This window comes from Lactuca virosa, chromosome 5 (assembly GCF_052849685.1).
Source record: "Lactuca virosa cultivar CGN04683 chromosome 5, Lactuca_virosa_CGN04683_v6, whole genome shotgun sequence".
NCBI classification, from domain to species: Eukaryota; Viridiplantae; Streptophyta; class Magnoliopsida; order Asterales; family Asteraceae; genus Lactuca; species Lactuca virosa.
The window spans coordinates 404,691,650-404,763,738 of NC_136430.1; positions in this window are offsets into that span (position 1 = coordinate 404,691,650).

Sequence of the window (72,089 nt, forward strand, 5' to 3'; positions counted from 1 at the left end):
CTATACTCCGCTAGATGATTGGATCATCAATAACATCTATATCGAGGCCTCTCATTATTTTATTTGGTCACACAACAACTATTACATCTACCCATCTTTTACCCAACACGTTTTGTAGATGTAAAATACATATACAATTTAAATCATTTAAAACGTGTATAAAAATATTTCACCCAGCATAGACAGCAAGTATTCAGACAATATGCACACATAGCACGTAATTTATATTAAATACTTCATATCTATGTGTAAGATGAAAGGGACCATGCACTCACTTGAAAAGGTGGTGATTCCGAACTCAGACAGCGCTTCGCTTCTTAAAAATAATTTCCTTCGACGAAACCTAGTATTATTACCACTAGAGTTTAGTATATTATTCGCCGAGACTAATTAGTAGTCTAGCTATTATTACTATTATATAAGCGTTAAAAAATAGTTATATAACCCATAATAATAGCTCAAGTACTTATTATAAGTTCTTAATAACGTTACTATAATTAAATAAAAGTTATATTAAAAATAGCGTAGGTGTAGCTCACTTACAACGGGTTTTATAGAAAACCGGGCTTTGCTTGGAGCAGCGTTCCTGAGCTGAAAAGCTCTTCTTCTCGGAGCCGTCGAGCACTCCGGGGCTTCCGCCTCGTGTTAGGGAGGTTCCCTAGGCTTTTCGGGGGGTTTCGGGGCTAGAGAGAGGTTCTAGAGAGAGAGTAAAGAGAAGAAAGAATGGGAAAAGTGTGAAGAAAATGAGGGTGGGAGAGGTTCTATTTATAGGGTGAAAAATGGCTGAACTTGGTGCCACATGTCACCATCTAGTGGCAAGACTTGGGGAGAAAGCAATTGCCAAGATTGTACCACATCACCCATTTTCGCACAGCACACTTCCGACTTCTAAAATCCGTAACTTTCACATACGACCTCCGTTTTTAACGTTCTTTATATCCACGCGTAGGTAAAAATAAGATCTACAACTTTCATTTTGACTCCGTCGGCTAATTCTCGACCGATCTTAAATTTAACAGTACGAGGAGATTATACTGTTAAATGTCCGCGTAAAATTCATAACTTCTACATACGGACTCTGTTTTTGTGTGTCTTTTTACTGTTGAGTTCCTATTAATGTGATCTTCAATTCTCATTTAGGTCGCGTAGGCCAAAAACCGCTCGATCTAAAATTCGAGTTTCGGGCTGTGCACTGTTAAGCCAAATCTTAGAAAATTCATAACTTCCTCATACGAAGTCAGATTTGGGCGTTCGTTTTTTGTATGTTCTCCATAGTGAACTCGACGAGTCCAAGCCTGACTCGACGAGTCAGAGAGTCAGATGGAGCTGATTTCGGGATTTTGACCTATTTTGGCTGTGGATAATTACCTAAAACGTTTTTTATTAATAAAATCTGATTTTTATCAATATTTGGAGATTATCCTTGCCAAAATAGAAGATAATTGTCAAAAATTTAGATAATATTTTGTTTTATTAGATAAAGATTGATTATTTGTAATTTAGATTTGAATTATCTTGTGAAAAAGTTTCAATTTTTCCCTTTAGGTTTTATAGTTTAAATTTGAACTTAAATGTTTTGTTTTGAAATTTAAATAGTTAATCCCTAATGTTTTGAAAAGTTTCAAAACTTGTCCTCAAGTTTTGGAATTTAAAATTTTTGATTAAAAGTTAATTTTGAAATATTTAAATTCTAATCCCAAATGTTTTCAAAAGTTTCAAAACTTGCCCTCAAGTTTTGGAATTTAAAAATTGATTAAAAGTATAATTTTGAAATGTTAAATTCTAAAACCCTCGTATTTTTGAAAGGTTCAAATTACACCCTTATGGTTTTGTTAATTAATTAAAGTGTATAATTAAAAGAGAGTTAATAAATCCATAAAGTTTTGGTTTACATTTAATTAAATTAAAAGTATAATTAATTAAATTAGACCACCTAGTATTTTAAAAGTTTAAAATACACCCTATGTTATGTATATATGACATTAAAAGTCTAATATTATATATGTATAAGTAAACAGTCAGTCTTAGCGTTAGTAGGCCTCATTCACGAAGCTGGTCTATAAGGGGTGTTTAAGGAAATTGCCTATAAAATGACGATTGAATGGGTATCCACTCTTACCCACCGCACTCTTGACTAGTGGAGGGTCGTTAGCCGAACCGGTAGGATAGGACGAAACCTTCCATTATAAGTATAATGAAGTACAAAGTAACTACATGCTTTTACAAATTCCCAAATTCTAGTTACTTTAGGCAAAATGTGAAATTGTATGCTAATCCATGGAATTACACTTCGTACCCTTGTCAAACGTTAGTGGAGCGTGTGTGGTTAACTGGCACACTAATTTGGGATTGACATTGGTGGCGAAGGGTGGCTCGATGTTTATCATAGATCAATGGAGCGTGTGTGGCTAACCAGCACATTGATTAGGTGATAGTAGCATTGAGTGCACCACGTAGATTCGTATGGTTATTCACACCTTGTTTGTGATCCTCGGCATCCCAGTCGCAATCTTGAAGGGCATAATCAAGATTAAACATGCCATTGAAAAGTTCAATGAATCTCAAAAGATCTAGGAGTTTCAATTCATTTAAAACTTAAACTTCTTTTTCGTTTTTCATGGTGGAAATTGGTAAATCGTCATTTACCTACCTTCAAATATTCTGCAACTAGATTACGGCATCCCTCTTCTAGGTTGTAAAGTATTGTGTTGGATCCTAGCCTTAATAACTCATTTGGGCGTTTTATTAAGGACTTAATCAACCTAACTTGAATTTTCTCCCGTTTTGTAGATGTCTAAATCTTACAATGGTCTTCCCAAGTCCCTTGGAACAAGCTTTCCAAATGAAGATGACGTTCCACAATACGATCAAGGAAATAAGAGTCATGCTTCACTTCCTCCACCCCCTCCAATTATTCTCCCTAACCCACAAATTCAAAGGCTTGAAAAGTTCAAGCTCACTCGATCCCTATTGGCAAGTAAAAACGAAGATGGGAAACCTGTGTGTGCCCACGTCTTGGAGATAAAGTCACACATTGACAGGTTAAGGATGTTGGGTGTCGAGATTTCAGGTGAGTTGGCTGTTGACTGGGTTCTTCAGTCGCTTCCTGAATCATATAGTGAGTTCGTTAGAGAGTACTATATGATGGACCATGACTTGACCCTCATTGATTTGACCTATTTGCTTATAGCTGCTGAATCAACAATGATTTGGGGTGCTGATCAAGCAAATTTGTCTGGTGAATCAAACTCCCAAACTTCAATGGACATTGAAAATGGTGACATTGGAAATCCAGAAAAGGTAAATTCTGAGATAGTTCCTTGTGTCATTCCAAAAGAGTCCATTTGCTTCTATTACCAAGAGAAGGGGCATTGGAGACGAAGCTGCCCTGTTTACCTGAGAGATCTAAGAGATGGGAGAGTCAAGACGTATGGCTCTACTTCAGGTAAAACCCATTAACTAACTCTATATGTTCCTATTCTTTGATTCTTAATATGTGATGTGATAAGATTACATTTGAAGTTTTGCAGGATTGAAGAAAAGAGAGGAAGCTTAAGGAAGAAGCGTGCTGAATCTGATCATGAAGAAATGGATTTCGATCGCATGGATTCGAAGATCAGATTTTTGAGCTGCTACTCTAGAGTTAGGATAGATTGATAAGAATTATGTAATAGCATAGTTTTTCAGTTGAATTGCATTGTAAGGACAAATTTTTTCCGCAATAACATAAATTTTGATTTTGTCTTATTTATTTATCCTTGTAGTGGTATGTATGAAAAATTGATGTTTGAATATTTCTACTATTAGCAATAATGGATTTGATTCTTAATTATGTTATTTGTGGAAATGTCGAGAATTTGCCAAATAAAGGAAGATTCTCATCGCCCAAGTTTCAATTGGACAGAAACTTGGAATCATACAACTTGGATGCGTGATGAATGAGAAACTTCATACTTGGAAATTAGACTGATTCTTTGGCAAAGTGTCAAGAGAAGGACTAGGAGATCGAGTACACTAGGTTGTGCGTTGATCAAGTCCACCACAAGAGTGATAAAGATATTCGTCATGATTTACTAAAGTTTAGTAAATATGGTTATACTTATAAGATTAAGTATAATTCTGAGTTGATCGGAAGAGTTTCAATCAATAGCATAACGAATAAGAAGAATCAAGAAGGCAGAAAGATAAAAGTTTCTCTATTCTAAGAAGAAGGGAGAGTACCTTTTATTGTGTTTTATGATAAGTCTTAATGATTAAGAACCATATCTCAATTGATCCTCCAAGTGAGTCTTAGTGCATTTGTATGTCTAAGAAGAGGAATCGATAATTGTAGAAATGGTTAAAATCAAGAAGTCAATCATACTTCGTTCCAATATCAAGTCTTAGAGTCAAGATTGTGACAAGAGTGACAAGTCTTAAGTAGGTTTATAACACTCAAGAAATGTGGAATTGAAAAAAAGTTTTCTTATTCTTGCACATTTGAAATTGGTAAGTTGCGTTGTCTTGGATAAGACAAAGACCAACTAGGACCAATTATGTGAAGTGTTTTTGTCTTGATAAGAACTACACTAACTCTTGAATATTTGTTTTGTCTAGGAAAGTTTCCTGACAAGAGAATCATATATGTCAAGAGGTCAGTGGGAGTTTTAATGATCTTGGAAAAGTTTCAAGAACAAATCAAGAATAAACCTTATCGATCATCACTAGCACACGACTTGAGGTTGGCGACCTATCGTGTTGACATAAGTTTATTTCTGCGCCATTCCAGATTAAATCAACTATGCAATATGAGTTCTATGAATTGATTGCATAAAGGCAAGGCACCCTAATCAATGGAAAGTACATTGATAGGAAGGGGTGAGCTGCTCATCGACCTGGAAGCAATGGTGGGCATTCGTGCTACCATGAGACACGAAATCAAAATTGAACAAGTTCAATCCATATGAGTTGGATTTGTCACAAGCATTGTATTATGATTGTTGTTATGACAAATTCACATGGATAGGAACACATACACTTTAAAATCTATGTGTCATAAGGTTTCTCTCCTTCATGAAAATGAGTGTGAGGAAACGCTTTCACTAAGAGAGATTTCAAGGAGATAGCGATTGTGTAAATTGCATTCTCAAATTCTATTATGATTACGGCATCCCTTTTCATAGTTCGAATTGTGAGATTCGGCAATTAGTCTGAACGTTGGGGACTTAGTAATATAAGTTCTAAATTAGTTTAGACACACATGTGAGTTATCTAAGGAAAGGTGTATGAGTTTGAGAAGCTAAGATAAAGGCTTATCGAAGCACCTAGTATTAGAAATATGGACTTTGGAATTCAATAAGTATTGTTTTCTAGAAGTTCAATTGTTTTCTGAATACATGTCAGAGCTAGTGGGAGCATAAGTGTTATGCTTGTATGGAAATAATCATTGTGTTAGTGGGAGCATGATTATTATTTCAAGTATTGCAAGTTAGCAATATTAATTATAGAAAACAAAGATTCACTTTGCCAAACTGTAGGGGTTGAAAAGTTGTTTTGCTATAATTAAGGGAGAGAATATCATATTTCATTTCAAATCTAAAGGCTTAGATTGTGGAATTTTAATCAAATTTAGTCAAATATATATGAATGTTGTGTTGGAATGGTTCAACATGAGGAAATTCTATATATGGAAAGGGTAATTGCATTCTCAAAATTTGGTTATGATTACTGCATCCCTTTTCATAATCAAAATTATGAGAACATGGCAATTAGAAATATTATAGCAGAAGACTGGTAAAGTATCACGTCTTCATGTGAGACATTATCAATCGTGTTCTATACGTTTTGGGTATAGGATCGATTACATATGCCATAATATTCGACCGTTCTAATTTTTCAAGTGCCTGGGGCATTAAGAGGGAAAAAGGACTAGAACCAAGTTTGAATAAAATAATTAAACAACTGTCAAAGGAGGATCTGAGGTTCGCTAAGGATTTGTTGCTTGTGAGTAGTTGGAAGTATAGTATTGGATGGACCATGTTGACATTATTTTGAATAAATAAGATTCTATTTAGAATGAGTTGTCATATGGAAAATATGGAAATGTTTCCATATTGGGAGTTGGAAATTGAAATTTATGTCTAGATTAGAAAATTTTATGCAAAAGGATGTTCAAAGGAATGTACTTTGAGAGACATCACGTCTATAGAATTGTTTGTAACAATTTCTGATAGAGACCTTGTAATTTCATTGGCCATGTCTTGGTGACTTTTGTGCTATGACTTTGCGAAAGGATCGTTGCATAAAATGTTAGAATCTAACGTATTCTAGTAGTGGCAAGAACCTTGTGTTCTTACACTAACGATGAGGATTAGGAATTGTGAAATGAGCATCATTGGAAAAGTTTTCAATTGATCTATTTCACAAAGCATGGACCATAGGAAACAAAGTGTGCATGCTTGGAGCATGGGACAATTGTTGTTTTAATTCAAGTAATGAGTTGATTATCCGAAACATTAAATGATAAATAATGAGTAATCAATATGGTGGTTAAATAGAAGTGTTTTATTTACTCTCACAAGTTTGGGGCCATATAGGATTAAGTATTATTGTTGTGTTTCAGTTTGCATGTTTTGACTTCCAGAATAACTGGGTTATTCGAACCTCCACAGTCGGTCATACGTTGGAAGTAGGTATGAAGGAAGACTGTCATGAATCTGTCTGTAGATTGTCTAAGTGTTTAGACATAGCACAAGTTTGCTGTAGAGTTCATGAGTGCTTTAATAAGATTAGAGTATTGGATCAAACCCACGCTCACTTGAATCACTTCATGGTTTTTATCATGAGTAATTGTGAGACGATAACATTGTATATTCTTGAAACCAAGACGTGTGAGTTGTTATTTGTTGATCGGTTGCGCATTGATAATAAGAAAACGCACCACTAACTTGGTGTTATAAAACTTATTGTTGTGTGTGATTCGATCAGTAAATGCAAGCGAGCATTTGAGTCGAAGTTTATCCATTCCTTTTACCCAAAGTGGGATAAAAGCGATATCTGTGGGCCCCTCGATGATTTAGTGATGACACCCTAAGCGCTTGGCCAAGCCAGGACTAAGTTGATGTGTTCAATTGTAGTCTGTTGTCAGTCGTCATAAATCGGAAGTCGGGAAACAGTATAGAGAGAATGATCAAATTCATGTCTTGTGTCTATACGATATCTTGAGAATGGAGGAATATATGATCCCTTATCTAAAGGACATGCGTATCTGATAAGATCAAAGTTGACAACGGCTTTTGAAAGCTACGATTGCTGATCAGGTTCTGAAGTTATGCAAAATAGTTATTAGACTTATCCAATTGGGAGACTGTTGGATTAGTGTCTAAGTCCATAAATATTTTGGTATGTACTTGACCCGATTATGAGCATGGTCCTTTTGGGTTGCCTTCACCATAGCAATATGTAAGATGAATTAATGAGAGAAAGGTTTAATTATGATTTATTAATATATTATGAGAATAATATATTAAAGGAGAAATCATATTGTTTAATTAATATTAGTCAAGAATTGATTAAGATTTAATTTTGTGGCTAAAAGAGATTAATTAAATTAAAGGGACTGATATTGTAATTATAAGATAGTTACAAAGTTGGGCTTAGGATCCATTAGATGGCAATGGACGAATTCTATATGGAGGTCCATAAAGAAATCGTCCAAGGGCCTTCTGGAATGGTCCATTGGACTGCTTAAGGCCTAAGCAGTCAGATTAGGGTTTCCTAGTTGAAAACCCTAATAGCCTACATGTATATAAAGGACCCTTATGCCCCCAAAACGCGGTGAACACTTGGATTAGGGTTTCCAGCCGTTTTTGGTGCCTCCTCTCTCTTCTATCCTTCATCCAATTGCTTAGTGGTGTTTGTGACTCCATTAGAGGTGCAACACTTGAGGCACTAAGCTTTCTGAAGCCAAGGATTGATTGTTATTGCTATATAACAATCAAAGGTAAGATCTAAACCCTAATTTCAGTTATAGTTTATTAGATCTAGGGTTTATGGCTTTGGATTATCAATTGCATGTTCATTAGACAAACTAGATCCAAAGCTATTAGGGTTTGCATGTACACCATAGGATTGATGTAGTGCTCAAAACAAATCAATTCTAATGACTTATCATCGTATGTTCCCACGCTTAGACTCAGGTCTCTTAGAGTCTTCCAGAACAGACTATACATTTCTTCATGTTCTAATGACATCTTAAAAGGTAGCATTTCTAGCTACAAGCAACTATCGCGATACCTCTACCGATCGCTTTGATTATCTTTTATTTCAATCTTCCGACTTAAGTCAGATGCTACATCAAACTTGGTTCTCTGAACCACGTAACATACTTATCGTAGTCGGACTCAATTCGATATGACCACTAGGGTCGGAATAATAATCATCCTCTTAGTCATTACCGAAACGATGGTAACGACATATTTGAATAAAACGGTATCAATTACTAGCTTCTTGGTAACCTTGTGACTTTCCCTGATCCAAGCGTGAGTCCTGTGCTTCCGGTAGTATATGCCTCTACTACCTTTCACACCTACTCATACTCGTCCCAAGTATTGTCTTGCAGTTCACCCAAGTCACCATACAAGAAAATCACATAACAACTTGACACATTAGATAACAAAACGAAGGTTTTATATTATTCCTTGAAACGATTACATAGGTGTTCAAGTTCAACCTATACTATGCCTCTAATAGGCCACACCACGTGGTACTATTTACACAACTACTTCATAGATCCTCATTCCTGATCCCTTTCATTTCCATCTTCTTCGTCAAGGATCATATGGAACGCTCTTGCCTTCGGTTTCGGTGGAATGTTTGGTCTTGCCGCCTCTTTCTTCTTCGGGCAATCCTTAAACGTGCCCTTCTTCACAGCATTCATAACACACCCTTTTGTTGGCGGTGCACTCATTGGCGTAATGTCCGGTCTTCCCACACTTGTAGCAAGTCACTTCCTCGCTACATTTCCCGAAGTGATTCTTCTTGCACTTCTCGCACCATTTCACTTTGTTTCCTCCTCCGCTAAACTCCTTTGAACCAGACTTGATCTTCTTATTGGGCCTCGTAGACCCCTCAAACTTCCTCTTTTCGCCAACCTCAATCTTGTTGGCAGCTCTTCCCTTAATCATATCCTCCACAGACTTGGCAGCCCAGATAGCTGCCTCCAGAGTAGGTGCCTGACACACTGGCACCGCGTACTCCCATGGAAGTCCCTTTGCGTACTTGTCGATTTTCGTCAGCTCATCCGGAACAAGACGCAAGGCGAACTCCATCTTCTCTGTGAAGTTGTTGGTGTATTCATCAATTGACATGCTTCCTTTCTTCAAGGTCAGGAACTGGTTCTCTAGCTCGAGCAGGTTTTGGGCTGAGCAGTACTTGCGTTTGAACTGCACCAAAAACTCTGCCCATGTCAGTTGCAGGGGCTCATTGGGGCTCAGAGTCTTCCTCAGGGTATTCCACCAGCGCACAGCACCTCCTCGGAATTGACGTACTGCAAAGGTGGTCTGTAACTTGCCTCCGCAACCACACGTCATGAAATCTAACTCCATCTCCGAGATCCAATCCATGACTCCGATCGGATCTTCCTTTCCAGTGAAAGTCGATGGATTGCAAGTCAGAAAATCCTTGTACTTGCATCCATTCCTCTCGACTCCGTCATACTGGTTGTTTTGTCGAACTATTGGTGGGTTGGCTTGACCAACGGTCCCACTGTATTTCCCTCCTTCTGACTGCCCATCGTTCAATTCGGGCTGTTCAACTGGCATTGTAGGTTCGTCCCTATTTTCATGCAACATTTGCCTCATCTCTTCTCGTTGTTCAGCCAACATAGCCCGTATCATGGCTTGTACTCCGGCCATTGTAATTGGCTCAGAAGCATCTGCTACAACAAGTATTTGTTCAATCACTGGTGGTTGATTCCTGTTCCCATTTGCATTCCCGGCTCCACTACGAGCTCTTGCCATTTCGATCTATATACCAAATCAGACGTTCGGTGTGCAATGACGAGAATTAAGATAGGAAAGATTTTATTTACGATTGACGTGTAATTCTCCCTATTTCTCCGAAACGTTATATGCCAGTTCTAATACCGTAATTAAACGTTTAGAAATCTGAACACATAAAGTTTCTAGATCCGGTCGGCAACAGACCATAGATCCGATCATACAATGCATATCATAAATCATTTAGCACATAAAAGCATGTTAGGCATTTTCCCTAAATTAGCTAGTGCTTGTGTCTATTCAGGTGCTTTACCTAAATTTTATTAGACACACTCCTCACAATCCTTGCTTAGCATTCTAAGTTTAAGTCTAGAAATAAATTCATATTCCTAGTTCGCTTAAACTAATGCTCTGATACCAACTATGACATCCCCATTTTCACGGCCAGAAAAGACCGATTTTGTTTATGCTTTATAAAAATCAGAGTACCTCTTTTAATAAAAATGTTGCGGAATTTGTTCACAGTAAAACATGATAAATATGTTATCAAAGCATTTCCAAAGAAAAATATTTTTATTCATTTTAAAACATTTGGGATGTCATCGTCAATACAGAAACATAAGCATAAACAGAACTTACATTCATTATCACTAGTGATTTATATCTCCTTAATCTCTCAGTGTAATGTGACTTCATATCAACACTTGTGATATAAATAAACTGAGTGGGTCAGGTTGGGAAACCTGGTGAGTACATATGGTTTTCAAACCACAATAAATAAGTTTATTAACTTTATGAAACCAAACAAACCCGATTACCCGTTCCCGTTATCCTCACTTTACGTCCCTAAAACATCTAACACAAGGGACCTAGTCTAAGGGACTTTCATCGGGGTGACAACACATGCTTCGGGGGTTCCCCAACAATTCATGTCAAATAAGGCAACCATGTGGGGGATGGAGTACTGCTGGTGAGCACACAGTTCAAATAAACACCTACAGGTTGCGAGCCTGCTAGCATTCCACTGGACCGTCTAGAATAGTCCGTGGTCGTCATCTATACTCCGCTAGATGATTGGATCATCAATAACATCTATATCGAGGCCTCTCATTATTTTATTTGGTCACACAGCAACTATTACATCTACCCATCTTTTACCCAACACGCTTTGTAGATGTAAAATACATATACAATTTAAATCATTTAAAACGTGTATAAAAAATATTTCACCCAGCATAGACAACAAGTATTCAGAAAATATGCACACATAACACGTAATTTATATTAAATACTTCATATCTATGTGTAAGATGAAAGGGACCATGCACTCACTTGAAAAGGTGGTGATTCCGAACTCAGACAGCGCTTCGCTTCTTAAAAATAATTTCCTTCGACGAAACCTAGTATTATTACCACTAGAGTTTAGTATATTATTCGCCGAGACTAATTAATAATCTAGCTATTATTATTATTATATAAGCGTTAAAAATACTTATATAACCCATAATAATACCCCAAGTACTTATTATAAGTTCCTAATAACGTTACTATAATTAAATAAAAGCTATATTAAAAATAGCGTAGGTGTAGCTCACTTACAACGGGTTTTATAGAAAACCGGGCTTTGCTTGGAGCAGCGTTCCCGAGCCGAAAAGCTCTTCTTCTCGGAGCCGTCGAACACTCCGGGGCTTCCGCCTCGTGCTAGGGAGGTTCCCTAGGCTTTTCAGGGGGTTTCGGGGCTAGAGAGAGGTTCTAGAGAGAGAGTAAAGAGAAGAAAGAATGGAAAAAGTGTGAAGAAAATGAGGGTGGGAGAGGTTCTATTTATAGGGTGAAAATGGCTGAACTTGGTGCCACATGTCACCATTTAGTGGCAAGACTTGGGGAGAAAGCAATGGCCAAGATTGTGCCACATCACCTATTTTCGCACAACAAACTTCCGACTTCTAAAATCCGTAACTTTCACATACGACCTCCTTTTTTGACGTTCTTTATATCCACGCGTAGGTAAAAATAAGATCTACAACTTTCATTCTGACTCTGTCGGCTAATTCTCGACCGATCTTAAATTTAACAGTACGAGGAGATTATACTGTTAAATATCCGCGTAAAATTCATAACTTCTACATACAAACTCTGTTTTTATGTGTCTTTTTACTGTTGAGTTCCTATTAATGTGATATTCAATTCTCATTTAGGTCGCATAGGCCAAAAACCGCTCGATCTAAAATTTGAGTTTCAGGCTGTGCACTGTTAAGCCAAATCTTAGAAAATTCATAACTTCCTCATACGACGTCAGATTTGGGCGTTCGTTTTTTGTATGTTCTAGGTTTAACGTATACTACAACTTTTGTTTAGATTTCTAAGGCTAAAAAGTCATCCATCGTAAATTCACTATTTACGTCTCCCGGTGTCGTGCCGGTTTTGCCGTAAAACTTCGACGGACCATAACTTCTTCGTTATAACTCGGATTTCAACGTCCTTTATATGTACAGAACCCTTGAGACGTATTCTACAACTTGGTTAAGATTATTTATTCTAAATAATATTTTGTCAAAAAGTCGTTTTCGACCCCTATTATCTCTAAATTGACTAGCCCGGATCTACGGGCGTTACAAATATGCTATTATCTGTTATATGTCGACATATTGTGTGGGTTGGGTCGAGGTTGTATTGCTCCATGATGTAGCCTAAAAACACAGGAGAATACCAAATATGACCTGAGGGCCAGGGAGGGCATGCCAGACTCATACTAAGGGCTCATGAGCATTCCAGATACGAGCTGAGGGCCAGGAAGGGGCATGCCAGACTCGTACTGATGGCTTAGTGGTATTCAGTCCGAGGACTGATCAGGCCAGGGAGCAAGCCATACATAAGTTGTGGGCCCATGGGGCGAGCAAGACTTATGTTGTGGGCTCAGGGGTAATCCAGTCTGTTAGCTGTGGACCCATTGCATGTTGCTATTATATTTGTGTTATTTGTTATGTATTGGTATCTTGGGGGAAACTCACTACGCTTTGGGCTTACAGTTTTGGATTATGTTTCAGGTACTTCAGAGGATCGCAGGAAGGCGAAGGCATGATCGTGCACCTCCTCATGTTTTGTTTCACGATTTTGGGATTTCTCTGATGTTGAACTTATTTGTAACACCCGATTCCTGGTACGTATTTAAATTCAAGAAATGTTACAATTTACTATGGGACTCGGTGAGTTGGAGGCACAACTCGTCAAGTAGACTCATCATTTATCGGGGGTTTAAGTGACCTACTTGACGAGTCGGGAGACCGACTCGGCGAGTAGGAGCTGTTTGAGTAAAATCCTAAATTTGAGGGTTTGTACCCTATTTAAACACCTTATAACACCCCAACCCAGCCGCCTTCGTCCCTCCCAACCCAGAAAAAACCCTAACTCGAAACCCTAGCCATTATTGAGTGTTCTTGAGCTTTGTGGTGCCATTTTTGTGTGATTGAAGTTTGAGAAGGAGAAGGAAGCTTGTGAGATCAAGAGGAAGCAAGAAGATCCAGAGTTTTGGGCACATTTCCAGCTTATTTGAGGTATAAAGCTGAAACCTTGGCTACTCATTGCTTATATCTTGATTTGGGGCTAATTTCTATATTTTTCTAAGTATTAGTAAAGTTATATTCGGGTTTGGGTGTAGAAGTGGGTTTGTGCTTCAGATCTGCAACCATTGAGGGTTCCCATGGCATAAAGGTGCCAACTTTATGGCCATGGGAGACCCATGCATCTTGTAGACCTCCTTTTATGGCTTTTTGAGCCAAAAGCCCCATGCATGGACATCAAGTTCGAAGCTTTACGTATAAAATGGACCCTAGGAGGCCAGATCTATGGTTTTAACACGTTAAGACCCATTATAATCGAATGTATAGTTTTGGACATAGAGGGACTCGGCGAGTCGGGGTGTATTTTCCACCAAATCCTTTCTGTCCATGGACCAGTTGTTAAGATCGAAGGTTCCCCCAGTTGTTTAGGTTCACTAGGGACCTGGAAATCATAGGACTCGGCGAGTGGATGAACAAACTCGGCGAGTTCAAGGCGATGTCCCAGCCACATGAAGACGGACTCGGCGAGTTCGAAGGGAATTCGACGAGTCATAGACTGAACATCTTATTATGGATGAAGATGAACTCGACGAGTTCAAGGACGAACTCGGTGAGTCAGTTGAAGATTGTCCGATGTGTCGTTGAAGGTGAACTCGTCGAGATCTTGCTAGACTCGACGAGTAGGGACGGGATTATGGCATTTCGGTGGATACGGGGACTCGACGAGTTAACGGACCAACTCGGCGAGTCGAGTCAACCAGATGTTGACTTTGACCAAAAGTTGACTTTGACCATGGATTTGACTTTGACTTTGACTTGGATTGAGAGACCCTTGTAAGGGTTACAAGTATGAATTGATAACTTAGAAGAGTTGCCGTGTAGGGATTGAGGAGTCTGGGAGGGTCGATTCAGACACTACATAACTTCGAGGTGAGTTTCCTTCTAGTAGGGGTGGGTCTACGGCCACATTGTCGGCCGGCATGTGAGAGTCTGGAAAAATGATTGTCTTCGTGATAATTATCTAGGATTGATATGTAATATGCTTGATGTGCTTGATATGATTAACGTGCTTGATATGATTATTATGCTTAATATGTGTTAGCAGTAGTAGGGGTGAAATAGTCCCCGATTACCGGTTGAAAGATACCGAAGGGGAGGTTAGTTCCCAGTTACCGATTGAAAGATACCGAAGGGGAGGTTAGTTCTCAGTTACCGGTTGAAAGATACCGAGGGGGAGTCCGGCTCCCGGCTATGCCTGACAATTACCGGTTGAAAGATACTGAGGATTATGCATTATTTGGTATGGGTATGATGGGGGAACTCACTAAGCTTTGTGCTTACGGTTTTTAGTTTTGGTTTCAGGTACCTCTTCGTCTAAAGGGAAAGAGTCGACGGTGTAGCAGCGCATTACACACACACATGATTTCTGCATTGAGTTTTCTGGGATTGTACTCTGATTTTTATTACTACTGATGATATGGTTTTGAGACACGTTATGTTTTATAAATTGATATGATATTGGCAATGTTTTTAGTAAACTATTCTACAAGTTACTTAATTAAAAATGAAATTTTTGGCCTTGAAAATTGGAATGTTACAAGTTGGTATCATAGCCTTGGTTTGAGGGATTCGGACACACCCTCGGGGGTGTCTGGACTCAAATCGAGGGCTTGAGAGATCTTTACAAGAAAATAGTTTTCTAAAATCTAAGTTAAGGAATTTTGAGAAAGAACAAGGTGTGTGATGCGTGCGACCGACCGAGCTCAAGTAAGTTTTCCCCAAAATACCCATACTATGTTATGTTATATGATATGATTATGAGAACCGCATGCTAGATTAGGGCTAAGGATCTAGGAGGATGCCTTATATACCTGTTATATGACTCTGAGAACCGCATGCTAGAATAGAACTAAGGATCTAGGAGGGATGTCATATATGCCTGTTGTATGAGCTTATTGAGCTGTATGCTAGGGCTGTCTAGTCAGCAGTAGGATAGCCATGATTGGGTTATGTTTGTTTTGGTTACTCAATGCACGAATGCTGCTTGCTTTGTGCTTATAGGGGTTCTAGCTAGCCTTAACTAACTAGTAAGTGGATATGTAATAGTATTCGCAAACTAGTTAGGGAAGGATGGTAGGGACTCCTTGTGCAGCTGATGGCGGAGAGTAGGTCGGAGAGGGCCTAGGTCAAGCCTAGGATGAGATTAGCTTAGAGAGCAGAATTGGTAGAAGGAATTTGGTGAAGTCAAAGCAGTCATTGAGGAAAGTACGGATAGATGTGGAAGGTAGTATGGGCCCGTAATACTGGAAGCAGAGGATCCGTACTCGAGTCAAGGGAAGCTGAGATGCAACCAAGGACCTGGAGAGTGTGCGAAACCTCTCGAGAGTATGTATGACCCTGACATTTACATGTTTTATTTCAGAATGGTGGTTACACGTCATGGAGCGGGAGGTTCAGGGTCTGGATTCGGATCTGGATCAGGCTCGGGTGCGGGATCCGAGCAGGTTGATGACGGTTTACGCGAGTTTATCGCGTCTGAGATCACTAGAGGTATCCTTGATTCGACCCCTACCATTTTCGGGTCGATCAAGGAGGGGATTATCGAGTTGATGGAGGATCGCCTCCAGGAATTCAGGAGGGACTCGGCGTCCAGCCAGTCGGGTATACGCACACTGTCCTTCAAGGACTTCCGGGGGAGTGGTGCGCCAGACTTTCACGGGGTGAAGGACCCCATTGTGGCCAGGAGATGGATTGCAGACATCGAGTCTGCACAGTTGACGAGCTTCTGCCCGGAGGGGTCGAAGGTCTGCTTCGCTGCGGGTTGTTTGAGGGATCGAGCCAGAGATTGGTGGGAGTTAGTGGGTGATTCACTGGGGTCCCCACCCATTGAGGCTATGACTTGGTCAGATTTTGTGACTAGGTTCAGGGCTGAGTTTGCGCCGGCTATGGAGCTTCAGCAGCTGGCCAGAGTGTTTCTTGATATGAGGCAGACTACTGAAACTGTGGTGGAGATCACCACCAAGTTCCGGGAGAGGGCCTTGTTGGTACCTCAGTACGCAGGGGATGAGGAGATGCGGAATACCCGCTATCATGATATGTTGAGGGCTGACATTCGGGAGCATGTCAGCTATTCTGCTTGCCCGACTCTGGATTCCATGATTGTCAGGGCAAGGGAGAGGGAGATTGATATTGAGCACCTCAGGAAGAGGAAAGCAGAGAACCCAAGGGGTTCGACGCTAGGTCGAAGGGCCAGCAGGGTCGGGACCGCTGCGGGAAATGCGGTAGGTCACATGAGGGAGTTTGCCGCGCTGGGTCGGGATCAGGCTGCTACAAGTGCGGCAAGACGGGGCACTTTGGCTGGGATTATACTGCCCCCGCCCCCACAGTTCAGACATCAGACCGGATTTGCTTCCATTGCAATCAGAGGGGCCATAAAAAGGCCAACTGCCCTAGGTTGTCAGCAGCATCAGCAGCAGCGCCGGTGGTGGCGCCGATCCAGCGACAACACGAGTTGCGGATGGCTGGAAGGTCAAGGCAAAGGCTCCAGTGGTGCGGAGCCAAGCATTTCACTTGACAGCCGAAGAGGCACGCGCCGCACCCGATGTGGTGACGGGTATGATTTATTCTCTCTAAACTTTTATATTATGTCGCTGTGATTTTGATATGTTATGTTATGTTATGTGCTCTATTCAGGATCGTTCCATGTGAACGGTATTCCAGTTCAGGTATTGTTTGATTCGGGTGATACCCGATCGTTTGTCTCTCTTGCGCTTAGCAAGAGGTTTCCTGAGTCCTCGGGCATGTTGGATTGCCCTCTAGAGGTTGAGATTGCGGATGACCGGTCAGTGCGAGCATCAGTGGTTTTCAGGGATTGTGTTTTGAGATTGTTCGAGGAGTACTATCTGGTAGACTTGGTTCCCATACCTTTACGGGGGAACAAGTTCATCATAGGCATGGATTGGCTAAGCCCCAATGGGGCGGTGATCGACTGCGCGCAGCAGTTGGTGCGGATCAGGACCCCAAGTGGGGGAGAGCTGGTGATTCAGGGCGAGAGGCCACAGCGAGGACCAACCTTATGTTCAACAGCGAGGGCTAGGCGCTACCTCCAGCATGGTTGCGCGAGATATGTCGCCTATGTTATGGATACCCGGGAGGCGGGTAAGGCGACAGTGGGCGATGTGCCAGTGGTACGAGAGTTTGCGGACGTATTCCCCGAGGAGTTGCCTGGGATACCTCCAGAGAGGTAGGTAGAGTTCAAGATTGACTTAGTTCCTGGTGCGGCTCTGATAGCCAAGGCACCGTATCGGTTGGATCCTCCTGAGATGCAGGAGTTGTCTACACAGTTGCTGGAGCTGTTAGACAAGGGATTCATTAGACCAAGCAGTTCACCCTGGGGAGCCCCAATTTTATTTGTGAAGAAGAAGGACGGGTTGCACCGGATGTGTATAGATTATCGGGAGCTGAATAAGGTAACGGTGAAGAACCGTTACCTACTCCCGAGAATTGATGACCTCTTTGACCAGCTATAGGAAGCATCTTGATTCTCCAAGATTGACTTGCGTTCAGGTTATCATCAGATGAGGGTTAGAGAGGAGGATGTGCAGAAGACTGCTTTTCGGATACGATATGGTCACTATGAGTTCGTGGTGATGCCTTTTGGGCTCACCAATGCACCCGCCGCATTCATGGATCTCATGAACCGCGTGTGTAGGCCGATGTTGGATAGGTCTGTGATTGTTTTCATTGACTACATCTTGGTTTATTCCAAGGCGCGGGAGCAGTATGAGGAGCACTTGCGGGAGGTTTTGGATACTTTGAGGAGGGAGAGCTTGTATGCTAAGTTCTCCAAGTGCGAGTTCTGGTTGCGCGAGGTGCAGTTTCTTGGGCACCTTGTCAACCAGAACGGGATTTCGGTTGATCCAGCCAAGGTGGAGGCCGTGATGAGGTGGGAGGTTCCGAGGTCTCCATCTGAGATTCAGAGCTTTCTGGGGCTGGCAGGCTATTATCGGAGATTCATTCAGGACTTCTCCAAGATAGCCGTGCCCCTAACCCAACTGACAAGGAAAGCCGTGGTCTTTCACTGGGGGCCTGAGCAGCAGGTCGCATTTGAGACGTTGAGACATAGATTGTGCGAGGCGCCAATCTTAGCCCTGCCGGAGGGAATGAAGGACTTTGTAGTATATTGCGATGCGTCCATCTCGGGTTTGGGTGCGGTATTGATGCAGAGAGGGCATGTTATCGCTTACGCTTCGAGGCAGTTGAAGCCTCACGAGGCGAACTATCCGACGCATGATTTGGAGATGGGGGCTGTTGTTTTCGCCCTCAAGATTTGGCGTCATTACCTCTATGGGGTTCGTTGTACCATTTACACGGACCACAAGAGCCTGAGGTATCTTATGGACCAGCCAAATCTGAATATGAGACAGCGTCGGTGGCTTGATGTGGTAAAGGATTATGATTGCGAGATCCTCTACCACCCGGGGAAGGCCAAATGTCGTGGCCGATGCACTTAGCCGCAAGCCAGCGCCGATCAGAGATATCTGTATGAGGATGACGGTTGTGACTCCGCTATTGGAGCGGATTCGGGAGGCCCATCAGGAGGCCATGAAGGAGGAACACCGTAAGAGCAAGCGTATTGTGGATCAAGTTTCCTCCTTTGATTATGACAGCCGTGGACTGCTGACGCTACACCGTAGAGTGTGGGTCCCATATCATGGGGGTGTGCGCCAGGTATTAATGGAGGAGGCGCATAAATCCAGGTTTTCTATTCATCCTGGGGCGACGAAGATGTACAGGGATCTTCGTCCTGATTATTGGTGGCCCTGTATGAAGAGGGACGTAGCCTGGTTTGTTGAGAGATGCCTGACCTGCAGGAAGGTCAAGGCCGAACACCAGAGGCTGCACGACAAGACACAGTCGTTGGACATTCCCATGTGGAAATGGGAAGATATTACTATGGATTTTATCATGAAGCTTCGCAGGACCGCACGAGGAGTGGATTCGATTTGGGTCATCGTTGATCGATTGACCAAGAGCGCCCATTTTATTCCGATTCAGGAGAGCATTTCGGCCGAAAGGTTGGCCGATATCTATATCAGGTAGGTAGTGGCGCGGCATGGGGTGCCAGTCTCGGTGATTTCCGACAGGGATGTGCGGTTCACTTCCAGATTCTGGAAGAAGTTTCACGACGAGTTGGGTACTCGTCTGCACTTCAGCACTGCTTTTCACCCGCAGACGGATGGATATTCAGGTGGATAACAGCCTGAACTACATCGAGGATATTCAGGTGGATAACAGCCTGAACTACATCGAGCGCCTTTCGAGGATATTCAGGTGGATAACAGCCTGAACTACATCGAGCGCCCAGTGGTGATCCTCGACATGAAGTCGAAGGAATCGAGGAACAAGAGGGTGGAGCTGGTAAAGGTGCAGTGGCAGCACCGCAAGGGCTCGGAATGGACCTGGGAGCAGAAGGACGGGATGAGGGAGCACTACCCCGAGATTTTTCTGGATTCAGCAGCAGACTTCGAGGACGAAGTCTAAAATTAGTGGGGGAGATTTGTAACACCCGATTCCTGGTACGTATTTAAATTCAAGAAATGTTGCAATTTACTCTGGGACTCGGCGAGTTGGAGGCCCAACTTGTCGAGTAGACTCGTCATTTATCGGGAGTTTAAGTGACCTACTCAACGAGTCGGGAGACCGACTCGGTGAGTAGGAGTTGTCTGAGTAAAACCCTAAATTTGAGGGTTTTCACCCTATTTAAACACCTTATAACACCCCAACCCAGCCCCCATCGTCCCTTCCAACCCAGAGAAAACCCTAACTCGAAACCCTAGCCATTATTGAGTGTTGTTGAGCTTTGTGGTGCCATTTTTGTGTGATTGAAGTTTGAGAAGGAGAAGGAAGCTTGTGAGATCAAGAGGAAGCAAGAAGATCCAAAGTGGGCACATTTCCAGCTTATTTGAGGTATAAAGCTGAAACCTTGGCTACTCATTGCTTATATCTTGATTTGGGGCTATTTTCTATATTTTTCTAAGTATTAGTGAAGTTATATTCGGGTTTGGGTGTAGAAGTGGGTTTGTGCTTCAGATCTGGAACCATTGAGGGTTCCCATGGCATAAAGGTGCCAACTTTATGGCCATGGGAGACCCATGCATCTTGTAGACCTCCTTTTACGGCTTTTTGAGCAAAAAGCCCCATGCATGGACATCAAGTTCGAAGCTTTACGTATAAAATGGACCCTAGGAGGCCAGATCTATGGTTTTGACACATTAAGACCCATTATAATCGACTGTATAGTTTTGGACATAGAGGGACTTGGCGAGTCGTTCATGGGACTCGACGAGTCGTTCATGGGACTCGGCGAGTCGGGGGTGTATTTTCCACCAAATCCTTTCTGTCTATGGACCAGTTGTTAAGATTGAAGGTTCCCCCAGTTGTTTAGGTTCACTAGGGACCTGGAAATCATAGGACTCGGTGAGTGGATGAATAGACTCGGTGAGTTCAAGGCGATGTCCCAGCCACATGAAGACGGAATCGGCGAGTTCGAAGGGAACTCAGCGAGTCATAGACTGAACATCTTCTTATGGATGAAGATGAACTCGGCGAGTCGGTTGAAGATTGTCCGATGTGTTATTGAAGGCGAACTCATCGAGCTCTTGCTAGACTCGACGAGTAGGGACGGGATTATGGCATTTCGGTGGATACAGGGACTCGACGAGTTGACGGGCCAACTCGGCGAGTCGAGCAACCAGATGTTGACTTTGACCAAAAGTTGACTTTGATCATGAATTTGACTTTGACTTTGACTTGGATTGAGAGACCCTTGTAAGGGTTACAAGTATGAATTGATAACTTAGAAGAGTTGTCGTGTAGGGATTGAGGAGTCAGGGAGAGTCGATTTCCACACCGAGAGCAGTACATACACTACACGACTTCGAGGTGAGTTTCCTTCTAGTAGGGGTAGGTATACGGCCACAATGCCGACCCACAAGTGAGAGTGTGGACAAATGATTGTCTTCGTGATAATTATCTAGGATTGATATGTAATATGCTTGCTGTGCTTGATATGATTAACGTGCTTGATATGATTATTATGCTTAATTTGTGTTAGCAGTAGTAGGGGTGAAATAGTCCCCGGTTACCGGTTGAAAGATACTGAAGGGGAGGTTAGTTCCCAGTTACCGGTTGAAAGATACCGAAGGGGAGGTTAGTTCCCAGTTACCGGTTGAAAGATACAGAGGGGGAGTCCGGCTCCCGGCTATGCCTGACAGTTACCGGTTGAAAGATACCGATGATTATGCATTATTTGCTATGGGTATGATGGGGGAACTCACTAAGCTTTGTGGTTACGGTTTTTAGTTTTGGTTTCAGGTACCTCTTCGTCTAAAGGGAAAGAGCCGGTGGTGTAGCAGCGCATTACACACACACATGATTTTCGCATTGAGTTTTCTGGGATTGTACTCTGATTTTTATTACTACTGATGATATGGTTTTGAGACACGTTGTTATGTTTTATAAATTGATATGATATTGGCAATGTTTTAGTAAACTATTCTACAAGTTACTTAATTAAAAATGAAATTTTTGGCCTTGAAAATTGGGATGTTACATTATTTTGAAAACAATTTGTAAACAATGATGGTTTTGGGTTTATTTAAAAGTTCAAAATTTTTAAGAATTTTATGAATGTTACAAGTTGGTATCAGAGCCTTGGTTTGAGTGAATTGGAGGAACACTCGTGCGAATCCAGTCTCAAACTAAGGAAAAAGATTTTTAAAATGATTTTCAAATGGTTTTCAAAATATTCAAAGAGGATGCAATGTGTACGATCAGCCAGAGCCAGTAAGTAGACCCCAACATATCATATTGTTATTGATATTGTGATATGTTAGAACATCATGCTAGTATCAGGATAGGGATCTGTTGGATAAGGTGTCTAAGTCCATAACTATATTTGAGATGTACTTGACCCGACCCGGCATGGTCCATTTTGGTTGCGCTTCACCCGAACAATTTATATGGATAATCTTTTGAGAATAGTATAAGTTATGATTTGTTAATATATTATAAGTTCTAATATATTAATATGAAATCACATTATTTAATTAGTATTGATCTAAAATTAATTTATAATTAATTTGGTGATCAAAAGTGTGACTAATTAAATATGGACTCTTGTATTTATATAGTGTGGGCTAATGCTTATTTAGAATGGGCTAGGCTTGCATGGTAAGTCCATGGATAGTCCATGGAGGTTTAACCCATGGATCTCATGGAAATGAAAGGTCATGGGTATTAGGGTTTACATGGATGTAACCCTAATCCACCACACTATATAAAGGAGTCCTTAACACTTGAAATTGCACTAGTTTTTGTGTGAGAACTAAGGGTGGCCGATTTCTAGAAGTGTTCTACTATTCTCTCAAGTTTCCAAGGTTTGTGGTGATTTGTGACTTCCATTTGAGGCATCCACATTATTGGTGCTAGTCTCTCAAACTCCAAGCAATCAACCACTACTAAAAGGTATGTAACTCTACTAGCTTATTATGTTTCAAAGTTCCCCATGCCATGCTAGTTAGGTTAAGAACCTTGGAAAAGAAAATTTGCATGTATCTTAGTAACACATAGATCCAAGGTTTCTAGGGTTGCATGTACACCATAGGAGTGTTAGAATTCTCAAAACCCTTCAGTGGTATCAGAGCCTAAGCTTGTTTTCTTGATACTTGATGCAAATTGTTGAAAAAAGTCGAAAAATATGCAATATGCTGAGTGAACTCGCCGAGTACATGGGGGGACTCGACGAGTCCATGCCTAAAATCATCCTACTCGTCGAGTAGGTTCATGCACTCGACGAGTAGAATGCCCGGAGTGCATATTTCGAGTTTTGCTGCAGGAAATGGACTAGAAACATTACCCTAAACTGTTTTGGTCTTATAAAACTTGTTTTAGATGGTGTAATGGTTATGCTAATCCATTTTCAATAGTTATTATCAAAATTTCAAGTCTTATATGTGTTTTTATGATTCTTGAAATTGTTGATATGAATATTCATACACTTATGAGTTTATAAGTTCATAGGAATTATTTGAAACTTGCTTGGTAGTTTAATTCTTGATCATTATGTGTTTTAATGGAATCCATAATTTGTCCTCAAGTTATGGATTACCAAAAGTCACTCTTTTAAAGTCCATTAAATAAACACATAGGTTACATAAAATGAAAAGTCTCTCATTTTAATAAACCATTAACTCATAAGTTATGAAAGATGAAAAGTTTTGAAAGTTACAAAACTTGCCCTCAAGTTTTGGAACATGTAAAGTCTCACACATTTTAGTAAACTTTAGTTCCAACCCCTAGAATTTTAAAAGTTAAAATTCAACCCTTATACTTTATACTATTATAAGTTAATAATATATATATATATATATATATATATATATATGTATAAGAACAAGTTGTTTTACCGTTAGTAGGCCTCATTCATGAAGCCGATCTATAAGGGGGGCATAAGGTTGTTGCCTATAAAATGACAACTTAATGGGTGTCCACTCTCACCCACCGCTTCCTTGACTGGTGGAGGGTCGTTAGCCGAACGGGTAGGACAATGACTTTAATCCTAATTAAAAGTATGATGAATGTAAAGTAACTAAATGTTTTTATGAATTCCCAATCTTAGTTACTTTAGGAAAATGTGAATAAGGTGCTAACCCATGAAATTACACTTTGCACTTTGATTAAGTTGTTAGTGGAGCGTGTGTGGTTAACCGACACACTAACCTGGACTTAACAAGGTAGGCAAAGGGTGGCTTAAGGTTTATCATAGGTCGGTGGAGCGCGTGTGGTTAACCGGCATATCGATTGAGTGATAAACATTAAGAGTACCAAGTAATTTGCATGGTTACTTGACACCTTGTTTTGTGATCCTCGGCATCCCAGTCACAAAACTTGAAGGGCAGACTCGAGATTGAAACATGCCATTGAAAAGTTTAATGAATCTCAAAGAATCTAGGAGTTTCAAAACCAATTAAAACCTAATAATTTATTTCATTTTTCATGGTGGAAATTGGTGAATCGTCATTCACCTACCTTCAAATATTTTATAGCTTGGATTACGGCATCCCTCTTCTAAGTTATAAAATATTGTGTTGGGTCCTAGCCTTAATATTACATTTGGGTGTCTTATTAAGGACTATCTTTACATCTAATCTAAACTTGTCTTTCTTCTTTTCAGATCTCTTCCAACAATGCTGCTTCTGGCTCAAACCCTACCGTCTCCTTCTCTCTCATGAACCTTTGTGGGAGAGTCATCTTCGATGGATCCAACTTTATGGATTGGATCAGGAACATCAGGATGGTCACTCGGTATGAGGACAAGGAATATGTCCTCGACAAGGAGCTTAAGGAACTTGATGAGTCGTCTGCTACTCCTGAGGAGATCGCTGAATACCAGGCACATGAGAGAGATGCCACTAAGGTGGCATGTATCATGTTGGCCACAATGACAGCCGAGCTCCAAAAGTCCCATGATGACTATTACCCTTTTGAGATGCACCAGGACTTGATGGACCGCTACCATCAGAGTGCTCGTCAAGAGCGGTATGAAATCATCTCCTCCATGATAACAACCTGGATGAAGGATGGTGAACCCATCACAGGCCACATGCAGAAAATGCAAAGGTATGTGGATTGTTTGCTAAAACTGAATGTGAACTTCCCAGAGGAGTTGGCAATTGATATAATTTTGCACTCCTTACCTTCGTGTTATGATTAATTCCGAATGACATACCACATGAACCAGGAGGAAGTTACACTCAGCAAGCTTCAAGGACTTTTGAAGACCGCAGAAAGTGGTCTTAAAGGTAAGTCGGTTGTTACTACTCCTACTCCTACCGCGGCCCCTGTCTTGGCAATCGGGCAAGGCAAAGGAAAAAAGAGGAAGGGCCCTTTGAAGGGTACCAAGGGAAAGTACCTTGATGGCTCCTCTTCAAGTGGAACCAAGAAAGGTTTTGCCACTCCTTCTGCCAACCCTAAAGAGGCTGAGTGCTTCTATTGCCATGAAAAGTCGCACTGGAAGCGAAAGTGCCCAAAGTACCTGCAAGATGTTAAGGATGGGAAAGTAAAACCCAACCATGCAGGTATTTACACTATATTGTCTAATAATTCACCCTATTCTAATTCTTGGGTCCTTGATACTGGTTGTGGTATTCACATATGTTCTGATTTGCAGGGACTAAGAAGAAGTGAGAACGTGGAGCATGGGAAGATAAACTTGATCATGGGGAATAGGAAAGCTTCACCTGTCACCAAGATTGGAGTTTATTATTTGTTGCTAAGTAGTGGGTTAACATTAGATTTGAATAAGTGTTGTTACTCGTCTGAAATGGCGAGAAATATTATTTCCTTTCATGGTTTGTACAAACAAGGTTTTACCTTTTCGTTTGATAATGAATGTGGTGGTATTAATGCTTTCTTTAATAATGTTCTTTATCTTAAAGCATTACCTTGTGATGGTGTGTATGAAACTGTGTCGGTTGTTGATAACCTAGGAAATAATGTATTGTGTATCGATTCTTCCACTAGCTTAGATAAAGCATCATTATGGCATTGTCGTCTTGGACATGTAAGCAAGAAACGCATAGGCCAACTCCAAAAGTATGGAGTCTTGGAGTCATTTTACCTAAAGTCAGATGATAGTTGTGAATCTTGTTTGCTTGGGAAAATGTCAAAGTCACCCTTCACTGGTGCTTATGCTAGGGGTGAGGGTTTGTTGGACCTCATACATACTGATGTGTGTGGACCCTTCAGAACCGCCACAAGAGATGCTAACCGCTTCTATGTGACTTTTACTGATGATTATAGTAGACATGGATATGTCTTCTTAATCAAGCATAAGTCAGAAACCTTTGAAAATTTCAAAGAGTTTAAACATGAAGTGGAGAATCAGTTGGGCAGGAACATTAAGATGCTTCGATCAGATCGAGGTGGTGAGTATCTTAGTAGAGAGTTCCTTTACTATCTTAAGGAATGTGGGATTGTCTCACAATTGACACCTCCCAAAACACCACAACTTAATGGTGTGGTTGAGAGGCGCAATCGAACCTTGTTGGATATGGTTCGTTCCATGATGAGTCGAGCTTCGCTACCAATCTCATTTTGGGGGTATGTCTTAGAGACTGCCGTCCATATCCTTAATCTAGTCCCTACAAAGAAGGTTGCCAAAACACCTCACGAGATGTGGACTGGAAAAGTTCCCAATCTGGACTACATCAAGATTTGGGGTTGCGAGGCTTTCGTGAGGCGCGAGACCCACGATAAGCTCGAACCTCAAAGTGAGAGGTGTATTTTCATCGGCTACCCACAGAAATCCTTTGGTTACCTCTTCTACAGACCCAGTGATAATGTGGTCTTTGTATCAAGGAGAGGAGTCTTTCGAGAGAGAGAGTTGATAAGCCAAGGAAACAGTGGGAGGAAAATTGACCTTGAAGAAATTCAAGAGTCAGGTGGTGAAGGAACCTCATACCCTAGCAATCAACCTGAGGAGGAATCTCCTGTTGATCCGACAGATGAGTCTGTACCTCTGAGGCGTTCCACGAGAGTTAGGAATGCACCTGAGCATTACTATGGTTTCCATATTACTGCGGAAGGTGATACAATTATCAGTGATATCACACTGGTATGTCTGGATGAACCTAACAGCTACTCGGAAGCCATGGCAGGCACTGAGGCTGCTAAATGGAAAGAGGCTATGGACAGCGAGATACAGTCCATGTATGACAATCAAGTTTGGAACTTGGTTGACAATGTACCAGGTCGTAAGACAGTCGGGTGCAAATGGATCTTCAAAAAGAAGACCGACATGGATGGTAATGTACACACTTATAAGGCGCGACTGGTTGCAAAGGGATTTTCTCAAACTCCAGGAGTTGATTATGAAGAGACCTTTTCACCAATAGCGAAGATTAAGTCTATTAGGGTTATGTTAGCCATTGTTGCATTTCATGACTATGAAATATGGCAAATGGATGTCAAAACCGCTTTTCTTAATGGAAAGTTGGCTGAGGATGTTTACATGAGTCAGTCAGAGGGTTTTGTCAGCACAGAGTACCCGAATAGAGTGTGTAAGCTTGAGAAATCCATCTATGGATTGAAACAAGCACCTCGCAGATGGAATCTTTGTTTCGATGAGAAAGTCAAAGAGTTTGGCTTTTCGAGGAGTGAAGATGAGTCCTGTGTATATGTCAAGGCTAGTGGGAGTATAGTTAGCTTTTTGGTATTGTATGTGGATGACATACTACTCATAGGAAATGACATCCCAACTCTGCAGGAAGTGAAGTCCTGGCTTGGGAAGTGTTTCGCTATGAAGGACCTTGGTGAAGCTGCCTATATCCTAGGGATAAGGATTTTGAGAGACAGGAGTAAAAGACTAATTGGACTTAGTCAAAGCACCTATGTGGATAAAGTTTTGAAAAGGTTCAACATGTAGAACTCCAAGAAAGGTGAGTTACCGATCCAGAGTAACACCAGACTAAGTAAGACTCAGAGCCCGAGTACAGAGGCTGAGATAGCAGAGATGAGTCGAGTTTCGTATGCTTCCGTTGTAGGCTCGATCATGTATGCTGTGACAACCGTCAAATTTCGGTCAAGTCAAAGTCAAACAAAGTCAACAAGTCAACCGGTCAACTCCATTAACCCTTGTATGTTAAGGTTTACGTTGTACAATTCGCTATTTTAATGAGAAAACATCATTTGGAAAATTCATGTGTTTGATTTTCCTTAGCCTTAACAGTGCTAAACAACGAACCAAAGCGATAAAACACTATTGCACAATTATCGGGGGCTGTGTAAGACTCTTAAACATGGCTTAACGGGGTTTACAAATATGACAATTGTAAAAATCTCATCATATTTACTATTTACTATTTACTATTTACTATTTACTACCTACTATTTACTATTTACGTTTTAAAAATTACTATTATTAGCCAATTAGTATTAACCATCTTCTAGAAACATTTGTCATGATTACATCATGAATATGTCATATACACTAACTAGTTATATGGAGAATGTCAACATTTAACACTTATTATTAAAGAATTATATATGAATAGTAATTCTTACTAGTATAAATACAAGGCTTAAGTCACTCATTTTCTACACCATTCTCTCTCAATTTCAAGACTTCCAAGGTTAATCATCAAGCTTTCTTCCACTCTTGGTTCTCGATTCGTCAAGGCATCTTCTAAGTGTTTTTGAGTTGAACACTTCTCTTCTCCAACATCCATCCTCTAAGAACACATAAGGTGAGTTCATACCCCTACATTTACATGTTTTTCTTAAGTTTTAAGGGGGGAATACAAGTAAAATCATCAAGAACACAATTAAACTTTTTCTATCAGATTACATCAGAAAAGATGAACTTCGATCACGGACTGTTTTGGTCAACTTAAATATTTTAGTTTTCAAAACTGTTCCAGGTGCAAGTAGTTCAAACTCTTAGCTTTAAAATGGCTACTTGCACATCTCCATATGATTTTTCTACAATTTATGGTGATTTTTACAAAACTGCCTATCATTTCAGAGGCAAACCCGGACCAGTCTGTGATTATGAACATTTTCACCTCTGTTAGAGATCACTAAAAATCATGATAAAATTTACGAACAAACTAGACTCATATTCCAAACTCTCAGAATTTGCGGATTTGGATTTAGAGCTTTGATGATTTTTCTATAAATTTTCTAAGAACAGTAACAGAAACTGTATTCAACGAAAAGTTGCTGTCAATTTCATTTCACCTTGTAACATGTTGAGCAAGGTGTATATCTTTATGTGATTATATGTTATTGCAATATATGACATTTTATCTTAATATTTAGACACACATCAGTTTACAAATGGATTTGGACATATAAAATATAAAGAATAACAAGTGATTATAATCAAAGTACAACCGATACATTCAAACATTTAATAAACTATTTTGAATATAGTTTGCATACATTACTACGTACTACCCTTGGTTGATAAAATATAATAGGTATAGTTTATGATACATTACATAACACATACATTTAAAAAGGGTACATTTATACAAAGGATATTTTCATTAAGCAAGGTACGGCCATACGGTACCAAGTTTTCATAACACGTAATTCCGTTAATGACTTTGTGAGACATTTACTTCAAATTACCATTAAGTCCTGTATTGTAACCAGAGTCTCCTTGAGGGAGAGCGTGATAGTTGTGTATAGATCTATATTGGGTTTGACAAACCCACACCTAAACTGCATGCAACAGTTAGACCGATAGGTCTGGGGTGACAAATGTCATAACATTTCCGACGCCTGAAGAACGTCGTTTTAGGCAACCTTGGTCATAGTATGGTTATAATAAACTCACATAAAGTATTAATAAACATTGGAATTTACGGGAACTTCATTAAAATTTAACGAGTTTATGTCGATTTAAACTTGCATTGTTTTACTATAAATATGACAAATTACTTGTACATTTCGGTCTTTGGGTTTTAAGACTACATTTACACATTAAGGAAAATATTGGATTTTCTAACACAAATACTACTTTTACAAACGAAAGGGTTTTAATAATACCAAACAAAAGCTTATGAACTCACCAACCTTTGTGTTGACACTTTTTCAAACAACTTGTATTCTCAGGAAATCATTAAACAGGTAACCAAGTGCTTTTGAGGATGGGGCGCTAAGGCGTCTACTATTTCATATTTTGTCAACATATTGTAATTGATTCGTAAACATGTAATTCATATAATGATGTCACTTTTTCAATTATATATATGTTGGTTGTGTTTGCTTCAATTACTATTACAATTGTTGTTATGATACTATACATGAAGTCCTCCACCCCCGGACGTTTCCGCCATCCTTGGTTTGGGGGTGTGACATATGCTATGACTTGTACTCGTCCTGATGTGGCCTTTGCATTGAGCATGGTCAGCAGATATCAGGGGAATCCTAGCAAGGATCAGTGGACTGCAGTAAAGAACATTCTCAAGTACCTGCGGAGGACTAAGGATTGGGTCCTTACCCTTGGTGGGAGTGATGACTTGAGAGTAGTAGGGTATAGTGATGCTAGCTTTCAGACTGATAGGGATAATTTCCTCTATTAGTCAGGCTGGGTCTTTACCTTAAACGAAGGAGCAATTTCTTGGAAAACTTCCAAGCAGGAGACAGTGGCTGATTCAACTTGCGAATCAGAGTATATAGCGGCAATCGAGGCAGCAAAGGAGGCTATATGGCTAAAAAACTTCATTGAAGACCTTGGGGTTGTACCAGCTATAAAGGAGCCTATGGAGATTTTCTGTGACAGCAATAGTGCGGTTGCCTTAGCCAAGGAACCGAGAGATCATGGCAGATCCAGACACATTGACAGAAAATATCACTTCATCAGACAACGAATAGAATAAGGACTCCTCGTGGCAAAGAGGGTATCATCGGATGAGAACCCAACAGATCCCCTCACGAAGGGACTGAGTAGGGTTAAGCATCTCCAGCATGCGAGGCGCATAGGGCTGAAGGATGATATTAGTTTTAGTAGTTAGATAGCTTTGAAATTTGTAAAGTGTAATTGACATTTGATGATGAATAAAAGTTGTTGTTTATTTATGAGTAAAGTTTTGCTATCTTTTGTCAATCGTTTACTATCATTTCATTTTGCATGTTTTGACTTCCAGAATAATTATGTTATGGTATTTCATATTATTCAAATCTCCACAGTCGGTCGTATATTGGAAGTAGATATGAATCAAGACTGTCATGAAGTTGGTTGTAGATGTCTAAGATGTTGGACATAGCAAAGAGTTGCTACAACACTCATGAGTGCTCATAAGTTCTGAGTATTGGATTCAACCCATGCCTACTTGTATCACTTCATGGAATTTATCTCGAGTGATTGTGAGACGGTAATATCATATAAATCTTCAAACCTAGAGATATGAGTTGTTGACTATGAGTTGGTTATGCATTGATTGTATGAAAACGCATTGGTAACTCGATGTTATAAAATGTGCCTTTGTGTATAATTCAACAAGTAGTAGAACAAACATATGAGTCGAAGGTTTCTAGGGTTGCATGTACCCGTTCGACTAACGACCCTCCACCAGTCAAGGAAGCGGTGGGTGAGAGTGGACACCCATTAAGCTACCATTTTATAGTTAACAACCTTATACCCCCTTATAGACTGGTTTCATGAATGAGGCCTACTAACGGTAAGACTGACTTGCTCTTACACATACATATATATATATATAGATATATATATATATATATATATATATATATATATATATATATATTATTAACTTATAATACTATAAAGTATAAGGGTTGAATTTTAACTTTTAAAACTCTAGGGTTTGGAATTAAAGTATGTATGAGACTTTACAAATTCCAAAACTTGAGGGCAAGTTTTGAACAATTCAAAAACCTTTTGGATTTTCATAACTTATGAGTTTAATTAAGGTTTTAAAAAACTTTAATGAAGAGACTCTTGAACATCCATAACTTGAGGACAAGTTATGGAGTCCATAAAACTATTTATGAGAAACACTCTTCAATTATGTAACCTATGAGTTTTTAATGGATCTTTAAAAGAAATGACTTTTGGTAATCCATAACTTGAGGACAAATTATGGACTCCATTAAAAATACATTTAGATCAAGGATTAACTAACAACCAATTTGCAAATAATTCCTATGATCTACCAAAACTCATAAGTGTATGAACAATCATGTCAACAATTTCAAGAATCATATAAACACATATAAAACTTGAAATTTTGATAATAACCATGAAATTGGTTTACCATAATCATTACCACATCAAAAAACAGGTTTTATAAGTCCAAAACAGTTTAAGGTAATGATTTGATACCAATTCCAGCACCAAAACTCGAAAAATTGCACCCAGGCCTGCCAACTCGTCGAGTGCAAGACCTGACTCGGCGAGTTGGTTGAATATATGCATGGACTCGTCGAGTTCCATGAGGGACTCGACGAGGCAACAGGGCAGTGTGCAGAAATTCGATGTTTTCATCAATTTGCATCAAGTATAAAGGAAACAAGCCTAGGCTCTGATACCACTGACTGATGGGTTTTGAGCATTCTAACACTCTTATGGTGTACATGCAACCCTATAAACCTTGGATCTATGTTTTCTCTATTATACATGCAAACATTTAATATTCCAAGGTTTTATCCTAACTAGCATAATATGAAGCAACTATACTACAAAAGCCTAGTTAGATAACATACCTTTTGATGTAGCTTGAAGTCTTGAACTTTAAGAACTTAGCCCCAATAGTGTGGAAGCCTCAAGTGGAATCACAAATCACCAAAAACACCTTGGAAAACTTGAGAGAATAGTAAGCACACTAGAGATTGGCCCACTCTTGTTTACTCACACACTACTGTTATTTCATGTGCCAAAGACCTCTTTATATAGTATGGAGGATTAGGGTTACATTCATGTAAACCCTAATACCCATGACCTTTCATTTCCATAGGATCCATGGGTTAAAAACTCCATGGACTATCCATTAAAACTTAGCCCAGCCTAAATGAACTTGGCCCATGCTATATATATATATATATATATATATATATATATATATATATATATATATATATATATATATATATATATATATATATATATATATAAGAGTCCATATTTAATTAGTTCCTTTTTTATCACTAAATTAATTCTAAATTAATTCTTGATCAATACTAATTAAATAATATGATTCCATATTAATATATCAGAACTTATAATATATTAATATAAATCATAAACATACTATTCTCAAAAGACTATCCATATAAATTGTTCTGGTGAAGTGCAACCCAAATGGACCATGCTACTCTCGGGTCGAATACATACCAATAATAGTTATGGGCTTAGACATCTAATCCAACAGTCTCCCACTTGGATAAGTCTAAAACTATTATTGTATATGACTCCAAGATCCCGACTAGCAATCGTAGCTCTTAAAGCCGCTGCCGAACTCTGACCTAGTCAAATGACGTGTCCATTAGATAAGAGATCATATATTCCTCCATTCTAGATATCATATGGACTGAGACATGGATTATAATCATTCTCTCTGTCCATTTGTTGTTTCCCGATTTCCGATTTATGACGACTGACTAATTGAACAAATCAAATCAGTCCAGGCTTGGCCAAGCACTTAGGGGTGTGATCACTAAATCATCGAGGGGCCCACAAATATCGCTTTTATCCCTCCAAGGGTAAAAGGAATGGATAAACTTCGACTCATATGCTTGTCCTACTACTTGTTGAATCATACACAAAGGCACATTTTATAACATCAAGTTACTGATGCGTTTTCGTGCAATCAATGTATAACCAACTCATAGTCAACAAATCATATCTCTAGGTTTGAAGAATATAAGATATTATCGTCTCATGATCACTCGTGATAAAATCCATGAAGTGATTCAAATGAGCGTGGGTTTAATCCAATACTCAGAACTTATGAGCACTCATGAATGTTGTAGCAACTCTTGCTATGTCCAAAACCTTAGACATCTACAAGACAACTTCATGACAGTCTTGATTCATACCTACTTCCAACATATGATCGACTGTGGAGAATTTGAATAACCCAGTTATTCGGGAAGTCAAAACATGCAAAGTGAAACACAAGAATAATACTAATCCAATATGGCCCCAAGCACCTTTGAGAGTAAATAGAAGACCTTTTATTTAAACACCATATTGATTACTCATTATTCATTGTATAATGTTTCAAATTTATCAACTTAATACTTGAATTAAAACAATAGTCATGCCATGCTCTAAGCATGCACACTATGTTTGTCCAAACTATAGTTATTCCATACACCAAGTATGCACACTATGTTTGTCTATGATCCTTAATTTGTGGAATATATCAATTGAACATAATTCCAATGATTCTCATTTCACAATCCCAAATCCTTACCGTAGATGTAAGAATTCCAAATTCCTGCCATTTACCGAAATCTGTTAGATTCTAAACTTATATGCAATGATCCTCTCGTAATGACTATGCACAAAGTCACAAAGACTTGGTAACAGACATTATAAAGTATTCCAATGGAGATCATTCCATGGAAACGAAGTCTCATATTCAAAGTACATTCCTTTGAATATCCTTCTTGCATGAAGTTTTTCTAATCTTACATAGATTTAATGAATAACTTCCACCTATGGAAACATTTCCATATTCCCATTTTGACTATCACTTCTGAACAAGAGTTGCCTCTTTTCAGAATATGTCAATATGATCCTTTCCAAAATCTACACCATACTTCCAACTGTCCATGAGCAACCAATCTTTGGTAAAACCTCAGATTGTCCTCAACAATTGCTTAATCATTTTAGTCATATCCAATTCTAGACCTTTTCCCCTCTTAATGCCCCAGGCATTTGGAAAATTTAGAAAGGATAAATATTATAGCACATGTAATCGATCCTATATCCGAAGCATATGGGACACAATTCATGATGTCTCACATAAAGACATGATCCTAGACCAGCCTTTTGCTACAATATTTTTTATTTGCCATGTTTTCATAATTCGATTATGAAGAGGGATGCTGTAATCATAATCGAAATTTGAGAACGCAATATATATAGAATTTCCTTATGTGGAACCATTCCAACATAAAATTCATATATATATATATATATATATATATATATATATATATATATATATATATATATATATATATATATCCTTGACTAAAGATGATTAAAATCTCAATCTAAGCTTTTAGAATTGAAATGAGGTATAATTTCCTCTCCCTTAATTATAGCAAAACAACTTTTCCCAATTGAAACTTTTGTTTTCTATAATTAACATTGCTAACTTGCAACATTTATCATAATTATCATGCTCCCACTAACATGATGATTATTAGTATAACACTTATGCTCCCACTAGCTTTGACATGTATCCAGAAATCAGATGGACTTCTAGAAATCAATATTTTATTGATTTTCTTACCAAAGTTCAGATTTCTGATACGAGATGCCTTGATAAGACTTTATCAAAATCATACATCTTTTCTTAGATAGCTTCACATGTGTTATATTCATGTAAACCCTAATACCCATGACCTTTCATTTCCATAGGATCCATGGGTTAAAAACTCCATGGACTATCCATGAAAGCTTAGCCCAACCTAAATGAACTTGGCCCATGCTATATATATAAGAGTACATATTTAATTAGTTCCTTTTTATCACTAAATTAATTCTAAATTAATTCTTGATCAATATTAATTAAATAATATGATTCCATATTAATATATCAGAACTTATAATATATTAATATAAATCATAAACATACTATTCTCAAAAGACTATCCATATAAATTGTTTCGGTGAAGTGCAACCCAAATGGACCATGCTACTCTCGGGTCGAATACATACCAATAATAGTTATGGGCTTAGACATCTAATCCAACAGGTTATTGCCAGGCTCGAGAAGCAAACTGCAACTTGGCAGTCTGTGAGAGGTGCGGCTAATGAGGGAGGAGATCTGATTGTAGGGACACCACTAGGGAAGATAAGAGGGCTCTCTCAGCATAGGGCGAGGAGACTGAGGCTTCTAACCTGGGTACTGGGACTCGGGAGAATCATGAGGTGTGTGGCAAGTGTGGGGGAACTCACAGATTTTCTTGTCACAAGTTCAAGTGTTTCCAGTGTGGGGAAAGAGGGCATGTGCAACGAGATTGTAAGAAGGATCATATATGCTTTCACTGTCACCAGCCAGGTCATTTCCGGTCCAGTTGCCCTGCTTTGGGGGTGGAGGGAGTCCAGGTTCCAATGATCATCGTTCCTCAGGAGGTCAAGGTCGAGCCACAAGAAATCTTTGGTATGTAGTTTGAACACCAATTTTGTAATGATATTATGGTTAAATTGTTCTCGATCAATATTGTATCCGCCTTAGAATCTTTTTGGGTTTGGGTAAGTGGTATCTTCGGGTTAGTTCTCTGTTTTGCCTGATTTATGTATTGTGAACCTTCATATGCCATTTCGCATGCCATAAGTCATCAGAGGGTCATATCTTGCTGGGCGGGATTCAGTTGTTCGGTGGATCGTTTTGGTTCTCTTGGTGAATCCAGTCCTGGATATGGGTTGGAAGATCTATGGTTAAGGTAGCGGGATTAGTTTATCAGCAAAGTCAGAGCTCGGACATGGTAGCATTCGTTCAAGTAGGATCGGCAGTTGTACAAGAGAACATTTAGGGTCATTCACTATCATTGCTAGAGAAGGAGCGATAGCAAGGAAATGGTGGTGTAGATGGATAGAATCCAGAGATTCATTAGAGGATGATGAGTTAGGGTAAAGATTGATAGTTTAGAGCAAGGGTTATGTTTTTAGTCGCCAGCAAAAAGGACTTAAGGATTTGGTGCAGTATCATGAGAAGCGATTGAGATTATCGGACTTGCTAGGATTTCGGGGAGTATTCTTCAGGAATTCAGGAATTGTTCGATCGTCAAGATCGGTTAGTATTGGAACGCTATTATTGGTAAGAGCAGGTCATAGTCAGTTCGTAAGGATAAGATAGATTGGGAATCCAACATATTTCATGGGTTGGGAGAGCTTCGTCGAATCCAAGTAGGGGAGAATCAATCTGAATCTTCGGGAGCTGACTCGGGTATGGAACTAGGGTAAGCTCCACATCCCAGTCAAGAGGGAAGCGACACAAGTGGTTGTTTGGGCTGAAGTTGTGTAATTTGGGAGTTCAGGAAACTTCCAACAGCCGGTCAGGTTGTTGGAGATCATTTCTCTGTTTTAGGTAGAGGAACATTAGGATCCGAGGCGGAGTCGGGTGTGTGTAGCTCTAGTTTGGGCGAGATCCGCGGGCGAAGCCCGTGTGCATATGACAATACAGGTGAGACCTGGTAGAGGTTGTTAGGTCGAAGTAATAGATCTTGGTTTAGTAGGAATGGTCATGTGGGCAGTGAGTGGCGTAGGGGGATGCTTAGGCTATGGTAGCCTTGTCTTTTGGACTCTTAGGAACTTGGTGGCTGGCCCAGGTGTGAGATTGGCAGTATCAACGGTGGTTGGGGATCTTTATGTCCAAGTTTAGTGAAGGGTTGCCGTGAACCAGAAAATTTCGGGAGAATCAAGTGTAGATCCTTGGATCTCTGGTTGTGAATTATGTGCCGAGCTGGCTCTTGGGGGAAACTTGTGTTGGGAATCGCGAGTGTGGTGTGCAAGGTATTTGTTTTGGTAAGAATTAAATTAAGGGATATGAATGCCAAAAGTATCGGTGGAACGTTCAAGGTTAAAGGATGGTTTCAACTTTGAGGGAATATCAGGTTCTTGTGATTGCATTTTGTGATTCTATCTTTGTGGGGTTCGAAATTTTCAGCAGCGATAGGTTGGTTCAAAAGATAAAGGAAGCAGTGGTTTTTTTAGCACTAGAAGGTTTATCTCCCAGTTTGTCTCACATTGTACATTATATCCATGGGATTTGTTATCATCTGGATGAGCCTTTTCTCGAGGGAATATCCGTTTTGTTCAGTCAAGTGAAAAGTTTCGGACATCAGCATGTGGGTTGCAATTCTGTTTGCTAGTGGGAATCTCAGGTAATTAGAAGTGGAGTAGTAAATTTGGAAGACCGATGGAATGGATTTAGCAATGGTCTAGTATGGGAAGTCTGCCAGGGAATCAGACCGATTTGAGATGCGAGATTTCATGTATATGCCGACCGGTGCCGATCCGAGTTGGAGTTTTAGGTCGGCGACATGATGTTACTGAAGGTCTCACCTTGGAAAGGTGTGTTTCGCTTCAGGAAGAGGGGGAAATTGGGTCCCCGATATATTGGGCTATTACGGATTATTGCCAGTGATGGAAAGGTCGCTTACAGATTGGATCTTACTGAGGAGCTCAGTCAGATTCACAACACTTTCCATGTTTCGCAGCTGCGAAAGTGCGTATTGGATGAGGACACAGTGGTGTCCTTGGATGATATTCAGGTTGATGAGTGCCTGAGCTATGTTGAGAAACCAGTAGCTATTCTGGATAGGAAAGCAAAGGTTTTGCAAAGCAAGGAAGTACCTTTGGTAAATGTATAATGGGAGCATCGGAGGGGCTCCGAGTGGACCTGGGAGCCGGAGGCGGAGATACGGGAGCATTACCAAGATTTTTTTACTGCATCAGACTTTAAGGACGAAGTCTAGATCAAGTGGGGGAGAGTTGTAACATCCTGGGATTTCAGGTATTTTCAAATCCTTCCTTTGGTTCTTAATTATGTCATTTTGGGTCCCTGGAGTATAAAGATGTAGCCTTAAGAATCCCTAGTGGCAAAATGGTGATTTTTGGAAGCATGAGTAGTATGTTGGGCGTACATGTGAGTACGCTGGGCGTACTAACGTCCAAGTGAAACCCTAATTCTTTTTAGGGTTTGAAGAGTATTTAAGCACCTTTATGGATCATTTCGATCACTCTTTCAGCCTCCAAGTCCTTGAGCCGTTCTTAGCAAACCCTAACCCCATAAGTGAGTGTTTTAAGCTTAAAGTGTGTTATTTGTGTGCTTAAAGGAGAAGGGAGTGCATCAAGGAGTCAAGGAAGGAAAGCAAGCTTGTAGATCTTGGACCATCATCTTCTTGGGAAGCTCCAAAAGGTAAAAATTTGCCACCTTTATGCTTGGTTTTCTTAGATCTCATCTTGGTAGCTTTATGATGTTCTTTTGTCCCTAAAAGTCTCATTGTTGTGCATGTTTGATTTTGGACGTTTTGAGTTGTCCTTCTAGACCCTAGGAAGGGTCCTTTGTCATAAAAATGAGGTATCAATGGCCAGGAGTGTCTCATGCATTTGGGAAAAGGGTCTTAATGGATTATGACCTTGTATTAAGAACTTTTGGACGTGTAAAGTAATAAAGTTGGAGACTTTATGACTCTAGGGTGCATTTGGACCATGGATACGTAATATAGGCTTAAGTGCTTAAGCCATTAAGCACTTAGTGAACTTTTGGGATTTGCGAGGGTACGCCCTGCGTAGGGAGGAGTATGTCCCACATACTCGGTCAGCCACCCCGATGGTGGTCAATGCGAGGCTCACGTACACCCTGCGTACCTCCGGTGTACAACCAGTGTACGTCGTCTGTGGACTTTTGAGTTTGGGATTCAAGTTTTGGGCCACCTTTTGGGATTGAATGTCTTGGGCCCCCATTGGACTTTCTGAGTATGAGTGGTTTGGGCCATTGGAGAGTTGGACCTTAGGATAAGGCCCAATAAGGAGTTGTGCCCAATTTGGAAAATTGGGCCAATTATGGGTCTTGAAGTAAATTGGGCCTTTTGGATAAAAAATTAGACATTAGGCATTGGCCCAATTGGGGAAAGGGTAAAGTGGACATTTACCCTAAGTATGGATCCTTAATCAAGGATGGTAATCTAATTGTTAATTTGATGTTTGTTTGTTGTGATAGTTCGGGATTCTTCGTGAGCCAGCAGCCAGAGGTTTTTAGTGTGGTTCGACATTGTGAAGTGAGTTTTCTCACTGTACTTTAGGGTCGAAGGCACCAAGGCCGACCCTTTGGTTTGATAACCTGATATTGTTTAAATGATGAGTATGGAATTGATATGTATGCTAGTCTTGATATACTAGTCTTGATATGCTAGTCTTGATATGCTAGTCTGGTAGATCTGTAGGTCTACCTGTGAGATTGTCTGTTCATCTGAATATGTTATTATCTGTTATATGTCGACATATTCTGTACGTTGGGTTGAGGTTGTACCGCTCCGTGTTGTAGCCAACAAACCCTGGAGCATACCATATACGAGTTGAGGGCCAGGGAGGGCATGCCAGACTCATACTGAGGGCTCATGAGCATTCTACATACGAGCTGAGGGCCGAGAAGGGGCATGCCAGACTCGTACTAATGGATTAGTGGTATTCAGTCCGAGGAATGATCAACCGTGGAGCAAGCCAGACATAAGCTGTAGGCCCATGGGGTAAGCCAAACTTATGTTGTGGGCTCAGGGGTAATATAGTCTGTTAGTTGTGGACCTATTGCATGTTGCTATTATATTTGTGCTATTTGTTATGTATTGGTATCTTAGGGGAAACTCACTAAGCTTTGGGCTTACACTTTTGGATTATGTTTAAGGTACTTCAGAGGATCGCGGGAAGGCGAAGGCGTGATCGTGCACCTCCTCCTGTTTTGTTTCACGATTTTGGGATTTCTCTACTGTTGAACTTATTTTGAAAACAATTTGTAAACAATGATGGTTTTGGATTTATTTAAAAGTTTAAATTTTTTTAGAATTTTATGAATGTTAAACACGGCTAATGTCATAACACCAAAAAACGCCACCCACCACCCAGGGGCGTTGTTTCCGGCGTTATGGCGTCGTTATTTGATTGCCACCTCGGAATAACGTCGAGGCTCGTTGCCCATAACGAGTGGTATTATTGTTGTAATGGACTTAACAATACTATGATTTAAACAGACAAATATATAATAGTGTTTTTTTATATGAGAGTAAATTATAGTTTTGGTAAAATTGACCCCAAAGATTGTTTCCTAATGTATTAGTTGGTCTTTTTGGCTATTATCAATATCATCATCCGGCCTCCGGTAATTATAGGTAAATGGTCCTTCTAATTAATTTTAGAAAGGAATAGTTTTGTATAAATAGTATTTTTAATTAAGATCAATATAATTTTTACTGGTCTCTTTCGATAACAACTTCATTTTAAAACATACTATCATGTGAGCAATAAAAATCTTATTCTCAGTAGTATCCAAATCTGATAAGATATATAAGTTTACTCTGATATGGTTTTGACATTTATGATGAGCGTAAGCCTTGCAAACCCCAAAATTTCAAAATGTATGAGTGACATAATATACTCACTTTATATTTCAAAGTATGTTACCGAAACCTTCTTTGTTAGTACAAAGTTTAGGACTTTTGTAACGATCTTTTTGTATAAACCTATAAATTGTTTAGATGCATAGTACGACTCATCATATATGAACTCATATCTAGTAATGTTCGATTTTCCCTTTTAGACACACCGTTATGATATGGTGTTCGTGGTGGGGTTAATTGTTGAAAAATTTTCACAGTTTAATGAGATGATCATTATATTCCAGACTAAGATACTTATTATTCTTGTCAAATATGAGAATCGTAATGAGTATCTTATCATTGCCCAATTTATTTTTTACTTCATTGTAGAATTGTTGGGTTTTCTATGCATTTAAACACACGATCATGCGCAACGAAACAATAACAATAATCCTATGTGTTCATGCGCCCACTGTCACCTCCACCTAATGTTTTAAAAACCAGTTTTTTAGTTGAACCAGTATGGGGAGAAGTTTCCGGTTTAATCGGTTCGACCGTCGGTTCAACTGGTTTCTATAACGTTATTTTCATATTTTTGTAAACACATAGACATCCACAAGTTTAAAAATTAAAAATACTCATAAATACAAATTGAAGATCAATCCAAATACATTAAAAACACATAATCGTAAGTTTTATATCAATCCATGTATATCAAAAATAAAATAAAATATAATACATAAATAAAATATAGATTTAGATAAATACAAAAGCATTAAAAAACTTTATAACATTTACCATGTGTTTCTATTCAAAGAAATGTAAATAGACGTGAAAAAAAAAAACTAAAGTTTGTTATGAAAATGAATTATTTCCATGTGTTTTTATTTAGTTTCACCGGCTCATTTGGTTTAATTTAACCACTTCAACCGGATTTTTGTAAAAATCGGTCGATTTATTCCGGTTCAAAAATAGACAAAAAACCGGTGTTAGTTGGACCGCTCTCTTCTCCGGTCCCGGTCTAAACGGTTCGACCGGTCAGTTCAAACCGGTTTTTAAAACATTGCCTCCGCCACCAACCACCATACTCATATATGAATAATCACTTGAATATATATATATATATATATATATATATATAGGGAAGAGTTATTTGGAAAACAAAAAAAACCCTAAAAATTATAAAAATACATAAAAAAAAATACCAAGACATCACAAAACTTTTTTATCAAAAAATCGTAGCATTTTTTACAATTTCGCTGAAAAAATAAATAAATAATCAATTTTATTTTATTTTATTATTTTTTTTTTGTAAAAAAAAAAATTTCAAAATTTTTTTTCAGCGATTTTGACCTAAAAGTTGCGTTTTTTTGATAAAAAAATTCAAAAAAAAGTTTTGTGATCTCTAAGTATTTTTTTTATGCATTTTAATGATTTTTAGGGTTTTTTGTTTTCCATAGAACCTAAACCTATATATATATATATATATATATATATATATATATATATATATATATATATATATATATATATGGCTACGTTAGTACGTTACATTTATTGTGTGCTAGAATGCATTGTCACACCCCCGAACCAGACGGCGGAAACGTCCGAGGGCTCGCGTGACTTAAATTGAATATCATCACAATGATTATACATGAAACACAACATAAACTTCACCATGCATTAATACATAACGATTGACATTGTCCACATCCAGTACATTGTTTAAATATTACATATCCGTAGCATCAATTGTTTGAGAGTTTTCAAAACATAACATCCTAACATACTTGATATTACCCTTCAGCTTACCTGTTACCTGAGAATACAAGTTATTTTGAAAAACGTCAACATATGAAATTTTGGTGAGTTCATAAGCAGGGTTGTGATAAAAATGATTTGTGTAGTTTATAAAACCTAGAAAATCCGATATTTTCTGAAAGAACAATTGTTTATACCAAAGTGTGAAGATCCATAAGTTGGTGCATGAATGATTTCAAAACGTGTATAAATGGGAAGTTTTGTATTATAGTTATAGAAAAATACAGGCGAGTGGTGCTGATTTCCTCGAAAAACCCAATGTTTTCCGATAACATAAAATATAATTGTTTTCAAATTGTTATACCGCTACACGAGTGATTTTGATTACTTTTCCTTGTTTGCTCGGATAGTATTGGATTTATTTAATTACGTGAGTCGTTATAACCATGCATAATAATGACTAGTTCGTCTGTCTTGGCATCCTAATGTACGCCGGAATTGATCTTAAGATTTTGTCACCCTACACTGGCCGAGTCTAACTGTAGCGAACAGCTGAGGTTTGGGGGAGTCACCCCCGTATAGATCTATACAAAAACTCTCGCTCTCCTTCCAGGAGACTTTGATTATAACTACAGACTACGAACGACCCTTAGAGGTGTCGCCCGTTATTACTCACTTAATCCAAACGAAATTGATTACTATTGATTAACTACCTGTATTTGTTTACTTGATTTGAAGGTAAGCCTAACAAACGAGGAGAAGAGGATTACAAGGTCCTGCTAATTACGTGTGTTATTTAAGGCTGTTGGTTATACGAAGGACGCATTGGCCCATTTCATATTTGATTTAGTTTGGACCTTACTAGCAATGCTAATGGGCCACCAAGGCCCAATAACTTATATATGTCATTGAGGGTCCCTTAATCATGTAATTGGGTCACCGGAGACCCAATAAACATTTATTATTAGTGTTAGGCCCAAAAGTCATGTCAATGGGCCACGAAGGCCCAATAAGCATGATTAGGATCTTTCAAGCCCAACAATTTGGATATTTACTTGTTTTAGGTATAGTATAATTGTTGGAAAGTTTGATTGAACGATTGTTATCTTCGTATCGGCACGAGGCCGGTCGGTTGTTTATAACGATATTTGGAATTATACGTATATTCATCTTTCTATTTTAATGAGTTGTAGTTTGGTATTTTTGACTCAAATATCTTAAAAACAAAATAATTGGTTCAAAATGTTGGTTTGACCTTTTCAGCCCTTCTTTAATAAAAATAACAATTTTAGTCCCTTATTTTGAAAAAGAAACATTTTAGGCCCTTAAACCATTTTCTTGACATTTTTGACCCATAGACTTGTTTAAATGATGATTTTAGTTCAAAATTTACTCTTTGGCAGTTTCAGCCCTTCCAATAAGGAATTTTTCAATTAAAACCCAAATTTTTCGCAACTTTTACAATTTTGGCCCAAAATCCAAAAAGTTTACATTTTTGATCCTTGTTTGGAAAATAAATCATTTTAACCCCTGAATTGGTTTTGTTTACCCTTTTTACCCCCTGTTTTGAGAAGTTTATCATTTCAATCCCTTGAAAATTATGTTTTTCGCAATTTTGGGCTCAATGGGCCGAAAAAACCCAAAAATTGGCCCATTAAGCTACAAATTACATTTATAGCCCTTTAAAGAGTATGATATTCATAAAAACATTTATTTTTACTGTTTTGACTCTTTTAGTCCTTAAGAAAACCGTGGATGGCAACTCTCCACTCAACTTTTAATTGTTTGACAAATTTAGCCCAAAAATGAGTTTTATGTTGCATTTTGTTTATTATGACTTAAGCTAGGAACTTTTCTTGACTTGTTCAATAAAAGTATATTAGATCATGTTTGTTTCCCCTTTTGTGTCATAGATCTCGAGATTTCTTCCCTTTTTGTTACATATTTACCACATAAACACATAAAATCACATATACATACATGAAATCATACATAACATACACATACACATAGATCTACACATTTTACTTGTATTCTCCCCCATAAAACTTGTGAAAACCGAAAAGAGAGGGGTATGAACTCACCTTTGCTTGTTGTTTTCGATTTGGAGAAGAAATGGAAGAAGTTTGATGCTATTCTCGGCCCTAGAAAGCTTCTTTAGAAGACTTTGGCTTAGATAGGTTCTAATAGGCATGATCATGAACTTTCATGAGTTAGAAGGAGATTTATAACAATTTCAAGAAGCTAAACCGTGGATCTAAGCATTAACTTACCTAGAATGATGATTTTTGTGGAAAAACCTCCTTGAGATGCCCTAGATCTCGAAAATTTTGATGGAGAAACAAGAGTGTTCTTTGAGAGTGTTTGGAGAGAATTTGTGAGGTGTGTGTGTTTTTCCTTTGTGTTCTCGGCCGAAGAAGAAAAAGAGAGGGGATAAGAGAGATAAGCGAAGTGATGGTGTACATGGAAGTATGTGATGGTGCATGAAAGACCAAAATATAATAAGGAGGTGGCTAACCCTCCTTATTTCATCAATTTCCATTTTTTTTTTGTTTTCCTCTTGGGCCGAGAAAGAGAAAAGAGAGAAGAGGATTTGGGCCTTGAGTGCTTAAGTCCAAGATATGGGTCCAATATACATCAAAGCATGAGTTTTATGGCCCTTTGGGGTTAATTAAATATGTTATGGCCCAATAAGGGTATTTTATTTCATTCTAGGCCCATTATGGCCCAAAATGTTAAAATAAAAGAACGTGGGTCCAATTAGAGCCCATATAAGAGTTCTAAGCCCAAAATAATCAAATTGGAAACTTATTGGTCCATTAGGCCCAATAAGAAAATCCTAGTCCAAAATGGACTTAAACCGGGATTTTTAGGGTTTCCAACCTTTTGTTGGCTACTTGAATGTTTGTGTAGAGTATTTGATGGAATTTTTGTGATCACTGAACAAGCATCATACATGTTTTCCAAGCTTTAACTACAATGTTATCTTTGTTAAGGGTTTTACAAGGTATCAGAATTTCCAGTTGTGACATCATCCCCCCGTCGGAGGGAATTTCGTCCCGAAATTCTTTTTAAAGTTAAATTTGAGGATGCGAGAATAGGTGAGGGTACTTCTGCTTCATCTGGTCTTCACGTTCCCATGTGAACTCTGGTCCGCGTCTCGCGTTCCATCGAACTTTCACAATCGGAATGCGACTTTGCTTAGTACGCTTCACTTCCCTGTCCATGATTTCGACTGGTTCTTCGATGAATAGGAGATTCTTGTTGATTTCGATTTCTTCTAATGGAATGATGAGAGTTTCGTCGGATAAGCACTTCATTAAATTGGAAACATGGAACACGGGGTGTACACTGCTGAGCTCAGCGGGTAGCTGCAGTCTATAAGCCACTGGACCTATTCGGGCAAGAATCTCGAAGGGTCCAATGTATCGAGGGTTTAGTTTTCCCCGCTTCCCAAAACGAATCACCCCTTTCCAGGGAGAGACCTTTAATAACACCCTATCCCCGACTTTAAATTCCAAGGGTTTTCGTCGCTTATCGGCGTAGCTCTTTTGTCTGTCTCGTGATGATTGCAGTCGGGCCCTGATCTGAATTATCTTCTCGGTCGTTTCGTGTATGATTTCCGGTCCTGTTAATGCATTGTCTGGTGTTTGTCCTCTTGCTAGCTGAGTGTCTCCTACCTCAGCCCAACACAACGGTGATCTACATTTACGCCCTTACAATGCCGCAAAAGGAGCGACTTTGATGCTTGAGTGATAATTGTTATTGTACGAGAATTCGATCAAAGGCAAATGGGTATCCCACGACCTTCCAAAGTCTATCACACATGCGCGAAGCATATCTTCTAGCGTTTGAATGGTTCGCTCTCTTTGACCATCCGTTTGTGGGTGGTAGGCAGTGCTCATGTCAAGTTATGTTCCCATAGCTTTCTGAAGCGATTGCCATTAGCGTGAAGTAAACCTCCTATCTCTATCTGAGATGATAGATATTGGCACTCCGTGGAGTCTCACGATTTCCTTGATATAGATCCTTGTCAGACGTTCCATCTTGTATGATTCTTTTATTGGCAGGAAATGAGCGGATTTCGTCAACCTATCAACTATTACCCATATGGTATCCAAACCATCAGTCGTCTTGGGTAGTTTGGTCACAAAGTCCATAGTAATCCTTTCCCATTTCCACTCGGGAATTACTGGTTGCTGTAGTAATCCCGAGGGCTTTTGATATTCCACCTTTACTTTAGCACATGTGAGGCACTTGCTAACGTAAGTGGCAATTTCTGCCTTCATGTTAGGCCACCAATAATGTTGCTTGATATCCAAGTACATTTTATCCGAACCCCGATGGATGGAGTATCGTGTCTTGTGGGCTTCATTCATGACTACTTCTCTGAATCCCCCAAGTTTAGGGACCCAAATGCGATTCATGAAGTGATATGCTCCGTCCTCCTTCACTTCGAAATTCTTTTCCATTCCACGTAACGCTTCGCTTGTTTTGTTTTCTGCCTTCATGGCATCGAACTGGGCTGCCCTGATTTGAGAGGTCAGGTGGGATTGGATGGTTATGGAGAGAGTCTTCAAACGACGATTCGAGTATTCTTTTCGACTCAAGGCATCAGCTACTACGTTAGCTTTACCTGGGTGGTACTTGATCTCGCACTCATAATCGTTCAGCAGTTCAACCCATCTTCATTGCCTCATGTTTAACTCCTTTTGATTTAAAATATGTTGGAGACTCTTGTGGTCAGTGAAAATGGTGCACTTCGTACCGTAAAGGTAGTGCCTCCAAATCTTCAAGGCGAAGACCATAACTCATAATTCAAGATCATGGGTTGTATAATTCACCTCATGTGTCTTTAGTTGCCGGGACGCATAAGCTATCACCTTTCCACGCTGCATGAGTACACAGCCTAAACCTTGATTCAACGCATCGCAGTAGACTACGAAGTGCTCTGTTCCCTCTGGTAGTGATAATACTGGTGCACTGCAGAGTGCTTGCTTCATAGTTTGGAATGCAGCTTCTTGCTTATCTGTCCATTCAAAGGGTACACCCTTTTGCGTAAGCAAGGTAAGTGGCTTGGCTGTTTTGGAGAAGTTCTGAATGAACCTCCTGTAATAGCCTGCGAGACCTAAAAATTAACGAATTTCGGTGGGTGTCGTTGGGATCGCCCATCCTTCGATGGCTTTGACCTTAGAAGGATCCACATGTATCCCTTCTTGACTAACAACATGACCTAAAAAGTTCACACTACGGAGCCAGAACTCACACTTAGAGAGTTTTGCGTATAACTTTTCGGTTCGCAGGGCTTCTAGGATTTATCGGAGATGTCGGCCGTGTTCCTCTTCACTTCGAGAATAGGCTAGGATATCGTCGATGAAAACGATGACAAAGTTGTCGAGGAATGGTCGGCAGATTCGATTCATTAGGTCCATGAATGCGGCAGGGGCATTCGTTAGACCGAAGGGCATTACGACAAATTCATAATGTCCATAACGAGTTCGGAAGGCGGTTTTAGGGATATCCTCGTCCCGGACTTTGAGTTGGTGGTATCCGGATCGCAGATCTATCTTAGAGAAGTAACTTGCTCCTTGGAGTTGGTTAAATAGATCGTCGATTCTCGGAAGTGGATAGCGATTTTTGATAGTGAGCTTATTAAGTTCCCTGTAGTCAATACACATCCTAAATGAATCGTCTTTCTTCTTAACAAAGAGAACCGGAGCTCCCCAGGGTGAGAAACTGGGTCGGATGAATCCTTTGTCCAAAAGTTCGCTGAGTTGGCTGGACAACTCTTGCATTTCCGCAGGAGCCAATCTGTAGGGCGATTTGGCGATGGGTGTAGCTCCTGGCACGAGGTCAATTTGGAACTCGACTTGTCTTTCTGGGGGTATCCCCGTAAGGTCTTCAGGAAATACATCCGGGAACTCACAAGCCACAGGGATGTTTCGAATATTGACCTCTTCTTTGGACTTATCCACTATATGAGCTAGAAACGTCAAGTCCTTCTTTCGTAGATACTTCTGTGCCTTAATGCACGAGATAAGACGAAGGTTCGTGCTGGGTTTGTCTCCGTATATAGTTATGGTTTCATGATTTGGGAGGTGAAGGCGAACGGCCTTCTCGTGACACATAATTTCAGCATGGTGGGGGCTTAACCAGTCCATGCCGATAATCACATCAAAACTCCTAATGGATACAGGCATTAAGTTTATTTGAAAGACGTGATGGTTCAAGATCAGGGTACATCCGATGTAGATTTCCCCAGTGGATTCCGTTTTCCCATTAGCCATTTCCACCGTAAAGGTTTCATCAAGCTTCTGGGGTTGTTGTTTTAACAAGTGTTTGAATTTATTAGTCACAAAGCTTCGTTCTGCCCCGGTATCAAATAGGATGCATGTATAAGTGTGGTTTAGGAGAAACGTACCGGTAACAACAGCGGGATCCTGAACCGCTTCTCCTTGTCCCATGGTCTGCACTCTTCCTGCTCCTCCATTCCAAGGGTTGTTGATGTTGGGGCAGTTTCGACGGATATGCCCAGTCTTTCCACATCCATAGCAGGTGGGGCTTGATCCTGCATTATTGCCGCAGTTGTTGATGTTGTTGTTGTTGTTGCGGTTGTTGTTGTGGTTGTTGTTTCCTTGCTGCTGGTTCTGGGGAGGATAGGTCCTGCAATATTTTGCCGTGTGACCCTTCCGATTGCAACTGGTACAATGCATCTCCCTGCATTCGCCATTATGATGGAGACTGCACTTGTTGCACTTTGGGAGATTCCTGGAATACTGCCTAGGGGCACTTGGATTAGCTGAGGCTGGAGCATGTGGTGTGGAGGGTACTTGGGTGGTTACAGCATTGACTGTCACTGTTTGTTGCTTCTTTGACGACTCTGAGCCTTGTCGCCCTTTTCTCTTGTTGTTCTTTCCCTTCTTGTTGTCACTCTCCTTCTTGCCTTCAGTTTCCACTGGCTTCTCGGCCTTCTTGTTGTTGTGGTCGTACAGTTTCTTGGCCAACCTCTTGGCACTGTCGAAGGTTTCAGGATTTGCAGCTATCACATTTCCTTGAATTGGGGAGGTTAATCCCCAGATGAATCGTTCGATTTTCTTTCCCTCTGAAGTAATCATGCCAGGGCACAACAGTGACAGTTCGCTAAACCTTGATATGTATGCATCCATATCAGAGTTTCGGACGGTGAGATTCCATAACTCTTGCTCCATTTTCTGAATTTCGCCTCGCGGGCAGTACTCAGCCATCAACATTTCTTTCAACTCTGCCCACGGCATAGTGTTGGCTACGGGGAGAGTCATGGCCTCTACATGTCCATTCCACCAGGTGAGAGCCTGGTCAACAAATGTGCATGCGACAAACTTCACTTTCACCTCCTTGGGGCATTCGCGTATCTCAAATACCGATTCCACTTTTTCGATCCATCTTTTTAGGTTTATCATTCCGCCCGTGCCATTAAAGGTTCGCGGCTTGGCATTGGTGAAATCTTTGTAAGAGCATGTCTTGGTAGGTCCTTGATTTATTCCGTTGTTCGAACTTCCAGCCCCTTATCCATTGCCTCTACCACTGTTCCCTTGGTGGATTTGCGCCATGGCTGCAGTAACCGTAGCAGATACAGCTGCTTGGAATGCAGCTAAGTTGACTTCGGGTGGGGTTGGTCCAGGGTTTCCACGGGTTGGTCGTTGAGGCATCTTTCTGTCATGGAACGGAAAGATGTTGAGTGCCTATGATTTTTGTGAGATTGTGGTCCTATAAACTAGGTGTATTGCATGAACTTAAGTGGTTTCACAAATTAGCATACAATCATGGATACATAACACATAACAGATCACAACATCACAATAAAGCACATAAAATCTTCCATTAATAATATCCGTACTTTGATACATGAAAATTTGCTCGAAGGAGCATACATAAGTGGTGCAAGTTCGGCAGCGTAACGACTCTATGAGTAGTGTAATCACTTAAACATAGAGTCGATGGTACATAACATAGATCATATAAGCATAATACTAAAGATAGATATGACTAGTCCTAACACTCTAAGGTGCGCTCGGCGGCGGCAGTGAGGTCATATACCAAAGTGTTGTGCCAACAACTGGGCCATCTCTGTCATTTCTCCAATGACTTCATCTCTTTCCTGGTTAGCCTGCACCGCTCGTGCTTCCATGGCGAATAGTTGTTGCCGCAGGGCTGCAATCTCAGCTTCCGGAGAAGGATTCTCTCTTGTGGAATTTCCTGGTGGGGCAGGGGGTTTCTGCTGCGTCTCGCTGGTAGGTGGTGTGACGGAATCCTCGTCTGAGTCTTGTTCTTCCTCCATGTCGTCATCGGTCCCATCAAACTCGTAGTCTGTGTCCGTGTACTCGTCAGGCTCCACGTCGTGTGCTCCTCCCTGATCTCCCTCAGGCTCATCCTCGATCATTCCGTGGGCCACTAAGACCTGATGAAACTGAATGCCCTGGTGCTCTCCTTCGATATTGACTGAGAGGAGGTATATGAATAAACTATTATTACTCCTAAGATGTTTTAATTATTGTATAAATTGAGTTGGTGTTCTCTTCTTGGTAACAAAGGGGTATGTTTTTAGGTTTACCGACCATCGAGGTTTCCCCGGGGGATGTAATAGTTGTACTTCGGAGAAAATGTAGTTGATCAGGCTACATTCACCCCTTAATACAACTAGGAACAGTCCCGACTTAACCGAGATGTCAGTATTATCTTATTTGATTTGGTATTATGTTCTTTTTCCTACATCGCACAAGTAAAATGTTTTATCGTTGTGTTTTATTTGTTTTGTTCAGAGTTGTTTTAGTCCCTCTTTGGTTTATAGTTGCATATAAATGTGTGGTTAGATATGCCAGTTTACTATAAACAGAGCTCTGATACCAACCTGTCACACCCCCGAACCAGACGGCGGAAACGTCCGAGGGCTCGCGTGACTTAAATTGAATATCATCACAATGATTATACATGAAACACAACATAAACTTCACCATGCATTAATACATAACGATTGACATTGTCCACATCCAGTACATTGTTTAAATATTACATATCCGTAGCATCAATTGTTTGAGAGTTTTCAAAACATAACATCCTAACATACTTGATATTACCCTTCAGCTTACCTGTTACCTGAGAATACAAGTTATTTTGAAAAACGTCAACATATGAAATTTTGGTGAGTTCATAAGCAGGGTTGTGATAAAAATGATTTGTGTAGTTTATAAAACCCAGAAAATCCGATATTTTCTGAAAGAACAATTGTTTATACCAAAGTGTGAAGATCCATAAGTTGGTGCATGAATGATTTCAAAACGTGTATAAATGGGAAGTTTTGTATTATAGTTATAGAAAAATACAAACGAGTGGTGCTGATTTCCTCGAAAAACCCGATGTTTTCCGATAACATAAAATATAATTGTTTTCAAATTGTTATACCGCTACACGAGTGATTTTGATTACTTTTCCTTGTTTGCTCGGATAGTATTGGATTTATTTAATTACGTGAGTCGTTATAACCATGCATAATAATGACTAGTTCGTCTGTCTTGGCATTCTAATGTACGCCGGAATTGATCTTAAGATTTTGTCACCCTAGACTGGCCGAGTCTAACTGTAGCGAACAGCTGAGGTGTGGGGGAGTCACCCTCGTATAGATCTATACACAAACTCTCGCTCTCCTTCCAGGAGACTTTGATTATAACTACAGACTACGAACGACCCTTAGAGGTGTCGCCCGTTATTACTCACTTAATCCAAACGAAATTGATTACTATTGATTAACGACCTGTATTTGTTTACTTGAATTGAAGGTAAGCCTAACAAACGAGGAGAAGAGGATTACAAGGTCCTGCTAATTACGTGTGTTATTTAAGGCTGTTGGTTATACGAAGGACGATTGGCCCATTTCATATTTGATTTAGTTTGGACCTTACTAGCAATGCTAATGGGCCACTAAGGCCCAATAGCTTATATATGTCATTGAGGGTCCCTTAATCATGTAATTGGGTCACCGGAGGCCTAATAAACATTTATTATTAGTGTTAGGCCCAAAAGTCATGTCAATGGGCCACGAAGGCCCAATAAGCACGAGTAGGATCTTTCAAGCCCAACAATTTGGATATTTACTTGTTTTAGGTATAGTATAATTGTTGGAAAGTTTGATTGAACGATTGTTATCTTCGTATCAGCACGAGGCCGGTCGGTTGTTTATAACGATATTTGGAATTATACGTATATTCATCTTTCTATTTTCATGAGTTGTAGTTTGGTATTTTTGACTCAAATATCTTAAAAACAAACTAATTGGTTCAAAATGTTGGTTTGACCTTTTCAGCCCTTCTTTAATAAAAATAACAATTTTAGTCCCTTATTTTGAAAAAGAAACATTTTAGGCCCTTAAACCATTTTCTTGACATTTTTGACCCATAGACTTGTTTAAATGATGATTTTAGTTCAAAATTTACTCTTTGGCAGTTTCAGCCCTTCCAGTAAGGAATTTTTCAATTAAAACCCAAACTTTTCGCAACTTTTACAATTTTGGCCCAAAATCCAAAAAGTTTACATTTTTGATCCTTGTTTGGAAAATAAATCATTTTAACCCCTGAATTGGTTTTGTTTACCCTTTTTACCCCCTGTTTTGATAAGTTTATAATTTCAATCCCTTGAAAATTATGTTTTTCGCAATTTTGGGCTCAATGGGCCGAAAAAACCCAAAAATTGGCCCATTAAGCTACAAATTACATTTATAGCCCTTTAAAGAGTATGATATTCATAAAAACATTTATTTTTACTGTTTTGACTCTTTTAGTCCTTAAGAAAACCGTGGATGGCAACTCTCAACTCAACTTTTAATTGTTTGACAAATTTAGCCCAAAAATGAGTTTTATGTTGCATTTTGTTTAATATGACTTAAGCTAGGAACTTTTCTTGACTTGTTCAATAAAAGTATATTAGATCATGTTTGTTTCCTCTTTTGTGTCATAGATCTCAAGATTTCTTCCTTTTTTGTTACATATTTACCACATAAACACATAAAATCACACAAACATACATGAAATCATACATAACATACACATACACATAGATCTACACATTTTACTTGTATTCTCCCCCATAAAACTTGTGAAAACCGAAAAGAGAGGGGTATGAACTCACCTTTGCTTGTTGTTTTCGATTTGAAGAAGAAATGGAAGAAGTTTGATGCTATTCTCGGCCCTAGAAAGCTTCTTGAGAAGACGAAGATCTCGAAAATTTTGATGGAGAAACAAGAGTGTTCTTTGAGAGTGTTTGGAGAGAATTTGTGAGGTGTGTGTGTTTTTCCTTTGTGTTCTCGGCCGAAGAAGAAAAAGAGAGGGGAGAAGAGAGATAAGTGAAGTGATGGTGTGCATGGAAGTATGTGATGGTGCATGGAAGTATGTGATGGTGCATGGAAGACCAAAATATAATAAGGAGGTGGCTAACCCTCCTTATTTCATCAATTTCCATTTTTTTGTTTTCCTCTTGGGCCGAGAAAGAGAAAAGAGAGAAGAGGATTTGGGCCTTGAGTGCTTAAGTCCAAGATATGGGTCCAATATACATCAAAGCATGAGTTTTATGGCCCTTTGGGGTTAATTAAATTTGTTATGGCCCAATAAGGGTATTTTATTTCATTCTAGGCCCATTATGGCCCAAAATGTTAAAATAAAAGAAAGTGGGTCCAATTAGAGCCCATATAAGAGTTCTAAGCCCAAAATAATCAAATTAGAAACTTAGTGGTCCATTAGGCCCAATAAGAAAATCCTAGTCCAAAATGGACTTAAACCGGGATTTTTAGGGTTTCCAACCTTTTGTTGACTACTTGAATGTTTGTGTAGAGTATTTGATGGAATTTTTGTGATCACTGAACAAGCATCATACATGTTTTTCAAGCTTTAACTACAATGTTATCTTTGTTAAGGGTTTTGCAAGGTATCAGAATTTCCAGTTGTGACACGCACCAATAAAAATTTAGTAAAATTAAAGAGTTATTTAATTAAATAAAGATGGATATTAAATGATTTCCATAATTGTATGTATATTAAATGATATCCATAATTATAATTCTCTTTTTTATGGAAACTGATTAAATTCGTCATTAATGTCAGCTATAACATTATTTCAGAATGAATTCACATCTAGGTTTTTATGTATGGGTTCGTGTTTTATTTATGGATCCATTCACTTTAAATACAACAAAGTTGAATGGAATATGAAGAACGAGAGTGTATTCTACTATAATATACTCTCATTCTGTTAGAATATACTCTCATTCTTTTAGAATAAACTTTCATTCTACTAGAATACACTTTTGTTATCCATGTTCTAGGCAACTTTGTTATATTTTAAGTGATTGTGTCATGAAACAAAATACGAACCCATACATGAAAAACTATATGCGAATTCATTCCGAAAGAATATTGCTGCTGATATTAATGACGAATTTAATTAGTTTCCATAAAAATGAATTATAATTATGGATACCATTTAATATACATATAATTATGGAAATCATTTAATATCTATATTTATTTGATTAAATAATTATTTAATTTTTACTAAATTCTTATTGGAGCATTCTAGAACAAATTAGATATGAGAAACATTTTAAACTTCCTACCTCTCTCTCTCTCTCTCTCTCTCTCTATATATATATATATATATATATATATATATATATATATATATATATATATATATATATATATATATATATATATATATATGTAGATGTTAATTTGAGACCATGCTAATTTTGTGAGACATAGGGACGCGATCTTAGTCACTTATCTTGGAGATCAAAAAAATAAAAAAAATATATAAATTGCAAAATAAAAGGAATAATCCAAAAAATCTTTTTTTTTTAAATATTATTTTCGTTATTTAAATTATCCAAAAAAATAAAAAATAAATAAAAAAAATAAAAAAGTCACCGTTTTTTTCGAAAGTTGAATGAAATATTCTAATAGAATATTAGACTCTAAATAATCAAATCGAATTTTTAGAATGTTAGAATATTCTAACATTCTACTAAAATTGATAGATATGTTAAAATATTCTAATATTTTACTTAAATTGTTAGATATGTTAGAATATTCTAATATTCTATTAGAATTCTTTGAATATTTATAGTTTAATATTCTAGTAGAATATTCGAACATTCTAAAAATTCGATTTGAATATTTACAGTATAATATTCTATTAGAATATTTCACGTATATTTTGAAAAAAACGGTAAGTTTTTTTTATTATTTATTATTTTTTTTGGGTAAAATAAATGACGAAAATAATAAGTAAAAAAATTTCAAAAATTTTCATTTATTTTCCATTATAAAAATATATATTTTTTATATTCAAAATAAATGGCTAGGATTGCGTCCCCATGTCTCACAAAATATGATTGTCTCACATTAACCTAATGATGGGATATTTGTGTGTGGATCTATGTCCGGGTAATACACACATCTACATACAATTATGCAAATTATATTTAATATACATATAATTATGGAAATTATTTAATATATATCTTTTTTAATTAAATAATTATTTAATTTTATTAAATTCTATTGGTGCATTCTAGCACACAATAAATGTAAGAAACACATGAACGTAGCCCTATATATAGGGCTAGGTTAATGTGTTTCTTACATTTATTGTGTGCTAGAATGCATCAATAGGAATTTAATAAAATTAAATAATTATTTATTTAAATAAATACAGATATTAAATGATTTCTATAATTGTATGTATATTAAATGATATCCATAATTATAATTCTCCTTTTATGGAAACTAATTAAATTCATCATTAATGTCAACAATAACATTATTTCAAAATGAATTCGCATCTAGGTTTTTATGTATGGATTCGTGTTTTGTTTCAGAACACTCACTTAAAATACAATAAAGTTATGTGAAATATGAAGAATGAAAGTGTATTCTACTAGAATACACTCTCATTCTGCTAGAATACAATCTCATTCTTCTAGATACGAATTCATTCTGAAAGAATATTATTGCTAACATTAATGACGAATTTAAATAGTTTCCATAAAAAAAAAATTATAATTATGGATATCATTTAATATACATATAATTATGGAAATAATTTAATATCTATCTTTATTTGATTTAATGATAATTTAATTTTTACTAAATTCTTATTTGTGCATTTTAACACACAATAGATGTGAGAAACATTTGAATCTACCCCTCTCTCTCTCTCTCTCTCTATATATATATATATATATATATATATATATATATATATATATATATATATATACATATATATATATATATATATATATATATATATATATATATATATATATATATATATATATATATATATATATATATAGAGAGAGAGAGAGAGAGAGAGAGAGAGAGAGAAATTCAATAGGGAACCATAATTATTGGTTCTCCAAGGAAACAATTTTTTATTCAAGTTTTAGAGCTTATTGTTTATCGAAAAAAAAATCTAAAAATCTAAAAAATAAATTATATATTTTTCGAGTTCACCGTGTGAATTCAGATTCACACTGTGAATCTGCACAGATTGACACTGTAAATTTGATGATTTTTTTTTATCGAATTTGATATCATTGGAAAAAGGATAAAAAGTTATGAATTTCTATATTTTTATTTTTTTTATATAAAAAATAAGCTTTAAATGTTGAAAAAATAGATTGGTTCCTTGGTTAATTATGATTCTCTATTGAACATCACCCTCTCTCTCTCTCTTTCTCTCTCTCTCTCTCTCTCTCTCTATATATATATATATATATATATATATATATATATATATATATATATATATATATATATATATATGACTAGCTATTTTATTCAAGCATTACTTGAAATAAAGAAGATCTTAAGTTTTTGTCTAATATTATGTTTTGGAAACGATTTGATTTAACTCCTATATATTAATAATGAAATTAAAACAGACAGTTATATTTTATTTTTCTGAATGATTTATATATGCATTCATTATTTTATTAAAAATTTACATGTTTTCTCCCAAACATATCGCTAGATACATTTAGGGATGACCTTTATCTTTTTGAATGAATAAAATAATTAAAAATTTACATGTTTTCTCCCAAACATATCGCTAGATACATTTAGGGATGACCTTTATCTTTTTGAATGAATTTTTTTCAATGTAATTTTAAATGTTTTACAAAAATATAATTTAGTTAATGATACTTCAAATGACAATACAAGTTCCATCACTGGGGACATACTTAAGCCACAATTGTGATATTTGGTGGATGCATTAAATTTTTTGTTTAGACTCATATTTGAGAGTACTTATTTCATTCGCCTACAGGTAAATAATTTAATTCATTGTATTTAATATCATTCTAACAAGAAATTTACTTTTTTTTAGAAATGAAAAGTAAATTACTTTGCTAACTAAAAAGATATTTACCATAAAAAATGAAAAGTAGATTGCTTAATTAAAAATAAGGTATATTGAAAGGGTTTGAATCAAATAAATTGAAATATAATTCAAAACAATAAAACTAGGAAAGTGAACTCTTTAAACGGGTTCAATTTTAAAAAAATTTGGGCACTTATAATTGAGTTAATTATCATGAATAATAATAACCAACTTTATAAGTTAGTCGAGATGACAAGTGTTACATTTTGATAAAATTAATAACATTTTATGACATTTGTCATTATTTCATATGGTTAAAGGATAAAAAAAAGTAGGAGGATATATAATTTCTCATAAAAATGTATCGTTCTTCTTTATGTTTTTTCATTAGTACAAAAATCAACTTTCACTGGAGGACAAATATTTCATTTACATTTTAAAGATGTTCAGTCATGAACAAACCTTTACCATATATTTATATAAGTAAAATTAATATAAAGGGTTTTAAACACAAGTTATTAATTTTAGGCTAACACATGAAAAGCTAAAATACATAATGTTAGAAGTTGTTCATGAAACCACACCAAAATCTCCCGCACCGTATAATGCGGTTTCTAACTTTTGCGGTGTAGTTCGCGGTTTCCAAAAATACCAATCCGCATATGGGGTGTGGTTATAGTTTTGTCTCTAAACCACACCAAAATGCACCATGAACACCCCAAGTTTGTGGTGAAAGTAGAGTCAATAAGGAGTGCGTATGCGAAAACCTCATCGAAAATGGACGTTTGAACAAATAGTTATGAATGTTTTAGCGTTAAGTGGTCAACGTGGGTACCAAACTGGGTCAAGCCCGACCAATACGAATTTTAGCGACCCTAAGTCATAAAAACACAAATTTACCCCTGTTTTCTTCCCCAATTCGTTTCTAAACTACTAGATATAACTTATTATGTAACTATGGTTTCATGTTGAGGATTATAAGTTGAAATATTGAGGTAGGATAGATGATGTATAACTTATTATCTTGTAGAAATCATGATTGAATACCAAAGAATTAGTTAGTTATACATTATATAGTTTGACTTTTGATAGTTAATATTGTTTGATGATGAAATAGGTAGATGTTTGGCAAAATAATGGTATATTCATTATGATTTTGAATAAGTAATTGTAATATAAGAATAATATATGAATTTGGTATAAAATGGTTTGGGGTTGAACATGAATTTGTGAAAAATAGAAAATTTTGAGTTTAAAATCCATAATGCTCCGTTTTAAAAAAAAAAATCATAGAAAAAAAATGTATAAGGGTGAGTCTAGTTGAATATGAAAGGTCGGAATGTCTAGTTTGTTTTGTTTTGTATTTATGCTTTAAGATGGGTAAAAAGTGTATTTGGTACAATGTTGTCAAACTAAATTTTAACAGGCCATAGTTGTTGTATTTGTAAAAATAATATAAAATCACAAAAATACAAGGTTAGAAGAATTTGAAATCTAGTGAAGAGCACTGAAAGTTTTATTTTGATTCCATTATATGATTTCGAGGTTACGTGGGGTAAAATATGACTTGAAAATAGAGTTGTACACGGGATTGTGAAGTGTAATTGTCAAATTAGGAAGACTCTATATAAGGTAAATGGTAATGCTTAATAATGATATTTGTTATGTGTAATCCATGATTTATATAAAACACATTGGGAGCTTGTGAAAAGTGTTTGTACTTTGGAAAGTCAAAGTTGGATCGAGGTTTTCGGTTTGATTAACCGAATAGATTAAACAACATTGTGAGTTTATGTGGACAATGATTCATGTTAGTTCATAAGTATCTCTTTGAGTGGTCTTATTGTTTTTATTGTGTTGTAGTACGTTATGGGTATCAATTGTTGAATCTTATGGGGTCTGGGTGAAACAATCGGAGGGGTTGTCGTAATTGATGCCCAATTGAAGTCAGGGGTGAGTATAGGACTTTGGCACATTCTGGGATATAAAGGGAGGATTTTGGTGCCAAGTCATTTGTTTGTGTGGGAAGTTAATTGGTATTTGACCCTGTATGATCTTAAGTATGATTTTTTTTTGTATTAATTTCTTTCTATGTTGAAGTTCCTTTGTGATTCCAATGTTGAAAGTATATTGCTATATATGACATCATGTGATATAACCATTTTGTTGTTGTGTTGTTATACAAAATTATATTCAAGTTCTCCTTCGTTGCCTAGTATGTATGCTTATATAATATATTCTAATCACATATTTCCATATATTTGTACTAGGCACATATATAATCGAGGAAGAATTTGGGTTTGCAAAATTGGTGTTAGAACAAGTGCTTGAATTCTTACCAGAGAATAAAGAATATTTTCTGGTATGTTAAATTTCTTTTGGAACGCGGGTTCAAGTTCATGAATTGGGTTATTTTTTATGTCAAAGGTTTATGTCTTCAGAGGATAAACGAGATGACGAAAGATCAAGGTCTGTAACAGTTGAGATTAGGCAGAGGTTTTGCCTCGTGGTTAAAGAGTTGGTGGTACGAGGTGAATTTGTTCTTAAATTTAAATTAAATAGATTACTACTAATAATAATAATATTAACATACATGTTACCAAATGGCTTCTAGCCTAGCGGTATAAGATGTTGTTTTCTTTCATTGAGGTCGAGGGTTCAAGTCTCGTTGGAGAAATGGGTGGAAATAGGAGTAGTTTAGGAGTAGATTACTTTGTTGTTTAAAACAAACATGTTAATATTAATACTAATAAATTTGAGATAAATGAGAATATGTAATTAAAACAAAAAGGACGTTTCATGATGTTCTAGTTCACCAAAAGGCCATGGGTCATGACACTTCACAATTTTAACAGGTTATACCCTTCTCCACTCTAAAAATGATTTTTTTTATATTTAATATGATATTTTAAAACTTGTAATACAGAAAAAGATGAATGATCAAATTATACCAAAATCGATAGTTCACAGGGTAACAATGACAATAACCTTAAATTAAAGAGGATTATATATATATATATATATATATATATATATATATATATATATATATATATATATATATGAGACATTTGTACTTGCACCACGTGCATTTGAAACCTCCATGACTTTTCAATTTCTTTCTAATAATTATTATAAATTGGTTAATAATGTTAAATTAATGCAAAAACTAAATTCCAATCATAAATTAACTAAACTACAATATTAAAATATCATATTTTACTTCTATTTATAAAATTATGATTTTAACTTTTTAAAATGTTATAGTTAACTTATTAGTTTAGATATGTTGTCGTATGTGAGCAATTGTCATTTTAAAGTCACAACTTTTGTATAATTTATGATTTTATGCAAAATAGTTAAATTATTAATTTCAATATAATGTTAAACGGTTAACTTAATTCAAAATTTCAGTTAAACTTGAAAAAAATCGAGAGACTATTTTATAATAGTTAAAAGTTACAAATTATAGTGTTAAACCTAAATTGTAATCCTAAATTAACAAAAAGAAAAATATGAAACTATTTTTTTATAATCATTAAGAATTTTTAAATAAATAGGCTAAAAATTAATTACAATAAAAAATAGTTAAAAGTAATATTATATAAAAAATTATAATGTTATCTTTAAAAATAAAAACAATACTTGTTGTTTTAAATAATTACAATCAAAGAAACTAAAAATATTCATCAAATAAATTTTAAAAAAAGTTAAATTTCTGAAACCAAATTAAAATAATTAAGAGTTTCCAAATATGTTATTTTAAATAACTTATAACCATAATAGTTAAAAGTAACGTTATATACAAAAATTATATTATTATCTTTAAAAACAAAAACAATGTTTGATGTTTTAAATAATTACAAAATATAAATTAAAATCTTAAGCGGCGCAACTTGTTGCCCGTTTGCCTTTCTCATTCGTTGTACGATGATAACTAATATGTATTTCGAAATAAGATAAATATGAATAGAATTATATTATAAAATAATTAAAAATAATAATAATCATAACATCAACTATAAATATTATTAAACCATATATTACATTTAATTTTATTCATGAGTAACCCGCGGAGAGAGATCATTGAGACAATTGAGATTATAGAATTTATGAGGATGTCTATATTATCATATAATTCAAAACAAACAACGTTTATACCAACTTATTATAATATTTATTATATAAGAGCTAACAACAATATCATTGATATATTTGAAAAACATATATTTGTAAAGATTTCAAATATATTGTTGTATTCTGCGCAAAGCGCGGGTATTCGCCTAGTATATATATATATATATATATATATATATATATATATATATATATATATATATATATAATATAACTTTGCTAGTTTTAAATATGTTCATCCAAGTTAGAAATTACGGAAAATAACCTTAAATCATAAAATAAGTTTAGTTTAGCTAATATACAAAGTTGGTTGCTATACTTTGTTCTAATCTGATTTTAGTTAGATGTAAAAAAGACAACAATTTCGTCCATATAACTTTTAACTTTACAAATTCTATACATTTTGTTAAGAGAAATTAAATATCCTCCTACTTTTATTGCTACTTATCCTCCTACCCATGTGAAATAATGACAAGTGACTTAAAATGTTATTCATTTTTATCAAAATTCAACATTTGTCACCATTTCACATGGGTAGGAGGATAAGTAGGAAGAAAATGTGAATCATAAAATAGACCATATTAGCCTTATAGACGATTGAATTAGTGAAAATGCATGATAATGATAATATGCACATGAGGTTGAACGTATTCACATTACCAAACAACAAGTTCTCTTAGTCATTATCACAGAATAGCACTACACACACGTCTGCACAATAGATGTTCATCTACATATGAACATATATATATATATATATATATATATATATATATATATATATATATATATATATATATGTGTGGTGCGTTTAGAACTGTGATTTTGTATTTCAAAACTGTAACGCGCACTCCAGAGTACGAGTTTAACCAAGTTATGAACCGAAACTGCACCGCTGAAGATTTAAACTCCATTATGCGTTGTTGGCAGTTTGTGCGGTTTATGCAATTCGAAGAACTCCCCCTAGCCTAAAACTATCATCTTTCTAAAATTCAGCTCATAAAAACATGTGTTCAAATTCTTTCATATTTAGTCATTATACTTTGTAATGCTTTGGCCTAAAATGTAACGTACTTAGCTACCACTACTTCCAACACCTCACATAACCATATTAAGATGCGTTCCAACTTTCAAATTTCAGTGTGGACCTATATTTTCCATTTACACACTAAACTTTACACATTTATGTCCATAGAGCACTACACTTTGTTTTATTGACCTTTAACAACTTTAACACCTTACATAAACTTATTTTAAGGTATTCCAACTTTTACTTCAATATTCGAACCGTTTAAACAAGTTTTGGGCTCTTTTACCCCATAAATCATTATACATTTATTGTGGTTTGAAGCATTTAAATAATACTAAGCATGCAACACATCATTTGTAGATCATTTAAGTTGATATAAAAATATGTAAGTTAAAATTACCTTCTCCTTTTGAATATTTCGTTCTCGAAATTATTGTCACTCAAAGAGTTCTGGATAATTGGCTTTCATGTTTTCATTGTTCTCACAAGCAGGGGTGTTATTTGGTCGATTTTTTTCGGTTTTCGGTTTTATCGGTTTTTTTATAAAGTAAAACTAACCATAAACAAACCAAATAAGGTTCGGTTTAATTGGTTTGGTTTACCGGTTAAAACCGAATAAAATTTTGCATGTAAATATAAATATTAAACTAAAAAAAACTTACTAAAATTTTACCAAATGAAAAAACACCAATACATAACAAACTATATTCGGTATTTCATGATGTGTTATCTTGAAGTGTGAATGCAGTCAAACAAGGTGTACATGTAGATTAATATAGCTTTAGTCATGTATGAAAAGGAAAGAAATGAGCGTAGGTTAATTGATATTTGGTTAATAAGTCATTGTTTTTAATACAAAAATAAAATAATTATACATTTATTATGGTTAATAATTAAATAATGAGGTATGAAAACCTTTTTTAGCAACTAATCTATAAAAGGTGTTAGTTTATAGCTATAAACTATAAAAAATATATTAATTAAATAGTTTTCTTGGTTTTTTTTATTTAACCAAAATAATAAAAATTTAGCCAAAACCAAACCGAATAAGGTATCCTTATTCGGTTAACCAAACTAAATTAACCAAAAACCAGAAAAACTCAAACCAAATAAACCAAACATCATTTGGTTTGGTTCGGTTATTCGGTTTCAATTTTTTATCACACCAGTTCCAAATCCAGTTTAGACCTCGATGATGCTTCCATTTAACAAACACCAAGTCTACAATCTTACTTTGAAGGTTCACATTTCTTTCATTCAAGATCACTTATGGTTCCTCAGTGTATCTCAACCATTTATCAAGCTTTACTCCTACCAAGGGAACCATCTCATCATGTTTACCAAGACACTTACATGGATAACCCACATGAAAAACATCATGAATTTTGGTGATTTCCTCCGGTAGCTCCTAATGATAAGCTTTCTTTGCCACTCACTAAGGTATCTTGAAGGGTCCAACAAAAGAAGGACTTATTTTACCTTGCTTACTGGATGTCAGAACTTCCTTCCAAGGCGATACTTTTAAAATGACCATATCACCCACAAATAACTCAATTGCTTGCCTTCATTTATCTGTATATGATGTTTTCCAATATTATGAAGTTTTCATTCTTTCTTATATAACTCATATCTTGTTATGAGTAATTTGGATCAACCCATGACCCACCAAAATATGTTCACCCATTTCTTGACAACAAGGAGGCATACAATACATACGTCCATACAAAGCCTCAAACATAGCCATTCGAATCGATGAAAGGTAAACATTATTATACTAAAACTCCACCCAATGGAAAGTAGATATAACAACTTCCACTAAAATTAAGTATACATGCCCTCAAAACGTTCTAATGTTTGAATTGTACACTATAATTGGCCATCGGTGTGGGGATGATATGCGGTACTAAGGGAAATCCGTATTCATAACTCCTGTCGAATACTCATATAAAACTTGGAAGTGAACTGAGAATCAAGATCATAGATTCTTTTAATCGGTACACCATCTCACAAAATAAACTTGACAATGTAAAACTTTTCCTGTTGGTCCATTGAATATGAGTCACGAACATTAAGAAAATAAGCACTTTTCATCAATCGGTCTACATAACCCAGATAATGATACGCTTTAAGCATAAATATTGTTGGAAAGATTGTCCAATGTCATTAACTTTTGGTAATATTTCTAATAATAGCATGGTCCTTTTGGGTTTCCCTCAAGACCCATTTGAGCAAATAAAAAACAAAAAGAATTTAGGAAAAAATAGTTTATTAATTTGTCATGGCATCATAAATTAAATGGAAACTATTATGGAATTAATTAATTCAAGAGCTTGAATGTTAATTAATTTGAATATTAAAAAAAACCCAAAGGGATAGGGGTGGATGAAATTTAGGGCTTATCCAAGGGTGTTGGAGTTGCTTTGAAAGTAACTAAAACATATAAAAAGGGTGCTAGGGATCAAACCCTATTTGCTCATTCCCTTTGAAAAAATTCGGCTCTTTCCCTCTTCTCTTTGAGGTGATCGAATTTCTTAACCCTCCTAGGGTTTGTAGAAATTTTGATCTTGTTTTTCTCCTAGTTTTCTTTTGTTTTGGTCTCTGGTATTCTTAGGTGTGAACCATAGAGGGACTCTAATTTGGGTCTTATCATCCGCAATAACAATGTCTCAAGTAAGAAGATCATTAGTTTCTATAGAGGTATATACTTTTTCTTATTTCTTATAGTAGTAGCAATAATAGCTTGAAACATAGAAGTTTCATGAACACGTAAGAATTATTGTTTGTTTCCGCTGCGCATAATCATGCGTTTAGATGTAGAAAACCTATCAGATATTACCTTCACGTTATTAATACATCTTTCCTCATAAATGTACAAGTAGTATCCATTCTCAAATGGTGCCGAAATCATCCTATGAGAACAAATGATATACACGTTTGTAACACCCCGTTTTCACTCTATAATAGAATTCAATATAAACCGTTCGTTTATAAAATTCAAAGTAGATATATGTATTACTGTTTAGCCAAAATAAACGTGTAGAAGACGTAAATATGATTTCGGTAGATATATAGAACGCTTGAATATGACTTTGTATGAAGAAGTTATGAATCTTCGAAGTTTCGCGTTCAGACCTATACAGAAAAGCGTGTAGTAAAAAGTGAATCGGAGATTGACTATTTATTAGCTTAAGTAACCCAAACAAAAGTTGTAGTAGTCATAAAAGCGAGAACATGCATATAAAGAATGTCCAAATCTAACTTCATATGAGGAAGTTACTATTTTTCGAAGTCCGGGTACAACAGTGCGCGACACAAAAATCAAATTAAAATCGATTGATTATTATCCAAAACAATGTAAACGAGAGTTGAAGATCTCATAAAAATGAATCCATCGATATTGAGATTATCGAGAACGAAGTTCCTATGAAGGAGTTATGATTTGCGCACGGAATTTAAAGTCTAAGCCTTTGTAAAAATATGGATAAAAAATGGAGTGAGAATTTGAAAAGGGAGTCTAAATGAAAGTTGTAGTACTCGTCGATTGCTATGTTTGGAAATAAAAGAAATTTGAAAACAAAGTTCGTATGAGAGAGATACGGTTTTTAGAAAAACAAAAGTTCGTACGTGTACGCATGGACGGGGAGCAAGTCTTCTAGAAGGTAGGCGTTGACCACATGTTTTTGGACATGTGGCAACCATCGAATGGATCAGTGTGGCCCATAGGTATGACACGCTCTCTTATAACTTTAATAAATAGCAGTTTGGGGTCTCATTCTTTCTCAAACCAAATCTTCTCTCTCAATTCTTTCTCTAATCTGATTTATGAGGCTTTTTGAGAGTCTGGGAAACTTCACTTTAGTGATGCTCTGTAGCATCAAAGAGCCCGATGAAATAGAAGCTTTCAGTTTGAAGTCCTGCTTGCGATCTTTTGGGTTCTTTTCGTCAGAAATCTATGTAAGTTAAGCTACGCTTACTAAGCTTTTAGGGTAACTTATAATTATGTTTATATCCATTATTAGGAACCTATAAGTATTGGATTATTCATTAGTTTTAGTTAAATATTATAATTTGTCTACTTACGGGAGAGGTGTCTAGATTGGGCACGTTGGCTTGGTTGTTGGATTTCAGAAAAGCTATATGCCGAAATGGTCATGCCTCCCAACTGTCCTGCCTAGCTGATCCTTATTTGATATTTGGAATTAGTGAAAGATTTATCTTCTACCAGATTTTCATAGATATTAATAAGTTATAATATTATGGGTTAATACTTAATAGACGTGTTACCCGCCAGTTGGATTGTCAGAAAGATAGTTGTCAATCGTCTAAGTAATTGTCCAGATGAGTTATCTCACTATACTATGTATTACAATATATATATATATATATATATATATATATATATATATATATATATATATATCTATGTATGTTAGGATATAAGAGCTAGTAGGATAGTCTTTATATGCCTAATGTTAGTGTACATGAAACTAGTAGAGTAAAGTGTATAGTCTCTAAGGTCCCTGTATGAGTAGAGACGAAAGTGTAGTCTCTATGTGCGCAACTGTTATTGTATTAAAATATTCGTTATGGTTAAGTTAGGGGTTGACGGCGAAACGTCGACATGTTGGGAGCCTATAGACCTGAGTGTTGAAGATGAAATGGCAGGTAGGCCGTAAGTCTAAGATACACATATTATTGGTTGATCGACGAAAGGTCGTGAGCCAATTGGTGGATCGGCGAAAGGTCGTGAGCCATTGTTTGTATGCATGTATATGTATTGTGGTATATGGTATTTTGGTGAACTCACTAAGCTTCGTGTTTACCGAATTGATTATAAATATTTTTAGGCAGTTCATTGATTTGTGAAAAGGGAAAGGCTTGACTGTACGCACGCATATTCGCATCATGTTTTCCGCATAATGTAATTATACTCTGATGTATTCGAATAAACAAATAATGAAAACTTTATATTGAAAATTAGGACATTACAAGTTGGTATCAGAGCCCTGGTTTGAAAGAATTGGATGAGCACTTGTGTGATTCTAAACTCAAACTAAGGATCTGAGTAATTAACAAATATTTTTAGAAAAAAAGGAATGTGATGTGGACTGTCAGCCAGAGCTCAAAAAGGAAAGTGATTCCCAAAATATACATAATAGTTATGTCTACTGGAATATGAACTGTTAGAAATACAAGATAGTATGTAGGCTAGGGATCTGTTCAGGAATTTTCGGTTAGGATCTCCTGATACTTAATATGTCTTATAGCCTAAGGTTTTGCTTGTTATTTGCTGCTTAGAACCTATACTGATATTTATTAGTTATTTGACAAATACGTTAGGTTGCATGCTCCCAGAATTAAATAGTTTTAGATTGCCTGATTTGGTGCTATTGTGTAGCTCTCGTTTGAGTCAAACCATTGTAGTGTCGGATCTTTTAGTCGGCAGGTTGTTTGATTTTAGCGGCATGTAATTGTGTTTGTCTGATAATTAGTTAATATTGGTAGTTGTTATTCCTCGGCTAATAGTAGGGTGAAGTGGGAGGAATCCTAGAAGGAGAGTCTAGGAAGTATAGTATGTGCTTGATAGAGCATATGCTTATGAGGTAGGGCGTCGGTAGAGACTCAAAATCCTATTAGAGTATAGGAAGATCTGTTGCATGTGCTCGTAGGGTACATATACATATATGTTTCATGGTCGTCAGGAGTAGTGTTAAAAAGTGACTTGGAAATTGCAAGCAACTCTTGGGAGAAGTATAAATAGGTGTGGAAGGTAGTAGGGTCCCGTACTACCGGAAGCACATGATTCATACTTGGATTATGAAGAGTTCCAAAGTTCCAAAGGCACTAGTGGTTGAGTAGATAATGTGGCTAACACTATAAATTCGTTTTGGTTGTTTTCGTCATTATCGGCCATATTATGAGGTCTAGGAGAGTACCTGTGACAACCTGGAAAATACCTCATCGACTGCAGTTAGTATTTAACGATAAAACACGAAAATGTAATAAGGACAATCTTGTAACCATCCAAGATATTTGAATATATTCAAATTTTCGTCCATAGTTACATCAACCTTTAGGCTAAAAGATAATTGCACAAAAAGTCGCGTCACTTTGACAGCAGGTTAGCATTTTTAGATTATATAAGCTACTACGATCCCAGAAATATAAATGTCGCAAAAATCCGTCTCAGTATGAGTGAGATATGACTTTTCTATTAAATAATTATCTACCGTACCTAAGAATTTGCAACGAAGAAAACTACAAGGAGAATGGTTGACTTTTGGAAAAAGTCACCAATAAGACAATCGTAGTACTACTCAAAGTAGGTATTATGAGATGAAGAATTCCTAAAATGCAAACCGTACAAGAGAGTTATGATTTTTATAAAATCATAACGGTAATAATAACTAAACAAAATGAAAGTCAAAACTAGCCAAAATGACCAAAAGGAAAGTTGTAGAGTACGTCGACACCTGCACGAATATATAAGAGTCATTGAAATGGAGTTGGTATGCGAGAGTTATGGAATTTGAAAGTTTCATTTTTACCGTCACACGCCCCCGCGCGTAGTGCGCTTGGATACGGGGTGACATGACACAAGGAGAGGATGACACGTGGTATCCTCCTGTGGCTCAGGCGCAAAGGCACGATGTGCATTGCGCTACATGCATGCCAAAACTGGCTATAAATAGAAGGATTCGACAGTCTCATTTCCACACCACTCAAACTCTCTCTCTCTCTCATTATCTCGATCCGTGTGCCACTGCCCCCGAGCGCCTCTAGAAGTTCAGACTTTCGGTTTCCACCCTACAACAACGGTATCATAACTCACAGGTGAGTTCACGGCCCCATTTTCCAAACCTTTTCGGGGGGGGGGGATGTTAAAATGCAATTATTACATAGTTATTACTAATTGTATAAGATTAGTTAGATAATTATGATCATAACATTAGGATGATATTATGCCTGATAGATACTCTGTCCAACTTTTAAAGTTAATATTATGCCAAGTTGTTATACTGATTCACACTGATATAAAATCTCATATCTAGTTCTTACACTGGCCAGTTACCGGGAAACGCCGATACTTTAGTCGTTATTATAGCCACCCTTTTGGATATGCTTAGAACCTAGTGGTTACTCTGCCTAAATACTCGGCTATGCAAAACACACTAATTATATATATGTATAAGACAAATAATATATAACAAGTAACTCGTATAAATACAACAAAGAATAACAACACGACTGAACAGGGGAGGCCCCCACAACAAGAGTTAGATAAGACACGATTCATCAACACGTTGAAAGGTTTTCAGCTAGCCTCCAGTCTATAATCGTTAAATATTAAGTGAGCGGGAGAGATATGTATAGATCTATATGGGATTGATACTCCCACCTATGGTTTCTAGCTATAACCTAGCGGCAATTCGAAGCAGACATAACTTTATAAACACATTTGTGATGTCCGATGAAGCGTCGTAGTTTTCGGGGAACACTCAACAGTCATAACTCGATTATAGGAACTTATCGTAAAAATTTTAAACTAAAACCAACTATCTTAGACTACTACTAGGAAAAAACCTAAGAATGTAGTGATAATACACACAAACTCAAGGAAGTGAGTTTAAAATACATAAGATAACTACAATAATCACACAACATTTTATAACAATAAAACCTGTGGACTCACCAACATTATGTTGACCTTTCATAAAACCAAATGTATTCTTAGGAGAATGAACCCGAATGAAGAGGGAGGTAAACCCCGTGATGCATCTCAAAGTTTATGTGCTTTACTATTATACTTTGCTTTTGTGACCTATTTGTACCTCGGACGACTTTGTAATATAATTTATTTATTAAATAAATAGAAACATTGTTTAATATATCATTGTATTATTCAATGTATGTATGTGGCCTGAAATCCAACATTCTAACGTCGTACAACCCGACGTTTCCGCCGCTGGCTGAGGGCGTGACAGATTGGTATCAGAGCTTCTAATTATAGCGAACTAGTAATTCCTTAGGAAATACAACTATAATCTAGGGCTACACTCTAATTAGGTTTGATCCTTTAAGCCCAATGAATTAAAAAGTATTAATATTAGTTACACTACTTCTTGACTACTTACGGGAGAGGTGACTAGTTTGAACTATCGCTTGGGTTGCTGGAGTTTAGAATGATTATATACTAAAATGGTCCTACCCTCCGGTACTTCTCACCTGGATGATCCTTACTTGATAGTGTTGGAGTACAAAACCCTATAAATTAATGAAATATACACAACCCAACAAAGATTTAAAAATATAGACCAATATAATACGCTCACAAAAATATATCTACTA